This window comes from Condylura cristata, unplaced genomic scaffold (genome assembly GCF_000260355.1).
Source record: "Condylura cristata isolate star-nosed mole 26May11 unplaced genomic scaffold, ConCri1.0 scaffold00001, whole genome shotgun sequence".
NCBI lineage: Eukaryota > Metazoa > Chordata > Mammalia > Eulipotyphla > Talpidae > Condylura > Condylura cristata.
The window spans coordinates 79,879,178-79,942,695 of record NW_004567102.1 but is presented as its reverse complement, the minus strand read 5'-3'; the positions used below and the strand labels follow the sequence as shown (position 1 = coordinate 79,942,695).

At 38.3% G+C, this 63,518-nt stretch overlaps 1 protein-coding gene across 3 annotated transcripts; it reads right to left on the bottom strand.

Moving 5' to 3' along the window:
* Window positions 1-11,033: 11,033 nt before the first annotated feature.
* Window positions 11,034-59,096, bottom strand: TAB2 (TGF-beta activated kinase 1/MAP3K7 binding protein 2). Of its 3 annotated transcripts, none has more exons than XM_012723466.1 (7): window positions 58,970-59,096; window positions 41,207-41,397; window positions 29,588-31,082; window positions 17,039-17,199; window positions 16,734-16,827; window positions 15,389-15,469; window positions 11,034-13,045 (listed from the first exon to the last, which is right to left on the bottom strand). In XM_012723466.1, the coding sequence occupies exons 2-7, from the start codon at window positions 41,306-41,308 to the stop codon at window positions 12,903-12,905; spliced, it is 2,076 nt and encodes a 691-aa protein (XP_012578920.1). In that variant the 5' UTR covers window positions 41,309-41,397; window positions 58,970-59,096; the 3' UTR covers window positions 11,034-12,902. The 3 variants fall into 3 exon arrangements, with proteins under 3 accessions (XP_012578920.1, XP_012578922.1, XP_012578923.1); XM_012723468.1 differs by lacking the exon at window positions 58,970-59,096 and adding an exon at window positions 55,426-55,486; XM_012723469.1 differs by lacking the exons at window positions 15,389-15,469; window positions 16,734-16,827 and having other exon boundaries at window positions 12,901-13,045.
* Between the last annotated feature and the right edge of the window lie 4,422 nt (window positions 59,097-63,518).

Here is a 63,518-nt window from a genome sequence, read left to right as displayed (position 1 = left end):
GCCACCAGGGAGGGCCTACATAGCTTTTTTTGTAAGCTTTCAAACTTTAGGTAAGTGTTTCTATTTATATTACCACATTGTTTTTTCCTAGTTGCTTTAGTCCTGTCGTTATTTACTCTGGAGATATATTTTCACGTTAATGAAGAAACTGTTTAGGTTTTGGAACCACTATTGCATCCAATCAAATCTCTACAATGATCAATTTATAAATTAGTGGATGTGTCCAATTTTGTGTCACTACAGACCATTTTATATAAAGATTTATTTATTTATGCACACAAGAATGAGGGTGTAGTACAGAGGTGGGGGGTGGCGAGAGGATCCACAGATCTACTGAAATCCACTGCTGAGGGGAGCAGCGGGTGAGACCCAAGAGGTCTGCTGACAGGTGGGTCAGTGCCCGGGACGGCTGGGCATCCAATTGTGCTGCAGTGACTGGCAATTGTTTGATAGCGCTGTCTGTAACCCCTGTGCCACCAGGGAGGCCCCCCATGACCATTTTAAAGCACCTTTGCCCAGGCACAGTTTACCTCCACACACCAAGTGGGGTCACCATCCAGGTTTCAGACCTTTGTTTTATTCCATTTGGCACGCCCGCTGCATTTGGGGTGAATTCCCATCCCAGCTGGTCCAGGCAACTGCTAATTGACTTTCTGTGTGGTGACTGTTCTAACACATGTGTCTTTGTGCTCATGAGCAGGAGTCTTTCTCCACTTAGGAGTGGAACTTTTAAGGCCCCTGGCATGCATATTTCAACTCTCAAATTTTGCTCATGGTGCTTCCCCAGTTTACACTCTCAAACCAGCGGGGCCTGGACCGCTGCTTTGGCCGCTCATTGCAACGTTTCCTTTTCCTTTTCTATAGTTCTGTCCCGTTCCTTGCTCGTCTGATTTGTATAATTAAGCATACTGCTGTGATCTGCATTTCCCTAATTTCTGTCTTTGGGTGTTTATTGCCTTCTTGAGCTGCCCCCTGTGGGCCTCATCGATTCAAGCTCTGTCGACTGATGTATTATCCTTCGCTTATTGATTCGTAGCAGTTCCTTACAGATGCTGGGTAATAATCCCTTTTCAGTTCTGTGCTATGGAAATAGCATCGCCCAGTCTGTGGCTTATTTAAACTCTAGGGACAGCTGTTGAGTAGAAGCTATATATTTTCATGTTGTTAAATGAATCAATAATCTCTGAATGTTCTGAATTTATCTGTTTGATAAATCTTACAAGGAATATTTTCTATCCCAACGTCATCAAGATTTTCTTTTATATTGTTTTATAAACATTTTAAAGTTTTACATTTCTTTTAAAAATTTATTTCTTTATGCAAACAGAACTGGGGTATAGGCCAGAGGTGCAGGGGTAGTGAGAGGAATCTCCAGAGACAGAGGGGAGCAGAACAGGCAGATAGACAAAGTCCACTGCTGAGAGGAGAAGCCGGGAGAGAGACAGGAGAGGTCTCCTGAGCCCTGTGGCTCACCTCTAGGTCTGGGGTTCGAACTCGTGTTGAGGTGGCTCTGGTTAGCTTAATAGTGCTGTGCTTTAATCCACTGTGCCACCAGGAGGGCCCTTAAAGTTTTACACTTCACTGTAGGTCTTGAATTCACCCATAGTGGCTTCTTCCGTGTGTTGAGAAAATTTTCTCCACATGGACATCCCTTTCTTCTATCAAGCCTCAGCCCACGTCAAGTTTCTGTTTTGGGGCTCTTTATTCTGTCCCTCTGTTTCTATGTCCACACCCTAACATAGCTTGTCACTTACTATAGCTTCAGAATGAGTCTTTTCTTCTTCCTCCCACCACACCCCTCATTCGGGTTGGTCTCTCTCCCTCCCTCTTAACCTCAGAACCCCCGGCATGTCCAGCATGGTTTGTCTGCTCTGTTTCCATACGTACTTTATATGTGAAATCATCCAGTATGTGTGTTTCTCTTTCTGACTTTGCTTTGGATGACATCCCACATTCCTTCCATTTTGCTGCGAATGGCAGGTTTCATCCTGCACACAGCTGACTAATATTCCATTTTGGGATGTACCTCATTTTCCTTCCTCAGCCCTCTGCTAGAGGGCGCTTACGTCGCCTCCGTATCTTGTCCACGACAAGTAATTCTCAGCAAACATTGTGGAACCTGTAACTTTTCGAGTTGATGATTGTGTGTGGAATTGTGGATGACAGGCTCTTCCCATCTCTTTGGTTTTTTTTTTTTTTTTTTAAAGATTTATTTATTATTTATGCATACAGAACTGGGGTACAGGCCAGAGATGTGGAGGGTGAGAGGCCTCACCAGAGACAGAGTGGGGAGCAGAACAGGCAGATCGACCAAGTACACTGCTGAGGGGAGCAGCGGGCGGGTCAGGAGAGGTCTGCCGCGCCATGTGGTCACCTCCGGGGCAGGCGGGAGTCGAACTCATGCGGAAGCCGTCTTAGATTCTCAGTGGTGTGCTTTAACCCGCTGCGCCACCAGGGAGGGCCCCCCATCTCTTTGGTTTTTAAGGCAGCAGGCTCCTGAGGGCCCTGGGCACGCCCTAAGGGCTGATGTTGGAGCGGTGAGGTGCCCTCCTGCGGGAGTCACTTCAGGCCTGAAGTCAGAAATCTCTGTGTGGTTCTGTGTCCCCGGAACGTGGGCCCCAGGGCAGGACACCAGGCCAGAGCAGAAGCTACCCCTGCTCCAGCGACCCGGGGGCCTGTGCTTCTCCTTCCGCCTGGGGGCGCTGCAGCATCGCGGGTCCTAGACCAGAAAGGGAGTCACCTGAGCAGGTGCGGGGGTCTGGCTCAGGGGCAGCTCTTCAGCTCCCTTCTTTCTTCAAACACCCTCCTTCTTCTCTGTCTTTTCTTCTTGGAGGCCAGGAACAAAGTGTGAGTCCCAAGCCGGCTCCTGCCCCGGGGTTTTGTCCTCTTCAGTGTCCCCCCCTGGTTGTCCATCAGCCTGACTGGAGTATTTGCAGTTCTCAGTGGCCAGCTGGACCATGTTAAGAGCAATCAGCCCTTTGGGCTGATTAATTGACTAACGAGCGGATGAACATGATTGGCTCATCTTGCTTGCCCCTCATTGGTCCACGCTAGCGCTCCAGGTGCCAAATATAAAAACGCCAGTGCCGCTGCTGGGCTGTGGTCAAGCCCACCGGCCGGCCTCAGGTGCCCTCCTCAGCCTTGCGCTGCAGGGCGCCTGGGCGCTGCCAGGGGCAGTGCTCTGGCAAGCAGCGGGGAGGCTGCTCCAGCTCTGTGCTCACACCCAGCTGGCTCCCGAGGGGAGCTGCCCACAGGCCGCAGCTTCTGGCCGGGCTCCGGCAGCTTAGGCCCAGGGGTGCTCCCGCTTCAGCCAACCCCATCGGGCTCTCTGCGTCCTCTGGATTTGGAAAGCGGCCAGAGGTGCACCGGCGACGGAGAGAAGGCGCCATCCTTTGCCTCTCCAGCCCGGATCCTGGGGAAACCACCTGGGGACCACAGAGGAGATGCTTCCTGACCGACAGAGATAAAGGTGGGTGCAGTGCAAGGCTGGCTGGCGAGAGCCGGGACCCTGTCCTGTGGCGAGGAGGCCCGGGGCCGCATCTAGGAGCCACCAGCGTGGTGTGTTCCTGCAGCTGCTTCCAGCAGTGTGGGCTGGGGTCACCTGCTCCCCCGCTCTGCCGTGCCTCCTGAGGCCTGTGCAGCGAGAAGCCGGGTTCTCTGCTAGCCCCACCCCGCCCTGGGCCCTTTTCCCAGGTGTCAGCCCCTGGGGTGCCCAGCACGCTGCCCCTGCCTGCCCTGTGAGGGGCCTTGGCGTCTGTTTCTTGGAGGGTGTGACTGCACAGAGGTGCTCTTGATATTTAAAAGTGCTGCTCTTTGGCCGTTTTTGAAGGGGGTGAAGGCCTAGAAAGAAGTTGTTTAAGGGGTAACACAAAAGGCAGTCTATGAAATGAAGTCAGCTGAGTGTTGTGAAAAGAAGCTTCGGGTTTGTTCTTATTTTTCTCATCTTGCTACTGATGGTTGAAGAATTCTGATGGGTCAGGAATAGTGTCAGATCTGGCATTTGGGAGCCCTGTGGGCCCCTGGCCCCAGCTCAGTGTCTGCTCGTCTGGGGGACACTCTGGGTGCAGCGGTGCTTGCCACGGATCGCCTGTCAGTGCTTTGTGGTGACGGGCTCACGCCTGCAGGTCCTGATGCAGCCGCCAGAGGTGGGTGGGAAATGGCCGTGCAGGAGGCCTTCACTGTCATGAGGCCGAGGTGTCTTCATGGGGACGTCCAACCCATCTCTTCTGAGGTGGTGCAGAGAGGTGACGGGTGTGGGTGGCCTGGATCGGCCAGCTCTCCTGGCCCAGGGCCCCCCAGAGGACTTGCCACTTCCTCCTAGCTGGGTGTACATTTCCCAGGAGTCATCTCAAGGCTTTCAAGTCCCTTTGCTCTGACTTTTGGAATTCACCAAGATTTCAGTCCTCAGTTTGAATAGTTTCCATTGAATTATGGAAGTGTCAGCTCTGTAAAAAGCATTTCTGAGGGGGAAACTGACCTCTGTGTGATTGTGCTTGATTTTTCTCCGTCTTTTCAGAATGAGGCGCCCAGTCTGAGTGTTGTCCTCACCGTGTGCTCGGAGAGAGGCATGGGCCTAGGGACCTCCTCACTGTTTCCTCCCTTAGGTCCTTGCTTCCTCTGAATTATGATTGGACACAGGATCTGGCATCCTGACTGTTCAGAAAATGGGCTTACTGCTGGCTTTCTGGCATTTGGTGTCTTGTGCTGTGCTGTGTGTGATGGGTAGCCTGGGGGCTTCAGCCCAGAGCTCAGCCTGGCTCTTCATGGTGTTTCTGTGGCCCAGCTGACCCTGCCGTCATGTGGTCCAGTCATTCTGTGTTTTGCTTTTGTTTTTGTTTTTGAATTCGTCGACGCTTTTACTTTGCGGCTATTTATGACTGCGATTTTTGTAGAATCACTGTCTGGTGTTTTAGACTGTTTAAACCTTACTCCCTTTCGGCCTTAACAGTCCATCCCAAATCCCCTATGCGTTTGAATATTTTCTCAGTAGTTTCTATGTCATCCTCCGAGTTGGAGTCAGACACCAGTGCTGGCTCCGGTTTGCAGGACCCGGGAGAGTCCGCCTGGGACTGCCCCTCAGTGGCCAAGGTGGCCCCTTCCCAGCTTGATTATCAGGAATAAATAGGAATAACTAGGGACAGCTACGTCACTTTCCATTTACCCATTTCCCTCAAAAGCTGTCAGAGTTCTGACTTTTAAAGTATGATTGACATATGCTTCCTGTGTTATACTTTGCAAATATCAACTCATATAACCCTTCATGACAACCTAAAGAGATAGATGATAGCTTGCCCTGTTTTACAGAAGGGAACTGAAGCCAAGAGAGGTTAAGTCATTTGCCCAGGGTCACACAGCAAGTAGGCTGCAGGGTCAGAGTTCAACATGGAACTGTCTGACCTGGTAGTGCTTTCAAACACTAGGGCCCGCCGCCCTGAGCCCCTCACAGCCCCAATCACAACAAAGTGATTGTTACTCCTATTTATTGCACGGTAGCTTATACTGGAAGTCATCAGCTCCCAGGCTGTCCCTCTGAGCAGAAGTCTTCCATCTTGCCTTTTGCTTCTCCCCCTTTGCCAGCGTCCTGACGTTCCCCGTGTGTGAGGACAGGGCCTCTTGACCTGGGTCCCTGCTGCCAGCCTGGGCCTGGCATAGGGTCAGCACACAACCAATTGTAAGCTAAAAAGTTGGCGACTTACTTTCGCCCTCTGTTTACTGCAGCGTTTTACAATAGGTAAGAAATGGAAACAACCCCAGTGCCCCCAAATGGACGACTAGACCAACATGTGGAACGCGGGATGTTACTCAGCAATCAAAAAGATAAACTCAGGCCATTCGCAGCAACATGGACGGAGCTGGAAGGTCGCTCCCCGAGTGATGAGCTGGAAGGGATCATGCTCAGGGAAATAAGCAGGAAGAAAAAGAAAAATACTGGATGGTTTCACTTAGAGGAGGAATGTAGGGGGCCCAAATAAGGAATCGTGCGGAAAAAATAGCGGGGGAGTAACTCCACGTCAGCGTTTGCGGAGACTTTCTAGTATATACATACCGTAAGCGGGGAGAGTCGGCTGTCAGTATAATGCAAGGCAAATGCTGTGCAAAGTTGAGGGGAGGGAGGGAATGCTACACTGAGCTGCCTTATGGCATCAGATGCCTTCCAGCCGTGCGCCAGGAACGAGAACTTCTAATTGATGAGTCGGGGGCAATTTATGAAAACGAGGCATTTGATTGGGACGCAAGTGGCAGGTGAGAAGGTCCTCCAGAAGCAGAAGAGGGGGGGGGAGGAGGGGGGGGGGACGGCTGAGTCTGGAAATCGCAGAGGCAGGGGCTCAGCTAAGCTCTCCTGCATCTAGGGCAGCCTGCAGGCTGGGGAGACACTGCAGGAAAGGTCGTTGGAACCCGTCTGTGGAGGATGACTGGAGAATGTACTCAGTACGACGGACGAAGCGAGCCACGAAAATAATTCAGCAAGAGCCAAGATCATTTCATCAGCCGAGTTCTGCATTACGCAGAGTCACCCAAAGCGGGGACAATCCAAATGCCCCTCAGCAAGTGAAGGGTAAACAGACGGTCTCCACACCACAGCACAGCTCCGCACCTGAAGGAATCCAGAAGGAGGCATTTGGGCTGTTCCCACTTTGGGCAACCGAGCAGGGCGTGGTTGATGAAATGATCTTGGCACTTGCTCAGTTGTTTTCGGGGCTCACTTCTGTCCATTTTCTTGAGTACATTCTCCAGTCATCCGCCACAGACTGGCTCCAATGACATTTCCTGCCGCGTCTTCCCAGCCTGCACGCTCCCCCTTCATCCAAGCTGTAGTCATCCGATACAGACGGCTCTCAAGTGCTTTTTGCTGAAAGAAGCCAGACATAGAAGTACATTCTATGTGATTTTAGTTATAAGAAATTGCAGAAAAGGCCGATCTACAGGACAGAAGGTAGAGAGTGGTGGGATAGGATTGAAAAGGGACACAGAGGCCCTCTTGGGTTATGACATGTCCTGTATCTCGATTGTGATGAGGTCATATGTGTGTATTCATTTGTCAAAATGCACTTAAAATGGGTGCATTTTACTATATAAAATCATGCAATCTATATGAGGGTGCTTTGTTGCATGTAAATTATAGCACATTTGTTTTGGAAGCTTTAGGAGAGGAAACACTTCATGTTGCAGTACTTTTTCTCATCCTACTAAAGACCCGTGAGAAAGGCAATAAGGGAAAAGCAGAAACGCGAAGCAAATTACCACCACATGCTCCATCCGCAGTGATCAGGCAGAGGAGAGCCTGGTTCCACCTAGGCCGGAGGCACAGACATCATCCAGCTGGACAATTTCCAGCGCTCACTTGTGCGTTATTTGCATCTACGTATTGGCAGCATAGGCGCAACTCCCCTGGGGGCCTCCTGTGTCTGGGGCCCACCAACGCGGCCAGTCTTCCTGTCCTGTGTCTCGCAGCTGGTGCTGAGGCGTCGTGCTCAGGAACACGGCGTCTCTTTCCTGCGTGGAGCTCCGTGGTAGAGCTGCGCAGGTCAGAGTTGTGACTTGGGGGGTGGACTGGCCCCGGGGAAATCAAGGTCAGATCCTTGCTAGTCCACTGGTTCTTCTGGGCTGTTCAAAGATGTACCCAGGGAGGAAGAGCTGCCCGTCCTGGTAGTGCCCACACTCCCACACGGCCATCAGGGAATCCAAGTCCCCTACATGGACCCCATCACTAGGGACAGCTGTGCTGGGCGGCGGCCTCTGGGCTGCCAGTCACTTTTTTTTTTTTTTAAGATTTATTTATTTCTGCAGACAGAACTGGGGTATAGGCCAGAGGCGCAGGGGCAGTGAGAGGATTTACCGGAGACAGAGTGGGGAGCAGAACAGGCTGACTGATGAAGTACACTGCTGAGGGGGCAGCGGGCGAGACAGGTCTGCCCTGCGGTGTGGGTCACCTCCGGGGCGGCAGTAGAACTTGTAGTGGCTGTAGCGACTTCGCAGTGCTGCGGTTTAATGCGTTGGCCTACAAGGGAGGACCTGGACACTTCAATTCTACAGCAACACCAATGTGCTGTGGGGAAAATCTTTCTGGTTCTCCCAGTTTGAGTGCCTTTTCATTAAAATGTTTATTCTATAAAATCCCTTTTATAAAAGTAACATCTGATCAGTCACTAGACAGTGTGATAGTCACTGTGTGCTGTCTGGCAAATTCCAAACAACTGTTGGGAGGTTTCTTTTCTCTCTCTCCATTAGACAAGAATCCATTCAAAATACCATCCACGAAAAGGCAAATTTTAAGATTTGCTATAAAACCAGCTGTAACAGATCCGGGAGTCCTGATTTCAATGCGAGTTTCTATTGGCTCCTGGCTAGTATAGTGGTTAGTGTTCCCAACAGTAAGCTGCCAGTTTCTGAATTTCCCAGAGTATCCACCCAGGTGTTAACTTCACTCTTCAGGACAGGACAACTTAAACCTTGAATTTCACTGTGGTAGCGATATCACAGACTAGCACCGTCTCCTTTCAGGGGGTTGGTCTGAGGAGCTACTGCTAGTGTTGGTCTTATGGGAAACCTGTATTCCAAGTTCAAGTTGTAATTAGAGGTTAGACGTAACCTTGGCTCAAGAACCTCACCACCATCAGTCCCCTCTTGCAGGGTTATCTACTGTGGAAAGAAGAGGGTGATCATGAGATCAACCTTGTATGTCAGGTGGGTGGGGTTAAATAAGCAAGCTCGGAGAGGGTATGTCTCGGAAAGACCTTCTAACTTTAACCCTGACTCCATCCTTGAAAAGCTAGGTTTACGCAGAGGGGAAATGGGATAGGAAGGACGTCGGTGGGGACGTGTGAGACCTACTGAGTGATCAGGTCAGATGAGGCCCAGAGTCCTGGCAAGGCAAATGGAAGGTCTACATGCCCAGCGAGCTGTAGGGAAAAAGGCTTCTGAACGGAAGCGAGCTGTAGGGAAAAAGGCTTCTGTCCTCTTGTCATCTGGCTGCAGTGTGCAAGGCAAGCTGCTGCAAGCAGAAGAGGCAGTTAGAGCAGTGGGAACAGGCAGCGAGCCTATTAAGAATGGGTGAGTGGGCTGAGGTGGAAATGAGTTCTTCAAGCCCTGGAAACCGTTTTTTGTGGTGAACATGCTACAGTGCTTGCTTCCCATGCTGCGGATCAGTAAATATGCTGGAATGACAATCAATGAGTTAGGTTCTCTGGAGCTGAGGTCAGAGGAAGGAGTCTTGCCCTCAGCAAAGGGCGTTAAAGGTGAAGAGACAGACCTGCAGAGGCAAGTTAGCAGGAAGTGCAGCTCAGGCTAATTTTGGGCTTCAAATAGATTTGCAGAAATGCTGGAGTAAGTCCTGTGGAGAAGGGCTTTATTTTCCTGGAGAGGTTGCTTGTTACAGTCCATTGTAAAATGTACATTCTTTGGGGAGCTGGACATGCAACAGAAACACACACACACACACACACACACCTGATCTCCTGTCAGTCTTTGGTAATAGTATCTTTGCAAAGCAACCGGCATTTCAAGTCCTTTGACAGCTGTGTCCATAAGCTTTGTAAAGCGCTAGGTCCATCCCATTGCAGGGCAAGACAATTCTGAGCCTGTAACTTCGGAAATTGGTAGTTGTGAAGATAGCGCATCACCAAGTGTTTTCATATCCTGTTTAAAAAATAAAATACCCAACCACCTACTATATATACTGAGGGAAAAAGCCAATGTAACAAATATGAAGCTACAAAGTAGAGTTCTCATTAGATGAGGTCTATTTATTCAATGTATTTTCAAGATAGAGCCCTGAGCCATTTGCCTTCAAGTAAACTTGATGTAGCTGTAGCTTCTAAGAACAAAGCCCAGGTCACGTACACTTGTCAGAGAGCAGTGTTTTGTGATATCAGATAGGAGACTACACTTACAGCCAGCGGGCACATATTGCATCAGGAAAAGCTTTTTGTGCCACTTTGACTTACTGTTTTCCAAGGCCTAGCGTCAAGTTCAGTTACTAAGGGACTTACTGTTGTATCGCTAGTTTTCACTCCTTAAACCTACCACTTTCACTAGAGAAAACAGGTGAAATTTCATTTACTTTTGCTATTTATAAATGATTAAAACATAGGCTTAAAGTTTACAGCTCACTGAGCTTGACACTCTCTAGGGATATGTTTCTTGCACAATTTCAACTGTCCAGCATAAAATCACCTAATACTAGATTGACCCAGACTGGCCATTTAAAAAAAATGGAAATTAAACAAAATGTTCACTTTTTTTCACCAAAACTGACATGTGTTTTGTATAAAGTTCAGCTATGAAGGTAGATCCTAGCCATGTTTTGTAAATAAAGTAGTTTTCCACCAAGCACTAAGACACCTCTCCTGCTTCAACATGCACTCACACCCAGGCGGTTAGTGACGGGAAAGCGCAGTCCACCTTTCCATGTGAGGACCTCAGGGTCTAGTCGTTTCAGCGGAATAGTCCCTGAAGGTGGTCTCCAGACGGCGTGTGCAGGCCTCCGACTTCCTGACAGAGTATTTCTGTCCACTAGGTAGAAAGGCTGGTCGAGGCAGGGCTTCTGGCAGTTACATTACAGGAGACCAGCAAGTCCTACTGTGCTCTTTTTAAGCTCAGAAAAACTGAGACAAAAAAATTAAAAAACAAAACTCTTAAAACGTGCCTCCAAGAGAAGCACCATCACCCTCAGCCACTACACAGTGAGGGCCGCGCCAGTACTAACCCAATGGCAATTCAGGCTAAGGGAAACGAATCAGGGTTTCAACAATGGTAAACTTAAGAAACCCAAAACAGAAGGAACTAGTAAACATAACAAGACACAACAGGGCAACCTTCCCTTTTCTAGCTCAGTTGGAACATGGCTGCTGGCTGCTTTCTTTCATAGCTTAAAAACAGCGTGGGAAACTGATAAAAATAAAGTGCAGTTGAATGCCAAGATGCCAGGGGAAAAACCCAGGGGATGAATTTTCCCTGACTTCAGTTAACGATCAAGTGTTTGGTTGGGCTATCAATTATCTCCTTTCCACACATTTTAAAAATAAGTCACAAAATCCACATTAGAATATAAGTTTTTAATTTTTATAAATAACTTATCTGTTACAAAGATAGTTTACCCAGCTAAATCACAAAACCATCAACTCAAGATATCCAAATTACGTTTTATTAATAAAACAAGTAAAAACTGATTTATCAATCTTCACATAGAACTGCAGAGGAAGCTGAAAAACAAGGCCTGTTTTAGAGACAAAATGCATCCAATGGAAGCGCTTGGGTCTATTATCTAGCGAACTGTGATTGTCGTATTTCTTCCCATATACAAAGTGCAAAGCCTGGAAGTCGAGGCTTTGATATTCATCTGATCACCTGTAATAATCCCGTTTATTTAAAAACATCCACTTGCAAACCTTCTCGCGGGTGACAGTCCACCTCCTCTCTCCTGCTACATGTCAACACCCCCTTTGGCCCCATTTTAAGCACTGATCATAATTTCCTAATTGTGTCTTTTTAAATGCATACTGTGGTTTCTTTTTCTTGATTTCATGTAGTTATATACATTCCTGATCATATGAATATTTATTTTCCTTATAAAAATATATCATCAAAATAAAGAGATGCTTGAGGTTGCTTCAGTGTTCAAGTCTGCTTGTTTTTCTGTTTCCAGCTTTTCTTCAGTTGTCCTAAGTATGAGCCTCGCTTCATAAATATGCACGATACGGCCACCAGTCAGGCTTCGAATGGACTGCCTCACAGCACAGCGTTTACACGTCCCTCCAAACAGGCTGCAGGTGCTGCTGCTGCTGGTTTTGCGACTACCTTCCCAGCGGCGATCTCTTCTGAAAGTTCTGTGGGCACTAGGCAGATGAGGCAAGCCTGACCTGCTGCTCTGTCAGTGGGTTAAAAATACCTTGTTTTAAGCCTCTTTGTGGAAGATGAAACACTGCTGTGTCACCCACTGTGGAAGTCAGTACATAGAGTGACCCAGACACAGGTCTTTTAATATTTTCTGCAATTCACTGGGCAGCATCTGTATGTCTTCACAGAACATTGGCACTCATGAGGGCAAAGTAGAGAATAAACGGATCTAAGTTACTTTGTGCAGAGTTTCATTTCATTAATGCTTTTTTTCCTTAAGGCATTGCTCTCAGATAAGGCTTAAAAAGGGACATGACCGTGCTTACTTACTAAAAGGAAAAAAGAAAATTAGTTAACAAAAGACTATTACACTATACATATAGAAATATAAGAAAATAATAAAGAGAAATCACTTAAAGCAGACTTGAGAAATCTGTACAGTAGGAAAAGCTCTGGGATATTTCACTGCATGTTTGCACAGACAACGCTTGCTGCTTTCCTTTTCATCTTCAGAACCTAGATGCTGGCTTCACAGAGTGGAGACGTTTTCAGGGAAGACGAAGACAAGGCCAAGAGTACCACAGATGTGTGAAGTTCTTCCCCTACCCATTGGCACTATGTGGCAGCAAACAGTTTTTAAATAGTTAAACCTTGTTTCTTCATGTTTGTAGTGTTTCACCAAAAGCTTTAAAAAAAAAAAAAAAGCCATCATTCGATTCCTTCCTCCTGTCAAAATTCAGTAGTGACATGAGGGGGGAAGGTACTGGGAACACCAAGGCGTTAACATATTGCGAATTATCCATAATGGCTGCGGGTAACACTGTACATGGTCAGGCAGTGGGCAACGGAGTCTCTCAGCAGATTCCCTTTCCTGTGATGAATTTCAACTGCCCATGACTTTAGACTGAGGTATTATAGCTCTGTGGGCTGACACTTAACATTAGCACACCATCTTGTCACATCTTCCACTTGACAAAATCCTAGGGAGCAGTGGAACTCTTCCCCTGATGACAGACTAGTTTCTGGAACTGCAAGTGTGGCCTCAGAGAAGACACAGGGCCTATGGCTCAGAAATGCCGCGGCATCTCACACTGCTCACAGCGGATTAAGGCTGGATGGTTCAAAAAAGTACAGGCAGTGCAATTCCACTGAGCCCCCTCATCATCTTCTGTGTCTTGAGTCTTTGGTGTTTTGATGGTGGACCTTTGATCTGTAAGGAAGCAAAAGGATCATTTTAGAAGCAAAAGTGACAAAAAATTATTGGCAACTTTTAACACTCTTCGAGGCTGCCTATTAATCAAATGAGGCATCCAGCTGAATCTGACACAGGCTTGATCCTCATCCACCTTTATCAAGCCCGTGCTTCCTCACCATTTCAACAGCTCCTTAAAGAAGAAAAGAGCATCATTTTTTGCAACTTAAACAGAGAGTGAAGTCAATTCCCTGTGATGCCGCCAAGGTCCCTATGATGCCACCCTAAGATCGTCAAGTCCTATACAGTGCGTTCACTAACTGAATTTGTGACCTTACAGTTTCATCTCCCTGTTTTCTCTCTTTTGAACAGCCCTATTCACTAACTAATTTCAAAGAATACTTTATTACCAAAGCCCAACAGCAGGTATTGGTCACAATTTGCAGGTATCACAATTTCTGCAGCATGCACAAGCAAGTTGAGATTATTATTTATACAGCAAGTTTGTTTAAATGGAGTAAGAACAAATACCTAGGTAAAACTATCTGAAGAACTCAAGAGCCTGACAATTCTAGTTGATATCCCCCCAAATATACTATGATAAATACAGTTTTAAAAGTAGGACTTCTTACAATCTAGAATTATTTCACACTTCATACCTGGGAGACATTTTGTGATTGCTTTAACTTGGGGAATCTGTCCTACTTATTAGAATTCTGTTTTCTCTCAGGTGTTAGAGAACATTCACAGTGGGTATATTTTTTGGCAAAACTATCCTTTGTTTAACTATAGAGTTTCTTCTTCTTCTTTTTTTTAAGGAAGGGGAAACATTAAGTTTATACAAACATTTAATCTAGTATTAAGTGCCAGCATATTCTTTGTTATTTAAGTCATATCGAAGGCAATCATGTAGGGGACTTTCACATTTCTTTTTTTAAAATAAAAAGTCAGTGGTTTTCTTACATCTATATAACTCTCATCTGGCACTTAGAAATATGAATCTCTTCATTAGAGCTATTTGGAAACTAATAACCGGAACTAATAAAAGGGGAAGTTAGATGGCAAAGGATAATTTGTGATCTCCACACTTAAAATCAGCTTCACAATGCAGTTATTTTTAAACAGCTACATTTAAGAAGTAAATAAATACCTAGAGATGAAATTAATAACTCCCTATGTAGTCTTAAGGTAAAAATGATTATACCATACAAACATCTCTCTGTTGTGAAGAAGCTTTTAAATCATGGTTTTTTTTTTCCTTTTTCTTTTTATCATGGAAAATTTCAAACATATGTAAAAGTATTTTAAATAAGAGTAAAATAAATCCCTACATGCTTATCCTGTTATTATGATCAATCTATTCATCTAATATATCAGTACTAGTTATTTAAAGCAAAACAGGACTCCTTTTGTAAGAAAAATTGTAGTTCTGAAAGACAGTAAAATTATTTTAGGGCAACTCACTTGAATATGAAACTTGAGTTAATTTTTGCTACTGTGTTTTTATTCTAGTAACTCTCAAATAGTATCCAGTGTCTAAAGCTTATTGTGCCAACTAAGCCCTAAAATCACTTTAGCTAGTCTATAGTAGTTGACTACATTCCAACTGACTATGTTCATAAACACTTAAATAAAAAAAATTATGAATACACAGCTAGGCCTAACTAAGTTAAACAAAAGTAAGGGAGTAGAGAGAACAGGACACTGAGTAAGAACATAAACATTCTTTAACATACCAAAGAACCAGTACCAAAACTTATTTTTTTTCTTGTTGCCATTTCTTTTTTTTTTTTTAACCTGGAATTTTTTTTTGTTTTTATAATGTTAAAGTTTATTTTTACATCATTTTGTTCTTGTTGCCATTTCTATATTTTAATAGCTAGTGTAAAAAACTCACACATGTATTCTGACAGCTTGGTATGCATAGTCTATGAATATCAAGAATGTAAAATGATAGGTAATAACTTTCAAAAGCTATTCATCTGGAATTCAGAGTATTTTGAGTCTACAGAAATATACATAATTAAAAAAAAAAAGGGATACTCATGAAAAACTTCCCTAATGTGTCTTCCTCATCATTTGTCTAAAACTTTAAAGAAAGATAATTTTTGCATCTGATCTTTTTGGCCCAGACTTGACGTTTCAGGAATGCAGAATGACTCTTGTTCGAGCTGAGTACATTACACTGTGCGTCCTCTCCAACCCCAGCATGCAAGTGGGAACAACACGCTCTTTCTAATAAATCCAACCAAGAATGCCAAAGTCTGAAGTATTTTAGAGTGGAAGATTGCAAAAACTAAAATTTTAAAAAATCTTGCTTTTCAAAATGTAACAATTTTCACACTTAATGGACACACTAACCTTTGGGTTTTGGTGGTACAGGACCTACAAATCCAATATTGTCATAAAAGTTATGAATAGCGCTGGGATTAAAATGTGGTCCTGAAATATATAAAAAGTAAATATATCAATGTTTATAGCTCAAAAAGATTTAATTTTATTTTTTAAAAAGCAAATATTTTCTTTCTAAAAAATATCACAGTATAAGAAGGAGAAATGTCTTCATTTATTTTGTACCTTTAATCTCAAATTATATGTAAGGATTTCAAGACAGCTCAAGTAGGTATAGTATTCATAAAAGAGGTCCTAAGTGGTAAACTGGGGAAGAAGTAAAATTTATGGCAGTAACAGAATTATAACTAGACTCTTGTTCAATGTGACAAGTTAAAATAAGTTAAAATTTAAAAAATCCTCAAACATGGGGTCTTAAGCAAATAGCTTGGCCCAAGAAAATATATAAAACTTGCATTAATGTTAATATAATGGTTCAGATCTTAAAGATAAGGAACAAGTTTGAGAATTACAGTTTATTCCCCTACAAAGTTAAATTGTGACATTTTATACAAATGTTTCAAGAGAAACAACTAATATTTTAAAAGAAAATAAAACAAATCATCTTTCATTTTAATGGATTCTGGCATACTCTCCAAAGTGTAATTAAGAACTTCTTTTTGTTGGCTTCCATCCCTTTCCTGTCTTTTCCATTTTAAATGTTTCTATTATTTCCCTAAATTCAAAATTAGTTTTTAATTATAAAACTTCCTTTTAGTTGTCCATGGAACTGAATTAAATCATAAACATTTTTTTTTACTACAATACACAAATACTGCTTGTCACTAAATAGCTCAAGTGTAATTAATGAATTAACATTGTTCTATAAGGTGTAATTCATATTTTTATTTTCTGTTTTACCAGTAAGTACAGTGCCTTAAAGGTGACGGTGCTTTTAAAATTATGTTCTTGAAAGCATGATTCTCAAAAAGTAAAAGGAAAAAGGGAAACAGGAAAAAGTTATGATTACATATATCTTAGCCTTACTAATTACTACTGTAACAGATTCTACTTATGCATACAAGCATCGTTTTGACAATATAGTCGGACAGTAACTACTAATTTCCCTTTATACTCAATGAAAGCAGGTATGAAGGATATAGAATGTATCAAATTACTCCTCAGTCCTGTGTGTATGTATGTATGTATATCTGGGGGAGTTAGGAATAGAAAATAAGCCAGTAATTCCTTAGCACTACCTGGTTACACAGTCAAATCTGAAACAATACGATATATAAAAGGTTGTTTTCAGCCACAGGAAGAGAGTTGGTAAATAAATACAATTAAGTTTAGCTGAGTATGCACTGAACTTTACCTCGGGCTTGAAAAAGATCAATTTCTTTGGTTAAGCAGTCAATGTCAATCTGGAGTTGTCTATTACAACTTCTCAACTGCTGCATTTCTTCGAGCTGAAAAATAGTTCCATATGAGAAGAATCTACATTGAATTCTTGGGTCATTAGTTAGAAAAGAGTGAAGTTTGGCAGAGGAAAGTAAGGACAGAAAAGTAAGTAGAAATTAGGAAGGAATTTTCATTAAGTCTAGGTCAAGTTCTTATGCTTGTGAATGATCACTGCCTATCTTCATGTTTAAGTACAGAAGTTACAAAGGTAAAACTTACTGAAGGTATTTGAGATATAGAATTAGATCTCTTCAGACGCCTTCGAGTTAGATTATTTTCCATTTCATTGACCTCAGATTTTAGTTTATCCAACTTTTTCTTCTGAATCTCAAGTTCTCTTTGAAGTCGTTCCATTCTGGCCTTCTGGTGTACCAAGAGAGCTGCAATACATATTAGTAATTATGAGGACAAAAACAACTTTAATCAATTAACGTTTAAACAAGCTTGGATAAACAAATGAATATTTTTGTAACAAAAATCCCAACAGTACATTACAACAAAACATAGTGAGTTTAAACTTTCAAAATAATTAAGCACGCAATGTCACTCAAATAATTGTTTTTAAGGGTTGGCATAAACTTACTTTATGGCTGAAGACAGCATTTTTGGCATATTAGCTCTCTTTAAAGGCTTTGCTCTGGTCAATTAACTACTCACTACTATTTGATTCACATCTGACTCTCTGAAAAGATGTCATTCTATTCCAAAAAGACTAATACTGAACTATGCATAAAGTATTCGAATATGATCATCTCACTGATATTTTAGACGGGAGTGTGGGCTAAGTTAAATCTATTGATTTCAATCCCTCTGAATTTTAACATTAAAGTGTACAAATTCCAAAGTAAAAATGCTACCATTTAGAGAAATCAAACTCTTACATTTTCTTAGATTATATTTGTGAAAAATAGTTCCCAAGATTTGAAAGAAAGAAAATAAGAAATCATTCTTGTAGCACAAATGATGAACTGCTTGAGAAACTTAACGAAGCCATAAAAATTGGCATATGTTCTTGTGCTCCATCCCTGGACAGTGTGGGCCTCAGTCTTTAGGATACTGGAGCGGAAGTGAAGGTACATGAATTTACTCCTATAGAAAGTCATCTTGGGATGATTCTACTACAATTCAGGCAGATTTGCAAATAAACAACAGCTTCTAAAAATGAAAAATAGTAATTAAAATGTGAAAGTCAAATAGATGAAGCAGGTTAGATTAATACAATAGCCTTTTTAAGCTACACTCAAGTTTCTGTGAAGCTAAAAAACAAGGAAAAGGCTAGGCTATGAAACCCAACTGATATGTACCCAGGGAGGTCAAAAATTATACCTGAAGTTGACGTCTCCCTTAGAATGAGAAGTTACCACATCAAATTAGCCCCAGGCTGGTGATCTACTTGGCCGTCAGGCAGAAGCAAATGCCAACTGTTCCAGCAACATTTCTGCTATGGAAATAACTTTAACAGAGGGGAAATCCCTCATTACTGTGTGCTTTTTTTTTTTTAAGATTTATAAGTGCATACAGAACTGGGGTGCAGGCCAGAGGCTCAGGGGCGGTGAAAGGCTTCACCAGAGACAGAGTGGGGAACAGAACAGGCAGATCGACGAAGTACACTGCTGAGGGGAGCAGCGGGCGGGTCAGAAGAGGTCTGTTGCGCCATGTGGTCACCTCCGGGGCAGGTGGGAATGGAACTCACGTGGAAGCGGCTTTAGATTCTCAGTGCTGTGCTTTAACCCGCTGCGCTACCAGGGAGGGCCTGTGCTTTTTTTTAAAAAGATTTATTTTATTTATTTATGCATACAAGAACTGGGGTGTAGGCCAGAGTTGTGTGGGGAGAGGGAGGTGAGAGGGAGAGACAGGATGAGGGAGTGGAACAGATGGATCCACTGAAATACACTGCTAAGGGAAGCAGCAGGTGGGTCACCTCCTCAGCCTGGGACTGAACTCATGCTGCAGTGGCTGCTGATAGTGTGAGAGTGCGAAGACTTAATCCCTTGAGGCACCAGCAAGACCCTGTCCTCGTTTTTATGTTTTGTTTTGCTATATGAAGGAACTATTATTTGCAAAATCATAGCAACCACATGTACAGAATAATTAGGCTTATGTACAATCTAGTCGTAAGTATTAGCACAGGAGAAGGGATGACTTGTTACACAGACTTCAGTGGGTAAGCTGAAGGGGGGATATTCCCTTCATTCCTGTTGTTCATATATAGACTAATGTGGACTTTAAAAGCCAACCTCAAGAACCAATTTAAAGATGTTTGACCTAGCATTGCATTTATATTATAAAGTCTATATTTCCTGAAACGCCATGAAAATGACAGAAGAACAAAACTGGTACAATCTAGCAATGAACAGAAGGAGGCAATTAATGGACAAAAGATTTTAACAAGTTTCCAAAGACCGACAGCTGATGAAATGGCATAGACTAATGAAGGTGAAGAAAAATAGTCTCCTATACCAGGAGGGCAAACACACAGTAAGGTGGCCAAGTTACCCTCTAGAAACTAAAGGGGTTCCAGACATAGGAGAATGCAGGTACACCAGGAGGCAGAGTGAGAATTGGGCCAGAAAGCAGGTGATGAATTGGGTATCTGTTTATGGTATAGTCAACTTGTGTCCACCTTGCACAAAGCCAGCTGTTTATTGTTAAGGTCTCCCTAAATACACATTTTCAAGCTGGTCTCCAATAACAAAGAACTATAGGTAGTGGGGATGGTGCTGTAGCAGCTGGCTCCTCACTCATCAAAGGCAGTTTGCCAAGTGACAAGTGTCTCTTCCTTATAAAGTACTTTCAGTGAACCTTCATAGTCCTTTATTCTTAAATAGGAACCAAAAGGCAAGGATTACCAAACACTTCAGGAACATCTGACATGTGAAAAACCAACAGATTCAGATAATCCAAGAGAAAGACTAAACCTAGATTCAGTGGAGACAATTCAGGAAAGAGATGAGAACTTAAGTTCTAACTGATGTCTTTAAGAAAGGTGAGACCAACAGTGTACTCATAAAATAGTAATCTGTTATGAATAAGGAATTGAAGAAATAGTTCTTAGAAATTAAAACATCACTGTTGAAATGAGAATTTTATACATCGGTTTGGACAAAAATTAAGGAACTTTTTTCTACTGTAGAATATAAAGACAAAGGAGTGGAATACACCAACGGTGTGGTAAGAAAAAAAAAAAGGGTGGTCCAGGGTGGGCACCTAATAAATTGCAGTGAAAAATACTCAATTTGAACATTCAAGGAGACTTTAAAATAAACCCATTTTTTTGGTCTTATCAGTATTTCAGGTGATAAAAAGAGACAACAGGAAAATTGGGCATCATCAGGCGATTTCCCAGTGCTGAAGGGAGAAAATGACAGCGCCCACTGAATGCAGAACAAGGAGTAGAAAAAACCCTATCATTATGACTATGGGAGCAATATGTATAGTATAGAACATATACATGAACATGTACTTTGATAACATTATTCCCATCATACACAGGTAATTAGCTCATAATATGCCACAGGTAAAGACTGGTGCTGCAGTGTATAAATAATGTTTGTACTGAAGTGTTATTTTAGTTATGAAGCCAAAAATCATAATTAAAATTTTACCACTGGAATTCAAGATAATTTGAAAAGCAATGGAACTTAAGTTATTTTTTTCTATACTTCCTGTTCAAAGGGCAATAATAAATAAATAAATAAACACCATGAGTGAAGTGTAAAGGAAAGGGACAAAGTTAAGGGAATGTATGTATTATTCAGGAGTTTACATATACCAAGTAACTTTACATATAACTTTACACGTAACTAACATGTAATTATACATCATTATATGAAAGGGGAATCTTTATATTACAGATGGAAAAATTCAGCATTTTAGATTTTTCACTATTCAGTTAATCTCTAAATTAGAACTTAAGCTTCCTGAGAGTCAGTTTGTATCACCTGGTATCTGTAGTTTGTATCACTTGATATCTAGTATAAATCATAGAAACTGTAGCTTCTTGATAAATATAAAATGGCAACAGTGATTTAACATGAATAATAATCCCAAGATACAGAAATACCGATAAAAGAAAAACTTGAGGTTTAAAGTCTACTCGAATATTTCATTTTACTATTTTCACTTAGCAAGATTTACAAGTTTTCAACTATGCCAAGACTTTTGGGCTGCTGGCACTGCAGCTGGGTGGCTTTATTATAAACTAGATTTCCCAAGGAAATAAGTGGTGACTGAGCATCTTGATCATAAATTGACTTCTTAAACTTTTTAAACTCACCTATCTTGTTCTCTTAAAAACAGAAGGAGAAAATAATCAGTACCTTTTAAGTTCTTTTTCAGTTAAAATTAAATTTTAATGGTACAGCTAATTTAAGCACACTACTCCCCCTTGTGGTTACTAAAGTAACTACTAGAGAATTTAAATAGAGCTCTTAAACCACTCTCTTAGGATTCTAGATGTTTTATACGCATTTTTTGTAACTTGGTTTTTATCCAACCTTTTCCAGCTCCCAATGAATAAAGGAGACAATTTCTTACTTAAATTTATTTATAATAGAAAAACACACTTAAGTTTCCAGATGGTGTTAGTTATACTAACTTTAGGTCTACTACAGTATAATTATATTAAAGACTTTGCTATTGGAAAATTTACCATATGGATACAAAGATTTTAGTCTTTAAAAGAAGAAATTTGACCCTGGGAAATATAAGAACTTATTTCTAGTACCTTTTAAATTTTTGTCCACCACGACAATTTTATATGTCTAAGACAGGTACATGCCTAAGTAACTGTACCTAAGAAAGTACAATGTCAATTTCTAAAATAAATCAAGAATTTTCTTTCTAGACTGCAACTGCTGACAAGCAGTGATATCTATTTTAAGATCCTACAAAATAATGGTCAGTTATTTGAAGACCGAGTCACCAGGGAATCTAACAGCAATTCCTCTTTAAAATAAATCATCCGATGTTTTCAGCTATTTTGAGATTTCAAGGATAGTGTGAAATCAGATCCTGCAACAAACATTAAGCATTAAATGTATAAAACTCACAGGAGAAAACATGGGGATTTGTAAATCCTCATAACCTTGAGTTTAACAATTGGTTTGCAGATATGACACCCAAAAAAAGAAAAATAAGAAAAAGAAAACACTGCAGCAATAGTAAAAACTTTGTGGAGTTTCAAAGGACAGTATAAAAAAAAATTAACTCACAGGCTAGAAGAAAATAATTGCCAAGACATTTAAATCTAGAATGTATAAAGAACTAACGTAACTCAATCATCAAGACAGTGGCCCATTTTTTTTTTTTTTTTTGGTAAAGAAAGCAAGAATACAAATAGGCATTTCTTCAAATATACAGGTGGTCAATAATCACATGAAATGATCCTTGATATTATTAGCCATCAGAGAAATATACAGAGAAAACCCACAATGAGATACCACCTCATAACCCTACAGTAGAAAAGTGAGAATCAAAATCAGACAGTAAGAAGTGAGGATATGAAGATAATAACATCCTCATACACTGCTGGTGGGAATGCAGAATGGTAGAGTCATTTGAAAAACAATCTGGCAGCTCCTCAATGATAGTAGAACTCTCATATTCCTCTTCTAGGTATATAGTCAAGTAAAATAAAAACAAAGATCCACACAAAAACAAATGTGAATGTTTACAGCCACATTATTCATAATAGCTGAAGATGGAAACCACCTGTATATCCCATCAATTGATGAACAAAATGTATATTACATATATAAACATGTATATTAAATGTGTGTACCTACTATAAACACAGTATGTATATATAACATACAGTGGCATATTATTTGGCTGTAAAAAAGGACTGTAGCAACGCATGCTACAACAAAGACGCATTTTTAAAACTTTCATGTTAAATGAAAAAGGTCACAACATTGCCATATCTTATATATGTAACTCCATTTATATGATGAGGTCAAAATATGTAAATCTACAAAGACAGAAAGTAGCTAGGTGGGATGAGAGGTGATGTTTTCTAAAGGCTTCTTTTTATGTATCTATGAGACTTCTTTTTAAAGTGATGAAAATGTTCCGATACTGGTTGTGATAGCTACATGTGACGATGCTAAAATCACTTACTTACAAACTGTGAGTGACTTGCGTAGGATGTTAACTATATCTCAAAAAAGCTGTTAAAATGGTAACTAAATTTTTTTTAAAAGAATGAAATAGATTTTGCTGACCTATGATACAGCAAAAACAAAACAATAAACTATATTGCCAATGTTTGTTATTTATGTTGTAGAGAATGTATCCATTATATAATCCCATGTATTAATACATGCAGTGAGTCCCCACGAAATCAAGTGTGGGTCCATGTGCCTACAGAGAGAACAAAGACTGCTAATGGACACTGCAGCTCACAGTTCAGTCCTCGGAGGGCAGGAGGGAGAAGAGAGATTGAGGGCTGAAAGAAGGACCACTTTTCCTGTAATTTTTTGGTAGTTTCTTTTACCGCACACTTGTACTATTTCCATAATACTTTTTTTTTTCCATAATACTTTTTAAAGAGAATAACTTAACATAGGAAATAACTTTCTAGTGGGCAGAGTTCCTAAAAAGTGGAATGTTCTACGTTAGGAGATACCTTGTTGCTCCTGATGTGATCAAGAGGAGGACAGATTTCATACTTCCCAAGATCCTGCAGGACCACGTGTTGGATGGCTAGTGGACTAGACAACGTCTAGGGATAACCTCTGGATGACTTTTTTTTTTTTTTTAAAGATTTATTTATTTGTGCATACAGAACGGGGTACAGGCCAGAGGCCCAGGGGCGGTGAGAGGCTTCACCAGAGAGAGTGGGGAGCAGAACAGGCAGATCGACAAAGTACACTGCTGAGGGGAGCAGCGGGCGGGTCAGGAGAGGTCTGCCGCGCCATGTAGTCACCTCCGGGGCAGGCGGAGATCGAACTCATGAGGAAGCGGCTTTAGATTCTCAGTGCTGTGCTTTAACCCGCTGCGCCACCAGGGAGGGCCCAATCTCTGGATGACTTTTAACATCTCCCAGCAATGAGATTTATTCCAAATTAAAAAGCTAGTTAGTTAGTCTTAGTAGTGAGAATGTCCTTGGGAAGTGACTTGATTTGAAAAAAAAATTGTTTAAATGGTTTAGTGTCAATCTTAATGTAACTTTTAATGTAACATACTGAGTTGATATTCGAAAAAAGGCATTTTCAATCCTCAGATGCACAAAATAAAGTTGAGGTGCAAATTAAAAAAATTGAACTAATTTAAATTGTAATTCCTTTTGAAAAGAATATCTAGCCCACTCAATTTAGGTCACCATATTAGCATTTTTATTAAATCTTATTAACTAGACAAGCTGTCTATTTTGGAAAGAAGCATTGTTGAAAAAAATGGCAAGGAAAAAGAAATACAACACCTAAGAAGCTTATTTTCATCTCACAATCTTCTATTTTAGGTTCAAAAGTCAAGGCATCTGCTTAAAATATGACAGTAAATATGACTGGGGGGAAGTACTGCTGAAAACCCTTATGGCTTCACATGCACGCTATTTTAAAAAAATGCAGCTCAGCAGTCAAACCATGACAGATGGATTTCTTAGAGACAATGAAGTATGAGAACTCACTTTTGGCAGCAGAGTTAATTTGGTAAGCGCTTCTACCATTATAGCTAAATATAGAAAGCAGCCCATTTGCCCTTCCATGATGAAAAAACTGGTCTGAATGAGTGAAGTATTTTGTTCATACCTATAAAAGTTACCAGCATTACAAAAAGCATACTTCTATGAATGGGAAGAGAATATCAAATTCTCAAAATAATGGAGAAAGTATTTATGTTACTTTTCAGACACTAGACAGTTAAGGGACATGACTTAAGGGGGAAAATGTTACCTGGCCAGAATCTTCCTACTGCTGTTAGCAAGTTTAACATCTGTATTTGCTCTTCTTGGGAGGTAAGGTTAAGAGACTTTTTCCATAATAACACAGTTCAAAACAAAATTTCTCTCTAACTTAACTTAACCCTTTTTTCTGTTAAGTGTAGTACTTTCTGGGGGTACTCATTTGGATTCCTGTACTACTTTGAGGACTCAGCTGCATTTACTTCCTCTAGGTGTGGTGGCTTGGTGTGGCAGTGAGCAGGGTCATGGGAGGAGTTTCATCAATATACCTCTTTTTCTTCTGATACTTCTACAGCAGAAGGCTGTATAACAAATTCTCGCTTTTGAAAAATTTTATTGTATTTTTAAATGTCAAATATTACATAAAATATAAACCAAAAAATAAAAAAACCAAAAAAGCCCCACATCTTGGTCACCAACAAATTTATTTATGAATATTTCTTCTTCAATGTGAGAAACATTTTCCTGTAATTCTACTACCTGGTTCAATTTACTTCCTTACTCTGAAACAGTATGTTCCAAGAAAAAGATGTTTCACTGTAGAAGACAACTATTTCTTTTCTCTTTCTTATCCACACCCTACAAATAGTTCAGAAAGATTGCTGCTTAAGGATGAGTTTTATCTGGGTCATCTTGGTTACTACTGCATTAAGTGTGGTGTGTAAAGCATCACACATGAGTCAACATCATAAATGATCCAGCCCCACGGTAAACAAAGAAACGAGATGAAGGTCACAGAAAGTACGCAGGCGAATACAGCATACAAGCACATAATATAAACAAGGGAGCATTGCCTTGTGAAAGTTATGGAATCCCCTGTGTATGTAGGTATGTTTAAAGAAAATAGTCAAGGCTGTTATTGTCACCTGAAAGTTGTCAGAGAAGTAATCTGAGTGGTCAGTTCTGGGGCACCCTGCTTTCTTGATAGGCTTTTGAACCAGAGCCTTCACTCAGGAGCATTTTTTTTTTAACCTTCAGGTAGGTACCTTTAGAAGATGCTCCCAATACCTAAACCAGGCTATTACTTTACTGTTTTAAGTTATTTGCACACTACGATTTCCTTTTATTGCTGTCTTATGCTTATTTTTACTAAATGATTTTTTAGCCTCAAGCTTCTCCAACTGAGGTACATTTGGTCTTAGCAGTGGGGGCACATTATCGTAAGAGAAACACAGTACATTTTCCCATAGGGTTAATTTTGAAAATCTGGACAGACATCAGTGTAGAGATTAAGACTGTGGATTCTGCTATTAACTTCCTAGGTTAGAATCTTGACTATGTCACTTGCTTTTTGGGACCTAACCTATCTGTAAGGATTTTAACCTGAAAACAGGAATAATACTTATTTAACAGCTTATTTAACAGTTGACTGTGAGAACTGAACTCTGAGAACAGTGCCTACCACCTACTAAGCTTTCAGCAGGTATCATATACCTTACTATTAGGCTACTGACTTTCCCCCCTTACACTAACATGAGTGGAGAGAAGGGACATGGTCTGGGGGTCGAGGATGAGGAGGGCATTTGGACTGGGAGACTAGATATAGTGTCACTGAAAAGGTGATTTCTTGAGTAAAGATTTGAAGGGACTGAGGGAGTTCACTGTGGATTCTGGGAGAAGAGATTTCTAGACAGAGTGAATAGCAAGTCCAAAGCCCTAATGTATGCCTTCCACCTTTAAAGAAGGATAAGAAAATCAACGGAGCTAGAACAAAGGAGTGAAGTATACGTAAAAGGAGAAGATGGGGAGGGGGCGCAGGTCATAATGGCAGGCTTTGTAGCTTTTACTGAGTGAAAGTCAACCATCATTTGCAGAGGGGTGATTGATCTGTTATTATTATTATTTTTTAAAGATTTATTTATTCATACAGAACTGGGGTACAGGCCAGAGATGCGGAGGGTGAGAGGATTCACCAGGGACAGAGTGGGGAGCAGAACAGGCAGATTGACGAAGTACACTGCTGAGGGGAGCAGCGGGCGGGTCAGGAGAGGTCTGCCACGCCATGTGGGTCACCGCGGGGCAGGCGGGGATCGAACGCATGTGGAAGTGGCTTTAGCTTCTTAGTGCTGTGCTTTAACCCACTGCGCCACCAGGGAGGGCCTGATCTGTTATTTTTAAACAACATCTTCCTGGTCGTTAGGCAAGACCATAAAGAGGCACAGGTGAAACAACATTTAAGAGAAGATGGTGGCTCAGACTGAGTGGTGACTAAGAAGGGATGACAGGGAGAGAAATTTTTGATACACGGTTCAGGTTTGAGTTGACAGAATTTACTGCCAAATGAGATGTGAAATATGAAAGACAGAAGGAGCTGAAGGTGTTGCCTAATCACTAAAAAAAAAAAAACTAAGCTGTCATTATGTAAGATGGGGTCAATATCCCATGTGATCACAGGAAGAACACAGTGTGGGGTGGGGCAGCATCAGAAGCTGTTTCAGACATAATAAATAACACATGGCTATTCAAATAAGCGAATGCAGCACCACAAAGCTAGCAGCAGCCACACAGCACCAGTTCTATCCCGGGCCAGGGAGCTGACCCACACGGCACAGCAGACCTCTCCTGTTTCCCTGCTGCTTCCCTCAGCAGTGTACTTCTGAATCTGCCTGTTTTGCTTCCCACTGTCTCATGAGTTCCTCTCACCTACCCTTGCACCTCTGGCCTGTACTCCAGTTTTGTATGCATGAATAAATACATCTTTATTAAAAAAAAAAGAGAGAGACCTGACTTTAAATTCAGGGACCAAGTTCAGCTTAAAATTGCAAATTTGCGGGTTATTAGCATATAAAATAATATTTAAAGCTATGAGGCTGAATGAATAATCTAGGGGATAAATACTATAGATAGAAAAAAGAAAAGACATACAAGAACTGAGCTTAGAGGCTTTGATCTCACTTCTCTGAGTAAAGAAGTGAAAAAACAGACAGGTGAGAGGTTGGAACTAACAAAGATGAAAAAGAGGGCAGAAGCTTTCACTATTTAGAGACTAACAGATTTAGTATGAGCTGAGTTCTGGACACTTCTATTTTTGGTTTCTGTTTCGTTGCAAAGTTTATTTATTTGGACATAAAGAACTGGGGTACAGGCCAGAGATGCAGGGGCAGTGAGAAGAGATTCACCAGAGACAGAGTGGGGAGCAGAGCAGGCAGATCGACGAAGTACACTGCTGAGGGGAGCTGTGGGCGGGTCAGGAGAGGTCTGCTGTGCCATGTGGGTCACCTCTGGTGCTGGAGATCAAACATGCACTAGAGTGGTTGTGGCCAGCTTGGAGGGCTGCGTCCTAAACCGATGAACCGCCAAGGAGGGCCTACTGCTATTTTTTGAAAGCTTCACTAGATGATTACAGAAGTTCAAGGGTACCAGAATGGGTTCAGAATCACTAGAATGTGACTCTTCAAAACAAAATCAGCCAAAACAACCAGATCTCTACAAAAAGCTCTTAAATCACTATTTTAAGGTCTACATGAGCCTGAGGATGAAGATCAAACATCTTCTAGTCTACAGTGCTTGAACAATTCCTTGGGATACAAAGATGACTAAGACATGTCATCATTCTATGGCCCCTATGGTTAATTTACAAACCTATGTCAATAGACATGAGCACAGACATTTCTCTACTTATCTAAATGAATTAACAGATATAACCTAGTATTGCACCAATATATTTCTGGAATGTATAATCAAGTGAGATCAATTTAAAGCTAACATCACAATTTGAAATAAAACAGACAAATAACATGAAACGGATTCAAATTTCTCTGAATTAAATTATTTTAGGACCCACAAAAAGGATACACTTGTGCCTTTTGCAGAAACATGGATGGCGCTGTAGGGACATTGCTTAGTGAAATAAGCCAGAGAGAAAAAGAAAAATACCAGATGGTTTCACTCATAGCAGGAGTGTAAGGGATCAGGGGGAAAAAATAATAATAATGAACTATATACCAGAGACATTTTACGGGGGTGGAGTGGGGAATAGGGTCAAAAATGGGGGGCAGGGAGTGCACTGGACTATGGTGATGGCACACGGGTGATTTGGTGATGGGAAGCCCACGGGGATTACAACTGAGATGGATAAAAGGCACAAAATGATTTAAAAATAAACTACTACATTATTAAAGATTTTTTTTGAAAAGAAATTATTCTAGGATGCAGCAATCTAGACTTTGATATAAAATAAGACTAACAATCCATTATAAAAAATAAGAGAAAGCTCTAGTTTTCAGATAGAGTAATTCTGGTCAAAGGAGGCAGATTTACTGTGGTAGTCCCCTAACCTATTATTAAAAATGTGTGTCTTGATGAATTTTTACATGCAGAAATTTTAAAGGAAAAGTCAGCATCACCATAGGAAAGACAAAAACTGAAAAGAAAGTGACAAATACTAAGAAGATCAACCAGCCGACCAGTTGATTATTCTGAAGATCTGATAACTGCCACTCAAACCATAAGTTAACTGACTGCAGAACTGGGGCCACCACAAAGGAGAGTGAGGGGCTGAGAGGAAGGTAAGAAGGGTGCTGAGGGTACTATGGTGAAGGAATATTGATGGTTGGGTGAAGAGCATGGTATGCGGTAACATATATTTGTAGAGGTGTGAACCTCTAAACTAGAACATACAGTGTTGTAAAAGCAACGTTACTTCAATAAACAATTAAAATAAAAAAACCCCAAATCTTTAAATTGCATGAATATAAAATTGAAATTCAAAATTTAATGAAGACTCTCAGAGGTTAAGAGAGCATAAATTATTTGGGTAACATTTAAAAGGTGAAATAATAACACTGAAATCCATTTCTCAAGTGAAATCAAGGGGACATCAAAAAGCCCAGCATGGAAAAGGACCCCACCTTCGTTAATATTACCTTGTGTATAGGCAGCATCATCAGATCCCATACTCAACTTCCGTGCTTCACTTATTCTATCCACATGTGCTAACGTAGGGTCCGTGAGGTGCTGAATATTCTCTGTTTCTACATAGTGATCAGGATGGTTTAGAAGATTTGTAAGTTCAAAGGTAGGGGACACCACTCCTGGTGAAACGGCAGGGGGCTTATTGGGAGAAACTGTAATTTTGAAAGTATATTTTGTATTGGGTTGTGTGACCACCACTCGAGGAGAAGTTGCAGAGTTATTGCCTATAGCTCGACTTTTGGGTGGGTGGTGATGAATAAAGGCAGGACCCATGCTCACTTGCCCAGACATATTCCTGGAGGCAGCAGATGCTCCAGAGTTTGTGGAAATGAAGAGGGTAGGTTGATTCCGCATGACCTGCTCATCTGTGGAGGCGTTAGCTGAAATATAGACCTTAGGTTGACTACGGGACATCACCTCATCGGTATTTGGGGGACTGGCAGCTATGTAAACAGTGGGTTGATTTCTACTTAAGGTCTGGCTGTTGACGGAAGAGGAACTGCTGGAGGTTCGAGGTCCAGAAGAACGCAATTTTGAAGAACTGTTTCTTTGTGGGGGTTCAAGTTTGATTTCAATCTGGTTTTTTCGAGGTCCTGTTGAAATATTCTGAATGTTGTATTGGCTGTGGGCAGAAGACTGAGAGCTACCAGATGAATGAATCGTAGGTGGTTGTGGAGTAGTAGGAGAACTGATGGGCATGTAGACATGAGAGGTCTGATGGCCTTGCTGATTTGGCTGCTGGGCTGAGGTATGTGACAGAGGATTAGATGCAGGATAAGTAGTCCAGGGACCAGGCTGTGAAGGTTGATACACTTGCTGAGGGTTCATGGGGTTAAACTGAGATACCCAGCCAGAATGTTGCTGTGTCTGTCGAGTTGTACCACTAGGAGTTGTAATATAAGGCCTAATGTAGATAGAATTTCCCTGTGGACTGTTAAGTACAGGTGGAGGTACACCATGTATGTGCAAAGATGTAGGAGTATTACGACCAGTCTGGATATTTGGGGCTAATGTAACCATAATGGGATTAAATCTGGGAGTCTGAGAAAGGTTAGATGTTCCTTTGCTGGCTAAGTGAAATCCAAGGTGTGGTGTTGAATTTGAAGCACCAGATGTACTGGACATGCCAAAAACATTAAAGCCTTGAGGAACTTGAGCTGGTGCTGTCTGTGGCTCTTGCTGAAACAGTTCATTATTAGACTGACCACCCTGAAGTTGTCCATCGCTAATGCTGTGCGTCAGAGTCCTACTTCCATTCATTCTACTTCCTTCTCTTCCATGGTGGTAAACATTCTGTGACTGCAAGTCCAAGTTGAGAGAAGTCATGTGATTGCGTAGACCAGAAATTCCAGAATCATCCGAAAAATTCAAGTCTCCTTCACCATAAAGATACCTTGTACTCTCTTGAGAGAGAACTGCACAGCAGGCATCCAGGTTATTATTATTCTATAAAACAAAATAACAACAGGTTGATGTTAACAGCCAGAAGCTAATGCTTATTTTCTTATCACTATTTAAATATTATGTAATGCCTTATCATCAGGGCAATGCAAATGAAAATCACAATGAGATACATTATTTCATACCAGTGAGAATGGCCCATATTTAAAAAACTGGCAACAACAAATGCTGATGAGGTTGTGGAGAAAAAAGAACCCTCTTACACTGCTGGTGGGACTGCAGATTGGCCCAACCACTATGGAAAGTTTGTGTGAAGCACTTCAAAATACTAAATGTGGATCTACCACATGACCCAGTGATTCCACTACCAGGAATCTACCCGAAAGACACAAAAACACTAATTCAAAAGGAAAGCTGCACCCTTATTTTTATTGTAGCAGGATTTATAATAGTGAAGATATGAAAACAACCTAAATGCCCCAAACCAAGAAGATACACAACAGAATATTACCCAGCAATCAAAAAGACAAACTCATGCCATTTACAATAACATGGATGGAACCAGAAGAGATTATGCTAAGAGAAACAAGTTAAAAGGAAAAAGAAAAATACTGGATGGTTTCACTTATAGGAGGAAAACAGAGAAACCGAACAAAAGGTCAGGACAAAGACAAAACTTACAAACAAATCATAGATCTGAAGCACACAACAAGGGATGAGAAGAAGGGCAAAGGGTTCAAACATAGGTGGGAAAAGTACAAGGGATTATGGTGGTAGTTCACTGGTGCTGTGGTGATGGGTGAATTATGGGGACTATACCTGAGGGGTGAAATCAAATATTGTACAAAAATGAAAAATGATGAATGAAAAAAAAATTGTGATGTGATTAATCTAATTTTAACAGAGAAGATATATTTGAACCCTTTCATTTGAGAACTTTTTTTATGCAAATGACCAAATTAAGGGTTTACAGTAGTAAGGTAATACAATAATTCTCCAATAAGTAATAGCTAAAAGTAAACCAAGTCATTATTCTGGTTAGGAGCTATTTTATAGTAAGATGAATTCATTAAAATTTAGTAAATTACAAACTAATTAAAAATAGGGTTGGACAAATGCTCAAAGACAAACCTTAAAAGCTGATCAGAGATCTGAGGCACCCACGAGGAGAGAAGAAAAAGGAAAAAGAGTGGAGAAGTGAAAATGCAGTAGGAGAAGAGCAGAAAGGACTACAGTTTGAGACAACAGTGATTTGGTGGGGTACAACTATGGTCATTGCACCTGTGGGGAGAAATACTAGACTGCCAAAAATTAACAAAGAAGGAAGAAAAATTCATTAATAAATTAACAAGAGATCTGATTAATAAAGAGCAGTTTGAATGTTGGACAGAATAGCACACAGAACCCTCTCTTGTTCTCTGTGAGGGACTGGTCCTAGGACATCGTCTGCCAGGATACCAAATGCGATGGATGTTCAGGCTCTTAATAAAGCAGTATTCACATGAAACCTACACAGATCTTCCCAAGTATTTTAAACATTTAAATTAGATTATTCTTGGGCCCTCCCTGGTGGTGCAGCGGGTTAAAGCACAGTGCTAAGAAGCTAAAGCCACTTCAGTGTGAGTTCGATCCCCGCCTGCCCCGGAGGTGACCACATGGTGTGGCAGACCTCTCCTGACCCTCCCGCTGCTCCCCTCAGCAGTGTATTTCATTGATCTACCTGTTCTGTTCCTCACCTCTGTCTCTGGTGAATCTTCTCACCACCCCTGCACCCCACTTCTGTATGCATAAACAAATAAAAATCTTAAAAAAAATTAATTACTCTTAATAGCTAGTACAACATAAATGCTATATAAATAGTTGTTACACTGAATTTTTAGGGCATAATGGCAAGGGGAAAAAGTGTACATGTTCAGTACAGAGTTATCCATGGTATAGATTGTGATCCACAGATGAAACTGCAGATGTGCCCTCAGATATGAAAAGTCAATTGTATTATTGTATAAATACTCTGCATATCCAACTGTTAAACAGTTTTTTTCTTTTAAACCGAAGACCTTTAAAACATCTGTATTTAATCTAAATTTAAAAAGTTCTAAAATTCATAACAATACCATCTCAATTCCTTACATGCTTTATATTAACTTGTGTTAAAGAGACATATATTATGAAATATAAGTTCAAGGTAACCTCCATACTCTGTCTTTACATATGATAAAAGTATACAAATCTACTCCTGAAAAAAAAAAAAACCATAAAATCAACCAGATTGTTTCTAAAGAATCCTTGAAAGAGAATAACTAACCACCATTTATAAATCATCAATAAAGGTAGTTCCTGAATGCTGACAATATACACACCTCTCTATTAACTGTGGAAGATAGTGATACATAAAGTCAAACCTTCCTTAGAGAAGACTACAGTTCAATTAGGATTTTTAGAAGGGTAATATTACTAAAGCAAGAGTATGTGTCAAGTAATAATTAGATGCCAAATATATTGATACTAAAGTTCAACAGAGAATATTGTAGGCAACTATAGAAAGGACTGTTAATGAGAGATGTATGTTCACAGAACATACAAGGAGGATTTGGAAAGAACAAAATTCTTGGTGAGTAGACAGACAGGTGACAGTAAGTAAAAACATATTCTAAGTAAGGTGACTGGTACAGATTTGCCTGGAGTTAAAGGTTTGTATTGGGAATTTTGTAGAACAAATTGTTAGAAAGGCAGCCTGTTAACAGTAAAGTCACACTAGAGCTCAGATCTTATAAGCAAAGAGGAGAGTCACTGAACATAAATGAACAGAGAAATAGACACAAAGGGTGTCTGCATAAGTTAAATCTATTGGTATTTAAATAGGGAATACCTTTCTCAAAAAGACCTGTTAGAAGACAAACAATAATGATTCTATGAGAGTGGAAACAAATTATGAAAATCTACATATTATTAGTCAATACAGCTTGGCTACATAAAAGAACAATAATTCAAAGAGGATTTGGAAGATTAGTAGCCTAAAAGAGGAAAACTGAACTGAAAAGGCATCTTGAAGTCTTGTTAAGAGATCATAGGCATTTATGCTAAGAGAAGTCAGAAGGAGAAAGACAAATTACCGATGATTTCACTTGCATGCGGCCCAGTCGTAACTAACCCAAACCACACTCTGGATCTCTGATTGCAGAACTGCTGCTAGAGGGGCAGTGGGGGATGGGGATTGGGAGTGAGTGGGGCAATGGATTCTAGGGTGGAGATTATTGGGGCTCTGGCAGTAAACCTGCTGTGGTTAACATGCATCTGAATAGATATGAGCCTAGACCCCTAAGCCAGTGTGTGGTATGTCCCAATGAAGATTATTAAATAAACAAAATAAAAAAGAAAAAGAAACGACAGGCCACACTCTTTGAACAGGTACTACAAAAGAAAAAGTTAACACACAAGGCCTGACATTTCTCTTGTTCCCAGGCCAAGAGTTCAAATGTCTCATGCTGTAAAAATCCTTTTATCCTACTCATACATCCGAAAAAATATACTGGTTTTCCAATTTTATTATTCTGTATTATAATTAATAACCTTTTGTTAAATCTGGTTGATATTCTTTGCTTCAAGCCAACTTTATTGCTATTCCTACTAAATTCTCCCTAAGTCAAAGCTCATAAAGGACCCATTGTCTCATCTTCTGTCAATATTCCCAAACTAAAATATGTATTTCCTACCGAATCTGAATTAATTGTTCCTTTAAAAGGTGATAGTCACATTTACAAATTTCCCTGCCTAATTCTCTTGAGCTCTCAAAAACCCCTCCATTCATTCTTTCATAATCTGATTATTTAATGTTCTAGTCTCACCGCTGCATAATCCATATCCTTATATTATACATTCTAGACAGCACTTTTTTTTAAAAATTTATCTATTTATGCAAACAGAACTGGGGTACAGGCCAGAAGTGCAGGGGCGGTGAAATAATTCACCAGAGACAGAGTGGGGAGCAGAACAGATAGATTGCTGAAGTACACTGCTGAGGAGAGCAGCAGGTGGGTAAGGAGAGGTCTGTCTTGACATAGGGGATCACCTCCAGGGTGGGGATTGAACCCATGTTGAGGTGGTTTTAGCTGCTTAGTGCGGTGCTTAACCTGCTGCGCCACCAGGGAGGGCCCTAGACAGCACTGTTTATTAGAAAAACATGAAAGAACTTATGCTTTGTAAGACTACAGTAGGATAAAAGGAAATGTATTTTTTAGTATAAAACTTTTAGAAAATTTTATACATATGATAATATAGTAAATATGATAAACTCTTCTGTATTCATTACCCACCTGAAACAGTATCAATATATGGCAAATAATTTTTTATCCAAAGTTATGTCTGAGCTACATCTCAGCCCAACTAAAGCATACCTCAGACATTATTTTGTTTTCATCTGTACGATACACAACTTAAAAGTCACTATCATATCTTAAAATAATCAATACTTTAGTATCACTTAATATACAAACAGTGTTAAAAGTCCCTTGATGATGTCACAAACACCTTTTTAATTTATATTAGGATCTTAACAAATTCCATATAGTCTATTTGGTGGATATGACTCTAAGGTTTCTTAAAATGATTAATCCCACCCTCTTTTTAAAATTTTCTAGTTATTTGTTCACTGCAAACTTGATCACTTCCCGGTGGGATTGCCCATTTTGGCTGGCAGAGGAGACCCTTTGGTGTTATCCTGTTTAGTAAGCTATGTGGTTAGTATGTGTGGGCAGCTTCGTGCAGGCATTCTTGGTGAAAACATTTACAGGGTCTATTTCTTACAGCATCATGTAAAGAAGGACAATGTCTGTCTTATTGTGATCTTAAAGCTGATTAGTGGATTCTGACATTGTTAACTTGATGTAGCTACTGATTTTTAGCAACTACCAATCAACACTATTTTGAAACTTTATTTCATTAAGGGTTGAAAAATGGTGATATCTCAATTATAAAATCCCTTGTTCATGTATTAGCTGCAATCTTTCCTCAAAGAGCTTGCTGTCTTATTTTGTTATTCTCAGCACAGAAAAGGCAGGATAAACAGTTTTCCTTTACTGATTTTTGGAATAATTAATTGTTGCTCTGGCAACCTCCAAAGGTGATTAAGATTCATTTTTGGTATGATTATAAGCTACTGTAACATTTTAATGTGTTGGTTGATTATGATCATTATATTCTATGTACACTAGAGCATCAAACTGTCCACATGACATGAATCTGATAGTTCTTCAAAATTTTCTTTCTAGTTTTCTGATGTGACATGATGTTTAAAAATCATCTTGTCCATTTCCTATCCACACCTGGAGCCAATTTTTTCTCAAAGACGCTCTGGTTACTTTCAGTGGGAAACTGTAGTAGTTCCCTTTAAGTGGGTCAAAAGGGGTGGAACTTTCACCTTTTCAAAAGGTTAAAAATCATTACTTTGGGGGTATATATTCAAGTTTACATTCTTTAAAGCTACAAAAGAGTCTGAGTCATTACTTTCAGTTCCTCTTTCATAATTTATTGCATAGAGGTTACAGACATCATCAAACGGATTCAGTGACTTTTTTCAATAGATATTTAATGAGTATCCAATAGGCAGGAAGAAAGGGATATACTGCTGGTCTTAAGGATGGTACAATCTAGTGGAGAAAGTTAATGTGTATACAAATAGTTCTTAGGCAGAATGCTAGGTGGGGCTTAGTAGAAATAAGGATAAGGATTATTTATGAGTGAAGGTCATGCGTGAAGTCCTCATTCAACTAAGGGGATGGTGCTTAAATACTAAGCCTTACAAGGACTGAGTGAGGGGCCTCCCTGGTGGCCTAGGGGTTAAATAGCAGCACTATCACTGTTAAGGCCTGAATCTGATAGGGACCTAACCCACATGTGGCACTGGGGACCCACTTATCTTGCCCACTGCTCCCCTCAGCAGTATATTTCAGTAAATCTGCCTGTTCTGCTCCTCACTGTAAGTGCTCTCACCCCAGTTCTTCTAAGACAATAGTAGCAACAAGCCCAAACAACAAAAAACGAAGATTGAATGAGTAATAGCTAAGAGAACTAAAAACAGTGAAAATTCAGTTAGGAAAGTGCTAACTGGGCAAAATTTTCACACTATTCTGAATTAAATATAGATGTAAAGATGTGAAATATACCTGTTGATAATATAGCTAACTTAGAGAATCCATAACACAAGGAAATGATGTAACTAGTTCCAAAAAAGGGGATCTGAATAGTAAATAAAGAATAGAATAGAAAATAAAGACTTGTGTTCTAAGAAGCAAGAAGTTCAAGAAGGACATGTATGCAAAGCAGCAGCATGGCCTGGTCCTTTAAATGCTGAGGTCTCCTACTTTGTATACTATTGTCTTTTCATTCAGAGAAGTTACAAACCTGCATATTATAGGAGGCTCTCTCTAAAGGAAGGAGAGAAACCTACTGAATGAGAAAGAACAGCACTCCAATAACAGGCTGTCACCAAGTAACAGATGTTTACATTACATTTAAAGGTTGCTTACTCTGTAGCTTAAAAACTATTTGGCCAAGTTTGAAACACTTATACCTTAGCTGTATCCCCAAAGGAGCATCCAATTTCTTTTCTTTCTTTCTTTCTTTTTTTTTTTTTTAAAGATTTATTTATTTATGCATACAGAACTGGGGTACAGGCCTGAGGTGCAGGGGTGGTGTGAGGATTTACCAGAGACACAGTGAGAAGCAGAACAGGCAGATTGAGGAAGTACACTTCTGAGGGGAGCAGCGGGCTGGTCAGGAGAGATCTGCTGCGCCATGTGGGTCACCTCCAGGGCTGGGATTGAACTTGTGCTGAAGTGGCTGTGGCCAGCTTGCAGTGCTGCATCCTAACCCGATGCGCCACCAGGGAGGGACATGGGCATCCTTTTTCTATTCCTTTATTTTTATTTTATTATGATTTTAAAAATTAAATATGAACAACATGAAACACCAATGTCATGTTACAATTTGATATTTGTATATACTATGAAATGATCACTACTTTAGGTCTAATTAATATCATTCACCATTTATAGTCACAAATTTTTTTTCTTATGTAACCTTTTAAGTTCAAATCCCTTAATATTATTAATGATAGCCATCTTGATGTATTTTACATCTCATGGTTTATTTACTTTATAGTTGAAAGTTCGTACATTTAACTGTTTCTCCTCATTTTATCTTTCCTCTCTCCTTCCTGACCAGCCTCCCCTACTCCTCCATCCTGGTAGTGTTCCATTCCTTTATCACATTTGTTATTATATGAGTTAAGAAGCATATTATCTGGATGCCCAGAACTACTATTAATTCAGTTTAATAGAGTATGGTCTGCCTTAAAGGTAATTTTCAGCAAGACAGATTTTTTTTAAAGATTTATTTATTTGTGCATATGGAACTGGGGTACAGGCCAGAGATGCGGAGGGTGAGAGGATTCACCAGAGACAGAGTGGGGAGCAGAGCAGGCAGAGCAACGCAGTACACTGCTGAGGGGAGCAGCAGGCGGGTCAGGAGAGGTCTGCCGCGCCATGTGGGTCTCCTCCGGGGCAGGCGGGGATGGAACTCATGCGGAAGTGGCTTTTAGCTTCTTAACACTGTGCTTTAACCTGCTGCACCACCAGGGAGAGCCTCAGCAAGACGAATTTTATTTTAGCTATCACTAGGTGTTGTTAAGCATGTAGGAGTTTGGTTTTGTAAAACCAGGACATAGTGAAGATATTATTATCGAATGCCTAAAGGAAATTCAAAATCATCTTTCTATTTTTGGTAATGCTTACTTTCTAAAAAATTTGATAAACTCATCTACACAGATCAAAAATTCAAAAGATGGTGGTTAAGAAGTTCACTTATTTTAGTCCTTACCTGGTTGGTCCCTCTTGTCCACTTGTCCACCATTCTTAATTTTTATTATCTTTTATGCAAACAAGGGCAAATACACACATGTTGCACAGGTGTCCCCCGCCCTCATCCGTGTGCACTGTCTGCATTTTGTTTTGATATAACCTGGCTTCATATTGTAAGAATATGTGAAATTCCTAATTTTTTTTTGAAAAATTTTTGAGTAATACAACAACATGTTCTGTTTTGCTCTCAATAATGTACTTTAAAACCTCTAGAGCAATGATACTAAGTGTTCTGGACAGTTTTCTTTTTATCAGTTGGTCCTACAACAATTAACTGAGGAACCTATAGTACTTTTCTATTTCTCAATGGTTCACTGAACAATTTTTGGTATAATCTTATTTTATAACAAACTCCCACTTGAAGTTAGGAAGAAGTCCCTGGTTATAGGAAGAAATACCTCTGTCCATTACCCTTACCCTCTCCATACTTCTTTAACCTCTAGCTCTTTTTTCATCTTTTTTCTTTCACATTCTATAGTGGCAAGTGCAGACTATGGATTCATTCACCAAATATTTATTGTGGGTCTTCTACTATTATTTCTGTTTTTAAGTACTGGTTACTAATGACACTTATTAAGTACTACTTATGAATTAGTTATTCTACTAGTTGATTTACTTCCATTTTCCTATTTAACTCTCTGTGAAGTTATTTTTATTCTTATGATAAAGGGGAGGAAAAGGAAGGTTAAGGAATGAGGGTGAGCCCTCCCTGGTGGAACAGTGGATTAAAGCACAGCACTAAGAAACTAAAAAAAACTAAAGCCATTTCAGCATGAGTTTGATCCCCACCCCCGAGGTGATCCACATGGCCTGGCAGACCTCTCCTGACCCGCTCGCTGCTCCCCTCAGCAGTGTACTTTGTCAGTTGGCCTGTTCTGCTTCCCACTGTCTCTGGTGAATCCTCTCTGTACCCCCTGTACCTCTGGCCTGTACCCCAGTTCTATATGCATAAATAAATAAATCTTAAAAAAAAAAAAAAGAAATGAGGGTGAGAAGTTAAATTACTGCTATTAATTCTTAAAACTTGAACACGTCTGTTTATTACTAAAACATATGCTATTTATTTATTATTTAAACATCTTATACTTATTCATTTCCCCCGTCTTTACTAAGGTGTAAGTGACAAATAAGAATTGTACATACAATGCGTATAATGTGATTTTATTTTTAAGGTGTACAAGTTGGTGATTTAATATTTACATTGTGAAATGACTTAAAATCAAGCTAGTTAACACATCTACCACCTCACATAAGTCAGCCCTTTTTTGGGGGGTGATGAGAACAGAAAAGAACTCTTTCAGCATATTCTAGTATACAAAACAGAATTTTTAACTCAAAACATATGCTCTTTAACACTATACTGCAGATAAGAGCCAGGCATGTGTAGAGAATTCCACCTGAATGAGAATGACTACAGTAGTGCAGGGTGTGAGGGGAAGGACAGGTAACAGGTAGGGCTGCAGAAGGAGCCCTAGTTATTTATGAGCTTTACTCTGAAAGGCTTCAGGAACAATTATGAGGTATTTTATGAAGATAAATATATAATAAAAATTGTATTTAGAAAGACACTTTGGCAGACTGGAGACACCAAAGCTGGCTTGGACTAATGGCAGATGGACCTAGACAAAATGTGATGAGGGGATGAACAAAATGTATTCGCTTGAGATAAAATATGGATAGTGAGTCTCTTACAAACGTCATACATTAAAAAGTCATTTGTCATTGAGAAATATGTTTGAGTCCTAATAATTTTATGTTTTAGCAATCTCAAAAATAGTTTATGATACAAATTTTCAGTTTAATCAAACGAGAAGGCAGAACTATCAAGTACAAAGAAGGCATTTAACTTGCATCTATGCTTGGGGTGATCATGTAGGGTGAGAATTCAAGTTCCTTACTTATCAAAGACTTTTTACTTTCATACGAAGCCCTGAAATTTAAAAATGTTCTCCTAGCAAAGTAAGAGGAGGTAAAGTGAAGGAAGTTGTAGGTGTGGACCAGGTATCCATGCTTTAGACTGAGATCTCATTAATTTTCACATCTACTTTATAAAGTGGGTATTAACCATATTATAGATGGAGGAGAGAACCTAAATAACTTGTCAAAGGCCACAAGACTGACTGCCAGACACCAAAACTCATCTCTCTTCATCCGAGTACACTAATGCCAACAAGATGGTAGCTTAAAGAGTTTTCTTCCAATGTTTAAAACAGAGGCTTGTATTAATAAATTCAGAAATCATCGAACACTGACCTGTAACATGCACCTGGATACAACAACTTCAGGTACTTCAGGAAATTTTTGTCGCAGGTCATGTAAAACCTGAAAATCAATTTGGTGGCTTCCTTGGGCCATTCGTATATTGCCTGATCAGGACTATTTGTACAGCAGGCAATTCTAGGCCTTAGCAGAAATAGTACTCATCTCTTCTGTCCAAGCATTTTCTGTGAAAGAAAGAAAAAAATTTTAATGAGAATTATAGAATATTTTTGTGTATTTAAAATGTCATAGAGTGTACATTAGTACCTAACATTTAAAGTAAGCTATTCAACTATTATTTACTCCTATACATACTCTTTTCAATTTATAATTCCCAATGGTAAACTTTTAGGTTTGTCTAATTCCTATATATATTTGTATGCTTTATAACAGCTATGCCAGAAAGCATCCAATTAAATTTTTGTTAAGGTCTCTTCCCACATTCTATTAAAAGGGGAAAAAGAGTAACATTACTGATTTTTTTCTTAATGATTAGATGAGTATGAAATGAGTAATCTTTTATATTTTACTTAAAATTCTTAAAAGTTTGGATTCTAAAAAGTTTAGTTCTACAAATGGCATTGCATGCTTTGTCTAAAAATGATCTAGCAATAGAATATACATGAAGTTTGATACTTTGCCTTACTTTTCAGATACACATAATCTTTTAAAGATTTATTTTACAAATTATAGTAGTTTGTTTTTACATCATTTTGTGCATTTTTTCACTCAGTTGTAAGCCCTGTGAGCTTCCCATCACCAAATCACCCATGTGCCATCACCATCGTCCAGTGCCTTCCCCACTCCACACCCATAAAATGTCTCTGGTATATAGCTGTTCATCATTATTATTTTCTTGCTTGGTCTGTTATACTCCTGCTATGAGTGAAACCATCCGGTATTTTTTCCTTTCTTTCTGGCTTATTTCACTAAGCATGATCCCTTCCAGCTCCATCCATGTTGCTGCAAAAGACATGTGATTTTTTTTTTTGGTTGCTGAGTAATATTCCATTGTATATATGTACCACATCTTTTTAATCCAGTCACCCACTTTTGGGAATTTGGGTTTGTTTCCATGTCTTTCCAATTTTAAATAAAGTAGCAATAAACATGGGGGTGCAGGTATCTTTTTGACTCAGTGTTTTTGTGTCTTTTGGGTAGATACCTAGGAGTGGGATTGCTGGGTCGTAGGGAAGCTCCATGTTTAGCAGTTTGAGGAACCTCCACACAGTTTTCCGTAGTGGTTGTTCTAGTTTACATTCCCACCAGCAATGCAGGAGAGTTCCTTTTTCCACATCCTCGCCAACATTTGTTGTTGCTAAGTTGTTTGAAGATGTCAGATACACACAATCTTTTAAACGGATAGATTCTCAGGGACTTATTTCTCTTGTCTTGTTAAATTAGTATTTAAAAATACAAATGCTTGGGTTCCAGTCCTAGAAGTTCTGATTTAATTGACTGGGAGCAGCCTAGATTTCTAAAAATTCCCCAAGTGATTCCAACGTGTGGCCAAAGTTGAGAACTACCTAAACTTTATTTCAAACATAAATTGTATTTAGCTTGAAAGCCTCTTTGTGATGTAAACAACGTAAGTATATCAAACCTAAATAACATTAAAGTATTAAAAAGTTTCTGAAAGTCCACAAAGAATTAGATCTCTTTTTCTCACTGTGTACCCAGTACTTTGTAGAGTTTTCAACATAACAGTAGATATTAAAATATTTGACAGATTGATTCTTCAATATGTTCTTTTATGTATGTGCTTTTCAGCTTATTATCATTTGATTAAATTTTACCTAACTCTTTTGTCTATGTGACTTGTCCAGTTTAGTTACATCACATAGGTAAAAGTACTGCCAAACCAAGTTATTTACAAACCTGCTAAGTTATTTGCATTATAGATATGCCAAATCTATTTCTACATAAAACACACACACACACACACACACACACACAATTTTAGCACTTAAAGTAGTCCCTTCATAAATAGGTTTAGGGAGAAAAGTAATGGAAATTAGTAAAATGCTATTTATGGGATGATAAGCAATAAATACTGCATATTTTGAGGAATACTATCAGCTATCAACATAGTTCTTTGCTCCTTCCCTCTTCTGGGCTAAAACTTCTTGAAAGGGCTGTCTATACTTACGTGTCCTCATTTCCTCCTTCCTAATCTCTTTTTAAATGGACACCAATCCAGGCCTTTGTAGTTTTTTCCCCACTGCCTATACTTATCAAATCTTCAAAGTTGTCACAGACCTTCAAATTGTTAAACCTACAGTTAGTCCTTAGTCCTCATCTGAACAGGCATCTCTGCAGTTTATGAGCAGTAAACCACTCACTGAATCTTTAAACTGCTTCTTCACTTGATTTTGAATTAAACCTTTGGTTTTCCTCCCTTCCATTGGTGGCTTTTCTTTGTAGTTTCTCTGCCTTTTATAGACACTCAAATGCTGGTGGACTATGGAGTTCAGATTGAGGGTTTATACCTTTTCAAGATAATCATAACCAAACACACTTACAAACAGAAGCTTGTAACTTCATGTTTCCAATCCTGAGGAAATGCTGTCCCTTGAGTTCCAGATTAATACTGGTAGCAGTCTGTTTGACATTATCATTTTGGAAAGCTAAAATCCACTTCCAATGGAAGTAATAGGTCTATCCAAAACAACCCCTAAACAGTCTTTCCATTTTATTGGTACCACAAGCTGAAAGTTCTTTTACATCTGTGTCTAATTCATAATCAAGTCTTATTGACTGAATCTGCAAAAATATCCTGAATCTGATCACTTTGTCCCTGCCCCCCATTACTGCTCTTATCCAAGCCCATCATAATGCACCCACAGTACTTAAGTGTTACCAAAGTTTCTCAACTGCTTTCACCTCTTTTATTCCCCCTCCCACTCCAACAAGCAGAGTGATCTTTCTCTGCAACCAGAGCAATCATTGCCTCCTCGAAATCCTACAACACAAGGCCCCTGGCTGGCTAACTCCAATTAGAACAATCTCTTTGTTCCCTCAGTTTTGGTTATGAGAAGCCAATCTCATTCCTCCCTTAGGGTTTTAGATTGGCTGCTCCTTCTGCCTGATACACCTTCCCTTCAGATATGAGGCTCCTTCTCTTACTTTTTGTTTAGATCTCTGGTCAAATACACATCTTCAGATAGAGCTTCCCCTGACCAACCTCTCTAGCTAAAATAATATCACATATCTGTATTCCCCCAACCCCATCACATCCTTATACTCTGCTTTTTCTTCACAGCATTAATATCTGACATATGTTTATGTTAGCTCCACAGACTTTGAAGTTCAAGGACTTTGAACTTCACTGATGAATACCCAGGATCTAGGTTAAAGATGCAGTATTTGCTTGATGAAATGAAGGCTTTACAGTACTGTTTCTTCAGATTATTTTGCTTTTAAGACATATCTCAAATGACAGATCTTGCACAATTTGAGGGTGAGACAAATAGATTTTCAGTCTAATTCAGGACCACCTTTATTATTATATAATAGAGGATGAATTGTGAAAATAATGGTCAATTATATTATTAAAACACACACAGATACAGAAGTCTCTAAAGTTCTTTGAAAGGTTCTCATCGTATTAGCTCACTGTCCCAGTAAAGACTGTCACGTGTGCTTCCATTTTGTGGTCATCATTGACGTGTTGGCAGCAAAATGTTCCTTCCCTTTCTGTGACTTTTGGTTGGTGCAAGAACTGTAAAGAGCAATTCCATAAACGCTCTCCTCTTCACAGAAAGATTTTGTCTTCTTCTCTTGCCTAACAGCTGAAACCAGGTCTCAAACCATGGCTAATCCATGCTTATCTGAAAGGATGATGAAGCTCAGGTTGTGGAAAGAAACACTAACAAAGAACAGCTTTGCAACAGCTTCCTGTCCAGACTGACAGGAAGAAATATCCACCTGAGCACCATACTGCAAAAATAACCTTGAACCCAATGCCAGGTTTTACCAAGTAGGAAAGGGAAGCATAGGAAGAAAAAACAGATGATGCATGAATAAAATAATCTTATATACAACTTTCACTAAGAACTGCTAAAAGTGGAAAAATAAGACTATCAGGTACACAAATAAGAAAACTGTTCAAATGTACAATTATATTTTAGGGGTCCACTTCCTGCAATGGCTAAATAGTTCTTGGACAAACTCCCTCAAAATAACAACTATTTACCAGAAGGCAAAATATAAAAAACTATTTGAAGGCAGAAACAGCAACAGGTGTGTGTGTACTTGGGGCAGGGAAGAAAAGGAAGCTTGCACTCAGAAGGGAATTACACTGAGTGCATTTCCACTTTAGTGTTTAGCCAGAGAGCAGACCCCAGTCAGTGTTGTGTAGCTACAACTACACAGGTAGTCAATGCATAAAGAAATCCTGTAGCTTCCTTACTTAATGAACCAAAGTGCAGACAGCATAACCACAACAGCTGAAAGACAAGTGATGAATTCACAGGAGAAACGCAAGTTCTATGAATAAATGAGTAAATCTGCACACTTTTCTGATTCACAAAGTACTTTTAAGTGTTATTTCATAATGGTGATACATTCTAAGAAACATACTGTGAGGCTATTTTGTAATTACGCAAGTATCATGGCAATACACTTACACAAACCTAGGTGGTATCACCTACCATATACTCTGCTGACTATACACCTAGGCTCTACTCACCATCACACACATCATCATTGACCAAAACATTCTTGCACGGTGCATGCTTCTACACATATGTAAGAGTACAAGAAGTTGGTCAAGGCTAAAATAACAAAAGTGACATTTCAGAGTTTGTCATTTTGATCTCAGTCACATTAGCAAAAAATCAAGTAAACTAGCAAACCAATCAACCAAACATCAGTTCTTATTGGAGGAACACAATAGAATTCAGGTTCTGTCATGTGCTCGTCAGAATGCCCAATTAGGCCTTCCCTGGTGGTGCAACAGGTTAAAGCACAGATCTATGAAGCTAGTCACAGCCACTGCAGCATGAGTTCGATCCCTGGTCAGGGAGGTGACCCACATGGGCACAGCAGACTTCTGTCTCAACCGCTGCTCCCCTCAGCAGTATATTTCAGTTAATCTTCCTGTTTTGCTCCCCATTCTGTCTCTAGTAAATCCTCCACTGTCCCTGCACCTTTGGTCTGTACCCCAGTTCTAGGTGCATAAATAAATCAATCTTTAAAAACAAACCAACCAGAATATCCAAGATAAAATCCAAAATTATTACACATAACAGGATAAGCTGACCTGCATTCCAGCAAAAAAGGCAATGAAGGAAGACCAAATCCAAAATGACCCATATTATTAAATTACCACATGAAGTTTTTCTAAAAGCAGCCATTTTAAGCATTTTCAAGGATGTGAAGACAAATGTACTTGGATTTTCTCATCAAATGCAAAATCAGGGAGTGAAAAATAAAATGTATCAAACAGCAAAATTTACTAAATGGTCTTAACTGTAAACCGGAAATGACAGAAGAGCTAGTGGAACTGAGACAAAGTAATAAATTCCTATCTGAAGGACAAAGAATAAAAAAGGTTGGGATAGAAGAACTGAATCTGTAGGAGGGTACATGCTAATTTAATTGTAACAGGCTATCCAGAAGAAAAGGGGGAAAAGAGTAGAGCAGAAAAAAATAGATGAAAAAATAGTGGGGAAAAATTTCTACAGATCAAGACCATTTGATCAGCTCCCTGGCCATCTTGGCAGATCCACTTGGTTGAATTATTCTGCACCTAAGACAGGAAGGAAGATGTGGCTGCAAAGATGGAAAGTCACTGGAGTTGATCAACTAACTGTAGTCTCTAGTTCCTATGAAAGTGGAAAATATGAGATGAAAATGATCAGACAAGCATAGCTGGTCATCCAACAACTGGCCAGTCTTGAGGAAATCTGAAATGGAGTACTACATAAGGTGTCCAAAACTGGAGTCCATCTCTGTGTGGCAAGCACAATGAGTTGGGCATACTGGAGAGAAGGCACTCTGCTGTCACCAGTTCAGGTGATTCTGATGTCATCAGAGGCATGTCAGAGCAGACTGACGAAAGGTAAATCATACCTTTTTCTTTTATATAGTTTTTTACATCATTCTTCATTTTTGTACAATGTATCCTTTTTCATTTTGGTTGTAATCCATGTGGATTATACCAATTCACCCCTGTGCCATCACCTTAGTCCCTCCCTTGTGTTCTGCCCACCCGTGTTTTGATCATATTCCCCACCCCCCACTGCAGAAAGTCTCTGGTTTATAGGTGTCTGTTGATTTTGATTTGTACTTTACTGTAATTACTCACCGCCCCCCCAACCCTTATATTCCTCCTAAAAGTGAAACCATCTGGCATTTTTCTTTTTTCTTTCTGGTTTTTTTCACTGAGCTCTATCCATGTTGCTGCAAATGGCATGAGTTTATCTTCTTTGATTGCTGAGTAATATTCCACTGTGTACCACATCTTTTTGATCCAGTCATCTGTTTTCATACTACATTTTCTTTAAGAAATCTGGGAAATGTTTTATAAACAACAAAAAGAAGATTTTGATCAGAAAAAATAAGCAAAGCTAAAAAAGAAAAGTCAAACAACCCCTACACAGACAATAGTGAAACTGCTGAAAATCAAGAAAAAATCTTGAAAGCATTAAATGCTAAGGTGGTGGATAATTGAGGATAGTCCAATTTTGAATACTCCTATTTAACTGCCTCATAAATTCCCACATTTTGATAACACCTGTAAATCTGTTGCTTTCCTTTGTGTTTTTAATCTGGACACTCTGGTCTTTTCTGTCAGGACAGTTAAATAGTTGTGTTAACTGGTTAACACAAAACAGGGGATCAACAATTTGAATAAATGCTGACTTTTCATCACAAACAACGGAGGGCAGAGATATAAACTGACATTAAGTGCTCAAAAGGGATAACAAATTATTTTATATCCAACAAAAATATAATTAAATAACAAGGCAAAGTAACTATTTTAAAATGCATTTTTTTGTTGTTGAATAAGTTTTATAATTAACTAACATTACTGAAAGAAATAAAGAGGCACTTAATTTCAAAGGAAAACTTTATAACTTAACCTGACAATTATTTCTAATAAAAATATTTTAATAAAAATATTACATATTTTCTATGATAAGCTGCAAAATCACACTTTACAGAAATGGTTCTAGCATTAAGTATCACCAGCTAAAATAATCTAGGTACATTCATTTCTCAAGGTTTCTAAATAGTAGAGTACATATAATACCACAGAATCTAACAGTAAATATACTAGAGGTTTATAAATGTGCCATACTTCTTCCTGTCTTAAAAGAATAGGCAGACAATTTATTTCTGATTTCTCAACACTAATAATTACAACAAGGCATCATACTAAATATTAACTAATGGTTCACTTAGACTTTAAGCTATGCTAGTTAGCAAATCTTTGTATTCATCATATTTATTATGGTGAATTTTTCCAGGACCATGAGAATATAACACAACTATGTAACAGTACTGGCAGAAAGATCATAGTATCCACATTAAAAATAAAAACAAAGAAAAGCAATAGATTTATAGGTGTGATCAAAATGTGTGCATTTATGAGGTAGCTAGATAAAGAGTATTCAAAATTGGACTTTCCTCATTTATCCACCATCCTAGCATTTAAGGAGCCTAGCATGCAACACATACCAAACTGGAGAGAAAAATATGAGTGTCAATGCAAATCATAAAAATTCTGGGATTAAAGACACATTAACAAGGTGTGGCATCATAAATCTGAAGAGATGTGAACCTAAACCGCAGTGTGTTAAGTTAAAAGTAAACCAACATTACTACATAAAAACTAACACAGTTTCAAGAAAAGACACATCAACAGGAATTCATCATTTAAAGGGCTGTTCTAACTTGTTTGCCCCCTTCTGCTACCAAATCTGCTACCTGGCATCTCTCATCATTTTTTCCCGTCACTTACACATTACTCAAAAACAGACTGGAGGGAAACATGGTACCTATTGTAAACACAGAAAAATTGCTGAGCTGTGATCAAGAAAAAAGCAAAGCACCACAAAGACCAATGAAATTTTGAGGTGTGAGCGTCAGAGTTAACAGGTCACTGAAGTATTTAAATAGGTCACAGATGGGGAAGGTAACAAGATCAAGAATCATGTATATACGGAGAAAAGCTGCCAGGAATATATGAGAAGACAAGTTAGAAAACTCCTGCTGCGGTCTAACCAGGAAATGGTAATACTGTAGTTTGCAACTGCAGAGATAACAATGGAGACTGAGGAGAAGAAAAATCTTAATGGATATTTAGAAAGAAAAAGTAAAACTTGGCAATGGATTTGGTATTAGGGTAAAAAAGGAGGTATTAAGGTTGATTTCTTATTCATTCAACTGGATGGCAATTCCCTCAATGAACATGAACAATGGAAAGATCTCAGGTACAAAGAAGTTTATTACAGGTTTACAATATAGGTATATTATAAGCTGAATCTGAGTGCCTTTAAAACATTAAGCCAGAGATACCATAGAGGGAGCTGGATGTGTGAGTCTGGAATTCAGGAGAGATCTCGGCTGTTGATGAATATTCGAAGACATCTTTGGTATGGACATTAATTAAAACCTGAGTGTAGATAAGACAGTCCTACCATATTACCTAAGAGCATTTCAAGAAATATATTCCTGGCTTTATTACATAGGAAACATTATACAGTCATTACTAATTTTGTTCCTAAAGGGAACAAAACAGTGTATCTAAAATTTGATTTTAAAAGGATGTTCAGGAAAAAATTTGAAATACTCTATAATGAAAACTTACAATAATTTTTTGAAGAAAACACAGTTTATAAAGCCAAATGGTAATAATTTTCCTGCCTTGATTTCCATCTCTGATCTTGCTCTCTAGATACCCTCTGTCAACATGACTGTTTCCCACATTCCTATATAAGGTGATTATAACGTTAGTCTTGATTTTTTCCAATTTACACATTATGGGAAATGAAGATTTAGCTTTTTGACTCAGTTCTTGAGTTGTTTTACATAAACTATATAAGTAGTATATGTAATTCTTTTCCGCTCCTCTGTGTGCTCACTTCACAATTTTTACTTAAATCCATAGCTAGTATTTGTATTTTTTTTTCCTGAAAATACTGTTAGTGTAGCCACTTAATCTTTATGAGGGATGGACTTTCTCCAAGGTCTTTTCCCACACTAACATTCTGGGAAGAAGACTCTGCATTTTCTTTTTTTAAAGATTTATTTATTCATACAGAACTGGGGTACAGGCCAGAGATGTGGAGGGTGAGAGGATTCACCAGAGTCAGAGCGGGGAGCAGAACAGGCAGATCAAGGAAGTCCACTGCTGAGGGGAGCAGTGGGCGGGTCAGGAGCGGTCTGCGCACCATGTGGATCTCCTCCGGGGCAGGAGGGAATGGAACTCATGTGGAAGTGGCTTTAGCTTCTTAGTGCTGTGCTTTAACCTGCTGCGCCACCAGGGAGGGCCCTGTATTTTCTTTCTTTTTTTTAAAAAAAAAAACAAAAAAACTGAGGTGCAATTGACATAAACTGCGTGTTCTTAAAAACAAACAAAGAAAAAAAAAAAAAAAAAAACTATAGGATATTAATCATAGTGACCAAAAACTGGCTTCCCATCAAGTCCAATAAACAAAAAAACTTTTGTAATTCTAACCCAAGGGGAAAGGAGGAGAAAAGGGAAGGGAGGGAGGTGAGGGAGACATTACTATTTACCACTGAAGCCACCGCTTTAGATGGAAGTATTACTTTTTAAAAACAAACTACCTTGATGAAATATTAAAAAAGCAATCAATGACCCAATACAAAACAATACCAGAGAGATATGGTACAGTCTGTCAAAGATTGGGGCTAACTGCTCCTTACCAGAAGGAACCATACATAAATGGAGAAAAGTAAATTCCCAGAGATTGAACTTTTAAAATAAAAGGAGTAGTTGGCAATGTACCTTGAATAAACTACTTATAGATACATAATTTAAATTGTTGACAGTCAAAGTATAGGCTTCTAGAAGTCTTATTTAAAATAAACGAATAAATTAAATACCACCCTGACACATGGCTAAACTTTCCTAGAGAAAGAATTTCCCTAGTAGAATTTAAAGAAATAGTATTTTACTTTAGCCAAGTGTTTCTCAAGTTTTCTCATTAAAGAACACATTGCTAGTTAAAACAGATAGCCTAACATTGCTAATCATTCACATTGTAGGTAGTTTCATTTAATTAGATAATGTATATAAAAACATTATTTGACACAAGGTATGTCTGCATCAGTATAAAACCTAGAACTCTGTAATTTGTGCTCATTTATTTATGAAATTTAATCTGCTACTTCCTTGCAGTGTCTTCCTGGGCAAATAATTTAACTTATGTACCTCAGCTTCTTCACTTATAGAACAGTAATAACTTAGTAGCCACCTGGTGATAGCCACCTTCAAGAGGAACAGTGGGGAGCTGCTTCCGAGGAGGCAGCACTCCTAGGCAACTTGATGGTAGAAGGTGGAGCTTTTCAGTCTATCCCATAATACTTGAAGCTGGAGTGTAAGCTATTAAATTGAGGAGCTGATGGGAAACAGGGGCCCAGCTGGGACCTGGGCAGCTAAAATCCTTGCAGTTTTTGCAGTTAAAATGCTCACAAGGAGGGTATCTGTGGAACAGCAAATCTGCCTTGTTGGTTTCAAGTAATAATAAGTTTTACTTATTATTTGATGGTTTCTGATCTTACACTCTTTAATTAATTTTGTATTAACTTGTATATAATGTGAGATAGTGGTCTAGTTTTATTCTTTTGGTGCATGTAGCTGTCTAGTTTTCCCATCATCATTCGTTGAGATCTTCCATTCGCCGATGTATAATCTAGGCACCTGATATAGATTAACTGTGTATGCGTGTGTATATGTTTATTTCTGGGCTCTAAGTTCTATTACACCGGTCTCTGTTTTTAGTATGATATCATATTGTTTTGATTACTATAGCTTTGTAGGACAGCCTGAAGCCTATTCAGGATCTTTTGTGATTCCTTATAAAATTTAGTAATAACTGTCCTACTTCTATGAAGAGTCTCACTGAAACTTTGATAGGGATTGCACTGAAACTGTTCAATGGGTAAGCAGCCATTTTAACAATGCTGTTTCTTGCAATCCATGAGTAAGGAACACCTTTCCATTTCTTTGATTATTTCTTTTAAACAATGTTTTGCACAGGTCCTTCACTGCTTTTGTTAAGGTTACTCATAGGTATTTAATTCTTTGTGATAGTATAGTAAGTGGGATTGTTTTATTTCACCCTCTTCTAGTTTGTTGTTTGAATATAGGAAAATAATTGATTTTTGGTAAACTGATTTTGTAGCCTGTCACCTTACTGTGAAACTATTGTTTCTAATAATTTTTTTTACTAGCATATTTAGGGTTTTCTATGTACATTATTATGTCACCTGCAAACAGTGATAGTTTTACTACTCCTTTCCCAATATGAATTCCTTTTATCTTACTTTTGCCTGAGTGCCCAATACTAAGTTGGATAAGGGTAGTGAAAATAGACATCTTTGTCTTCTATACCTAATCTTAGAAAAAAAGCTTTCTCTGAGCACAGTGTTAGTTCTATGTTTGTTATATAGGGCCTTTATTGTGTTGTGCTATCTTCCTTTTAATTCCCATTTTTGAGTTTTTTATTTATATAAATGGATGCTGAGTCTTATCAAATGCTTTCTCTGCATCTAGTGGTATGACCACATGATTTTTTAAATCTTTCCTTTTGTTGATGGTAAATTATACTTACTTATTTTTGAATGCCGAACCATGCTTGTGCTGCTGAAATAAACCCTATTGGGTCAGGATGTAAAAGCTGGATGGACTGTTTATTTGATTTTCCAAGTTTGTTGAGATTTTTGCATCTATTTTCACTAGGGACTTTGGGTGTGTAATTTTTTTTGGTATGTGTGTGTGATGTCTTGTTTGCTTTTGGTATCAGAGTAATACTAGTCTTATAAAATGTGTTTGGAAGCATTCCCTCTTAATTTTTTGGAAAATCTAGAGGAGAACAAGTGTCAGTATATCTTTGAAGAGGTGGAAAAAAAATTTAAGGAAATAACAAAAACTAGAACAGAAATAAACAAAACAGAAATCAAAAACATTCACTGATCCAAATGACCAATGAAATTAAAAGCTGGTTTTTTGAAAAAATAAACAGAATAGACAAACCTCGATTTAGACTCAGAAAGAAGGAAGAAAACTCTAATAAGTAGAATCAGAAATGAAAGAGAAGTTACAAAATAGACATCTCAGAAATACAAAGGATCATAAATGATTATTTTGAGAATCTATAAATCATTAAATTGAATAACCTAAAACAAACGGACAAATTCTTAAATATGCCACCTTCCAAGACTGACTAAAAAATAGAAAGTAATCACAATCTTTCAAAAACAAACAAAAACCCAGGGCCATTCAGTTTCACTAGTGAGTTTTTCCAAACCTTCAAAGCTGGAGTGATTAACTTTAAAATAACTTACAAATGTCATTAACTTAACAGGAAACATTTCAAAATTGTTTTTTAACATCACATTACTGGAATTATATTTCTTGGAGGATGGTGTTACAACTATTAAGGCAAGCAACTGTTCCACCCCCAATCTATGATGCCAAGTTATTTTTGAAATAAATAAGAATCACAGCTATGTAATCTTAAAAATCTAAAATTTAAACACTATCATCACTTAAGGTTAAAAACAAGGTAACTATAAACCGTTATTGCCTAAATGTTAGCATGTAGCTTTAGCTGTAATATTCAATTATTTTACACATACAGTTACTTGTATAAATAACAAACATACAAAATCAGTTATCCACATGCTACTTAAAGTTAGCCATCACGCCCAAATCTGGGGTTATTTAACAGCTTGAAGGGAATAGAGAACTATGTTATCAGAAAATGGACTTTTCTATTTTACAAGCTTATAAGAATTAATTTTGTGTAAAAATATTAATACTAAGTAACATAATAATCCATACTACCTCCTCTTAAAAAGAAAACTTCCCAAGTTTTTTACTGCATTCATTGCTTCAAGTCCATGTATGCCAACCATTTCTTACAGTTAAAAAGCGTACAAGTATAAGTTCTTCTAAAAAGAATGTGCAAGTTAGTCACACTTGGCAATTTATGTATTGTGGTTTTGTGGTGAGTACTACCATTTTCTAAGGATCAAGAAAAGTGCAATAAATCTGAGACTGAACTTTTGTAATTCATCAAAACATTATATGTAACTACCGTGTGTGCATTTTCCAATTCATATCTCATTATTTTCCAATACAGTAGGGCTTTAAGACAGAAACATAACTACCTTTCAGTGCCCCTTTGCACTGTAATTTCTGGAAAATACATCCTGTGCATAAATATCATATTTAAAAGAAAACAGGAGCTAAATATATGTTCCTATTTATGGGCAAAGAGTAAAAAGGGAGAAAAAATAAAAAAGGCTTAGTTTTCATCTTACATCAACCATGAACATCTGGAATGAAGCAATAAACTTAATGACATGTGAAAATTAAAGGAATTTTGTTAAAACACTAATTGAAATTTTTTTGATGGGGGGGAAAAAAGAAAGAGCCAAAGCAGTATAAGGTAGGATGGTGAGAGGGAAAATCCACTGAGAACCGATACTTAACTTTATACTGTTAATGAGGGCTAAAGACATTAAAAGTAATAAAATCAGGTATCTACACTCAAATGTAACAGAAACTATATTTCAATGGAAAACAAACACATCAAAAAATAAATATAAAAGCTGAGTTGTCATAGATATAAAGAGGGGCCAGCCAATTCTGAGTAAAGAGGAAGATTTAAGGAAAAGATTCATTCAATAAAGTCACACCTAAGCTGGATCTTAGAGGGTGAAAACGTGTTCATAGGGTGGGCAGATGAGTGAGAAAGACTTCTTCAGGTACAAATCCACAGATGTACGTAGTTGCCTGGGAAAAGAATTAAAGAAACAAAGCTTGTGAAACACAAGTAGCTGGCTAGTGTGAAAATGCAGAGAGTGAGACTAACGGGAGAATACAATGAAAGGTAAGGCCGAAGGACAGGCAGGTGAGGGCACATCACTGACAGCACGTCACTGACAGCGTGCTGCTCTCCTTCATCATGCATGCTGCAGCCCACAGGTCAGCAAAAACAACATGCCCTCACCTTTTCAGTTCGCATCACTTCACTCTATATTCTCGGCCCTGCAGGTCAAGTTATATCAGGCATTTTGAAATTACTTTTGGTTGATAAATTGGTAGTTTAATTAAAATGATCAGGTCTGGAACAAATAAGAACATCCTTATGTAATTTTGATACTATTTACAACTAATGTATGAATTAAACAATGCTTGTCAATATAATTTAACATTATCTATACTCTTCTCATCCTAAGTAAGACTTTCATAAATGAGGGCTTTTATTTTCCTAACCTTATAGCAAGACAAAAACAACAAAAGAAATTTTCCCTAAGGGGAGAATGGAAATGCTGGATGCCTTGGCTATTAGTAGAGATCATGTAAGCACTCAGCAGCTACATTTTTTCCCAAGCCCTTTAATATACTGTCACACCTACATTGATTTGAAGAATGTCAGGGAGTGGTACAAGCTTGAAACCCCTCCCAACTTCTTTTGAATGTTTTATTCACAGATGTGTGACTCACAGCAATAAAATAAGACATTAATGATGAAACCTTAGAAAAACTAAACCCCATCAAGTAAAAATGAAAGAGAAAAAAATAAACTAAGAATACAGAAAATCATGAGCAGTCAAATATGCTGGCAGGGATGTTTTTGATATAATAAAAAACATAAGAGAACAGTAATAAACAAAACACCTATGTGCTAATCCCAAAGCATGATTAAATTATTTAGAATACAGAGCTGCTGAGAAATGCAGTAATTCTTATTATGTGAAAGAAACAGAATTGCAGAAAATGATTTTGTGCCATTCCATCAAATCCCTGAGGTGGGCGCCCCTTTGCTCAGTAATATTCATTTAAAGTGGATAATCCATAATCCATAACGGCAGTCAAAAGGAAAAGGTGTCTAAAACGATTTAGGTACTTAAATACAGGTAAGGCAGGAGAAATTTTATAAACGATGGTGGGATGAGCTAAGTCTTTAGGGATGAATAGTAAAAGCCTTACAGGATATCAGTGGTAAATGTTTATCTTGAGGAAAAGGCCATGAAAGAAGATAAATATTAAGAATTATAAATATAGTGCTGTACGGAAATAAGAGAAGATGGAGAAAACAGTTAAAAATGTAAAGATTTCTGGTAATATGAGAGTTAAATCTAAGAAAATTCTTCTGGTCCAGAACTTTTCCCACCATCTGGCTTGCCTTCATTTCTAGGGTCCATTCACAAACACAGGCCACTATGTGACAGGCAATGAGCTCTAAATATGCAAAGATAAATATAGTCCATGTTTTTGAGAAGACTATATAATACAGTAGAATTCAGATTTACACTGAACGTCTTTATACTGAACTAGTTGTGATCTCAATCTACCCTCCCCACATGCTAAGCAGGCAGGGCAACTATTACACCATTTTTTCTTTTTAACTGAAGAGGATCACAGAGAGAACTATTCAGAGATCTCTCCAAAGTTCCAGCTACATCAATAGCAGGTATGTATTCTAAGTCAGCAATTCTCAATTATGGAGTTGCACCATTCATTCCTACTGCAATCAGCTGTGAGGTGGGTTGAATGAAATTTGTTATGATACTAAAGGCCAGAATTTTCTCTAGTTCCATAAAGCACCTCCAATCTAGAGAACACTTTTAAGAGGAAAACACAATTATGGTCAACTCAGTGTATATTACTAAAAACAACCCGAATGTCCATTGAAGACACTGAGGAAAGCTAATTCAAAATGACCAAGTTGTACTCATAACTGTTTAAAAAGAGTTAGAGTTGTAGGAAAAGTTTTCTGTTACGATTTTAAGCTTAAAAATACTCCAATAAACATAATGCCCTTACAGTATCTAGATATAATAAGTGGAAAGACACATATTTCTCTGAGTTTATACAATGTAATCACTGATTTCAGAACTTTCTCTGGGTCAAGTTCTGTGCTGACTCTAAATGTTTAACACTGTTGTTTGAATTACTTCTCACAATATTCCTGAAGCTAGGATTAAATAAGAAATTGCAGGCAAAACTGTATACACACCATGCCTGAAACATAATAAATACTATCTCTTAATTGGTATCTCAAGTCAAGCTTTAAACTACAGCCAGCTTTTCAAAAGGCCCAATGGCTTAAGGGTGTCAAAAAGCCAAGCAATCTTTAATGGATTCTTGTTACCTACTAAAACCAACTTCCTTCACCTGACCTGGCATAGTTGCATCTCCTATTACATCCCTCTACCTTACTCTTCTCTAGGCCTAATGAACTGTTCATAATTTTTAGACTATATTATATACTTTCACTTTCATAATGTAGAAATACCCTGAGACTGTCTCAAAGAAGTCTATCCTTCAAGCTTGGTCCAGTACAAATACAATGTTTTCTTGTAATAAAGTTGATTCTCTCTGGTAATCTCAAGTACTGCTCACATCTGTACCATGACACCTCTTTTTACATTACTTGTCAGATCACAGAAAGGAAGGTTCATTCACTTCTACACCCTACTGTTTTAGCATGGTGTTTTATATGCAATTTGCAATCAAAGATGCAGAAAAATTTCACCATTACTAATAGTCTATGATAATTATTGATGACTTAAAGTCCCAATGCAACTATCAATTCACTTAACAGAGGCAAGAATCCTATGATAAAATCTGCTAGTAACTCTTTTTCTAGTCCTAATTCAAACACTCACAACTCTTCCAATAACAAAAATGCATCATCATTAATGCTGATTAAACTGGCAGACATTTAAGCTGTAACATTATACATAAACATTGGAGGAAGATATATAAAGCACAAGCTAGAATATTAGAGTATTTCCTTTGTTTAATTTTGGGTAATTTCCACCCAATCTGAATTGAATTTTAAAATTAAAAGATATTCAAAATCACTTTAATGTATTGTTTATATACACATACACACAAATTGGTAAAAGCAACAACTGTTCTTAAAAGTTAATTGCCCTCAATCTTCTAAGCATTCATAAGTAATTTTCTCTTGTTTAAAATCTACAGTAGCATAAACATCATTTTTTTTTGCTGTGTTTTTATATTCCAGGACAATTCCAACTATTTATGACTTTCTTGTCTAGTTTCTTCTGTGCAAACAAGTAAAAATATAGCAAGCATCAATTAAATTTACATTTAAAGTATAAGTTCTTCAGGTAAAAGTGTTATGTATCATTTACCCAGTAATCTTTCTTATTAACTCTTTATGTAAAGGTATTCATAGTTGGGGGATCTCAGGATGGAGAAATACTTTCATTCACTGAATTCCCTATACTTCCTGTACATTTACAGGGCTTCTTAACTGAATAGCTTTTCAAAGGGATTTTTTTCTGAAATTGTTTTTGCATTAGCTTGCTACAACTGGCAAACAAATTAAATTAGAAAAAATCAGGCAAAAGGTATGTTAAAGTCAATACTAGTCGCATGTTACCTAGGTGTTAGGGATGTTACTGTACTGTAAAGCAAGATGATTACAGGTTTTGAGAGTAAAGTTGGTTATTATAGATTCCAGAGTAAGGCATTACACAGGCTAAGCTTGACTAGGGCCATGGACTTTAGCATACCTGGAAATAGAAAAATTCAAATTGTAGCTGTTCTTGACTGGCCCATTGCCATTTTTGCAGCTTACAAATTTTTAATTAAGTAACTGCAGTGAGCTCATCTCTACTGGATACTTCTTTTCCAGGGCAGGTCCAGGTACTGGGTCTGGAGCCTTGAAAGCAGAAGAGAAACTGGAGTAAACTAGGGGTAGGCAGAAAGAGAAACTTGACCAGATAACATTTTGAGATCTAATAGCAGTGAGGCAGTCCCCAATGTCTCTCACACAAAATACTCTAAAGTAGAAAAGTATCACTTAAATTACAAGTTACCACAGGATACTACTTACATTACTTAAGTCATTGTCTTAATCTACCCAACTCTACTCCCAAATACAGAAAATAAAACAGCAGTCTTTATGAACTCTCTAATGCTTTTAGCAACAGACTGTTCAACACAAAACGGCAGAATATGATAGAAAAGAGAAAAACAACAGTAAGTCCAATTTCATTGGTAAAACTGGAATTGTAAATCCTAATTTTCAGGTCATTTTGCTTTTTTTTTTTTTTAAATCTGATTTCCACTAATCTTCTAACTGCTCCTGTAATTTCCTATGACCAGTTATCTTAGGTTTCTTAAGAAATGCTTTACATACATCCAAGCAATGAGTTGAATTTCAAGTTCCAATTTTTAAAAATACTTGGTAATTCTTAAAGAGGGAGGCAAAGAACAGCTCATAAAATGTGGTTCTTAACCACACTGGAAACTCTTTTTTTCCACTACCAAAATAGATTCAAGTGATTAAAAAAATTGTTGGGTCCATATTTAAAATAAAACAAAAACTTACAACTACAGAGATTACAGATGTGGTAGGACATTAAAAAATTAAAAGTTGTCATACTAATTTAGATTACCAAGGCCTGGAAATAACGCCCTTATGCTTGGTGAGTTGGCACTTTTCAGCGTTCCTCTAAGAAATGAATTCCATAGCAGTCAAAATATTTGAATTCTCTGCTGCTGTCAAATGATGGAAGATTGTAAGTAACTATAACAGGACACACACACACTCACACACACCCCAAAACAGTAAAGGATTCAAAGAATTCAACCTCCCATCATTTCTAGTAACTAGTTAACACTGTAACACAAAATAGAATGAAAGTAATTTTTAAGAAAAATGTAAACTTTTCATCATTTGTGATGGCATGTTGTAGGGAAAATTTCTGGGAGATAGAGATCTAGATTCAACTCTGGTTTCAGAAAGGCATCCAACTAAAACTCTTCTATGTTAAAAGGGTCGATACACTCTCCCTTCATCACTGGGTTGTTATAAACACCAGTCTGGTACACAGCAGGTATTCAATACATTCAATACAATTTTCTGCATTATTAAAGGACAAAACACATTTTTTAGACATATGCATATCTTTGGTCTTCATTTTCATAAATACTAAAGTAATAACTATGTGACAAGTGTTAAGTTTAGATAGCTCAATTGCATGACATCCTAAGAGCTATAACCTATTTATCAACACTGACTTAAGAATAGCTACAAGGCACATATGTGACAAAGCTTAATTCTCAGAGTGGACGATGAGAAAAATATAACAGTTTATATTTAGATATAAAGAGTATTAGTGGTAAACAAGACTTTTAATAATTTTCCCTACAAATAAGGGAAAAATCTTTAACACACCCCTTCTTAGAAGTTATAGGTCTAGATGATGATGTTTTTTAAAAAAACAAAAGAAATAACTATATCATATGGCTTAGTCTTTAAGTCAGGAAATGTGTTAAGCATAAAGAAAAGCCTTACATTGGGCAAAAGTTTTCTTTCTACTGATAGAACAGTGGGTTCCACACAAAATTATTATTTACTAAATATGGCTGAAAGATCAGATTATAACTTCCCTGGCATTACTAAGCAATAGAGTAAGTATCATAAGCCACAGGAATTAAAAAAAAATTTTTTTCCCCTTAAAGTTACCCTAAATGCTGCAACTTTTATTTCAAAATAGTTTTTTTAAAATTACCATGGAAAATGGGTTACAATTAATTAGGGATAATGGTAGGTCTATGTATTCCCCAGGAAGAAATAAAAAAAGCATTTAAGAATGAGAATTCTCACTTATTAAACCATATGAATTTGGGTTTTCCTACTGTTTGATCAAACCATTAATTTCGTTTTCACTTTATACTAGCTATAAAGTAATGTTTCTTAGTTGATCTTTGGATTTTTCCAGATATACAATGTCATATACTAATAATAATGAATTAGCCTCCTCTCTTTCAATAATCACACCTCCTATTTTGTTCTTTGTTCTAATTACATTGGACAAGATTTCTGAGACAATGTTATGTAACAGTAATTCTAGCCAGAACTTTGATTCATGACTTTAAAAAGAAATTTAGTATCTCACTGAAAATAAAAATAGAAACTGTGTATTTTATCATTTCTAATAACATAAAATGCTGGCTTCCAGTCGGTCTGTTGGGGACACTCATTTAAGTCTTAGTTCACTAAGGATTCTTATTAGAAATAAATGTTGATTTCTCCCTTTTTGGTATCACTAAAGATACTTACACCCCTCATCTACTAATATCAAGTTATAATATATTCTAGGGGTGAACCTAACTTGGTTACAATATTATTTGTTAATGTAATGCTAAATTCCATTTGACACTATCATTAGGATTTTTCAAAATCAACTTTTGTGAGTCTGGCATATAGTCTTTTATGCTTATATTTTATCAGGTCATGCTGGCTTTGGGACAGACTGGGAAACTTACCTTTGTTCTGAAATAGTTACCTGGTCTTACCGTTTTAAAAAGTACAAAAGTAAAACCTCTTGGATATGGGTTTGTTTTTTTTGTAGGGAATAGTCTCTTAAGACTAGCATTTTCATTTGTGCTCCAGATCCTACCTCCTCCCCCGTTTCCTTGAAGAAACCAACCCACTTTCTTTCAATCTCTACTTTCAATCAATGAGCATGTTTAAGTATTGTCATCTTAAACATACACACATACACACTTATGGCAGGATTTTTTGGTATCACTCACATCTTGTCACTAAGTATTTATTTAAAATGTTACTTTATTCAAGGCACTGAAGAAACAGGATGAACTGCAGTTCCTCCCACAACACCTACTCATAATTCAGTAAGAAATACAGACAGGCATAAAAAGAAATGCACTAGCAATGTAAGGAGTGCTGTGCTAGGCCAATCCTTCTTACCATTCAGGCTCGCTAGCCTTCTCTACTGAGCCCACAGCTTTGTTTTAACCTGTATTTAAGTTTCCTCCCTTAGTAGTAGTTTTAATTTAATTAGTAAATCTAATCTCTCCAGGATCTAGAGAGATCCTTTTTGTGATTACTTAGGTTCACCGCATATTTTAAATTTTATTAGGCCCTTTTCAATCCATTATATTATTTCACTCAATTATTTGATCAATAATTTACTGATGATCAAATCTCCCATAGTCGGCAGAGAAAGGGACAGAAATGTATTTGTGGCTTTCTAACTCCAGATCCACTGTTTATTCCTTTATGCTATACTGACTACTGACTTGAAAGAGTGCTGATTATTTGCTTTTTAACAACTTTTTATGTCAACACTATACAGATTTTTCTGGTTTCCTAGAATCCTTATTTATGTTTTTTCTTAATGTTTGTAAAAATAATGTAAAAGTGAAGTTGCAACATTCATTCTCTCAATTTGTTACTCTGGCATTTCATTTACAGTTACAGTATAATTTAAGGAGAAGCTTCTATAATTTAAGTTATAATTTGAGTTTTTATTCTCCCTAGGGAAACGTAAACATTCAGAATTATAGAATTTGATGTTGAAAGGAACCTTAGAGATTATCTACTTCAGAGTCTTTATTTAATTGAAGAAAAAGCTCAAATCATACAAGTCAACAGCAGAATTGAAGTAAAAGTCTAAAGCAAAATTTGCCCTTTAAACTTATGAGTCATAAAGTAAATGCATATCTTTACATTGTAAAGTAAGAAAATTTTAAGAGTCATTATTGGACCTTATTTCATTTTTGTTAAAGACCTCACTTAGAAGAAATTTCGACAAGGGCCCTCCTTGGTGGTGCAATAGGTCAGAGCACAGCACTACAAAGCTATCTGCAGCACTGTAGCATGAGTTCAACTCCCAACCACAGAGGTGACCCGCATGGCGTGGCAGACCTCTCCTGTCTTGCCCACTGCTCCCCTGAGCAATATATTTCAGTCAATCTTCCTGTTTGGTTCCCCACTGTGTCTCTGATGAATCCTTTTACTACACCCCTTTCCCCACTGCATGTCTGGCCCTGGACCCCAGTTCTTGTATGCATCAATAAATCTTTGAAAATAAAATTCTGACAATGTATGAGTTCATATATCATTGTTTTTAAAATCCTAGAATGCCAATAAAACACAAAAAACCTATTCAAAACTATATCCATACATTAATTATCTAGTTCCCAGATTTTTAAAGTGAAATGAGAATTACAATCACACTACAACCTATGTTAAAATGTTTTCCAAGTCTATAAGGCAGAAACAGATATCTCTAGACTGCTTCTGTA

Coding starts and splice junctions, on each gene's coding strand:
- TAB2 (XM_012723466.1), bottom strand. CDS start 41,308: ATGGCCCAAGGAAGCCACCAAATTGATTTTCAGGTTTTACATGACCTG. Junction 17,200..29,587: donor TGATGCTGCCTATACACAAG/GTAATATTAACG, acceptor TATGTATTGCAG/CTCTCTTGGTACACCAGAAG. Junction 15,470..16,733: donor TGATCTTTTTCAAGCCCGAG/GTAAAGTTCAGT, acceptor TATATATTTCAG/GACCACATTTTAATCCCAGC.